Raw genomic sequence first — 72089 nt, forward strand, 5'->3', positions numbered from 1 at the left:
TTTCATCCCAGCAACGAGACTCTCCATGCTTCTTTAGCTGTCACCAACTCCCCCAATCTCTTCATCCCCTCTGGCCCTCGGAAATAGGGTGATACCAGGAGTTCAATGTGGAACAAAAGAGATTTTGATTTTCTTAAAATGGGTCATATTTTAACATACTCATATGTTTTAGGTTTCAGATGTAAAAATAGATTGTGCAGGAGAGAATGGTATAAATTCAGCCCTTACACAGAGAAGAGATGATAGTGTCCAGTGTAGAAGAGGAGGGACTGGAATAGATCCTGGAGAATTCATTCATTGCGTCGGAGACAATACGACAGAGTATGTGGGATCAGATGCAGGTTCGAAGATGTGGAAGACATTATTTTCTGATTGTATATATTCTCTATGAAATAAAAAATAATTTCATTAATTACAAAGAAGTTCCTTACAGAGAGTAAAGGCTTGAGGACAGAAGAAAAGTATAAAACAGTTTTCTAGGAGAGTGAAAATCTGAACGGCTTAAGGAAATACTGTGGAACTGCTGGGTGGCCTCCTGGGCGCCCTTGGCATTAGTGACCAGGACCTGAGAGTGAGAGCAGTCTGATTGATTATGTCTTTTATGGATGACTTCAATCACTTGGGGGCTGGAAAATAAGTGGATGAAGAGTTGGTTAGAACCAAGATCGGGGATTTTCCAGACATGGTCAGTGGAGAAAGAGGAATATGAGAGTTGAGAGTGAATACAGGGTGTGATTATGGTAGTGGAACTGGGGTTTAATCTGGGAAAGAAAGCACAGTAACAACGTGGTGGAAGAAAGTGCCAAAAAGCTGAACTGAAAAGCTGCGAGGTGCCGGGTGGAGGAAGGGGATGCTTGAAATGTGGATAATGGAGAGTAGACAGTGAGTCGTCTTGCCAAGATCTCAGATACAACCGGGGGAGTTAGTGACGGGGGTTAAGTGAAGGAGAAGTCACTGTAGGAGAGGAGTTCAATGAATCGGGAGGCCAACACAGTGGAAAGATAATCTATCTGGATATTACAAGTATCCATATTGATGAAAGAAGTTTTTGGAGAAACAATAGGGGCCAGGGGAAGGCACAGTGATCAATGTGCTATATAATCTTCAAAGATTGAGGGGATCAATTTTGGTGGATGCCTGTAGAATAGAATGCATTTTAGGGAGAAATGAAGAGCACTGATCTATATGCAACCCTTGAAAGAATGGCATGGAAAGATATATCCCCAGGGGCAGGCATGTTTTGGGACTGTTCACAAAAGGGAATTTTTCAGTTGACTGACTGTATGGTCCAGAGAGCACAGTGACTCAGTTTGGGGTTTGGAAAGAAATGTGAGATGGGGTCACTTCAGGGACTTAGTAAGCCATGTGGGCAGGACAGTTTGGTGATGACAGAGAACCTGGGGGCGAAGGGCCTGTATTTTCTGCGTCACTGATATAAATGGACAGAGGGCTTGATGAGATTATTTCTGATGGTCTGTGAGGCAGGTTTGGACACTGATACTCCATCTCTCAGGGAAGGGCAGAGGGCTGCCAGGGCACATGCAGTTTTGTTTTCATCCCATGGCTGCTTCTGCAAAGGCAATTTTAAGAACACAAAAGGGGTCAAAACATACAGAACTCTGTGAGCGCTCCATTACCTTTGATGTTATTGAGGCTGAAAATTTTTATTTTAAGAAAGGAAATGAAGTCATGAGAAAAACAATTATGTACATCATTCTAAACATCAATAAAAAGATGCTTGGTGGAATGGAAGTGGTTGAAACCTTAGCCAGTGTGCTCAAGCCATATTTGAGGTTAAAATAGCAAAGAAAATGAAATATCAGGCTTAATCATTATGGATCAGGCTTTAGAAAATAGAACTAAAAATGCTCAGTGGTCTTACAAATCAATAGAAATAATGATAACACTCAAATGTAAGTAAAAATAATAAATAATGGTCAGAAACCAGGAAAGTCAATTAAAAAACAAACAAGCATAGAGGAAAATAATCAACATGTTACTCAAAAAATGCATAGTAAGATGAGATAACATGCTTCATTTAACATATTGCAAACTTGCAATTAAATTATATATAATAAATACATAGCTATTAATATATAAGTATATTAATATGTTTTTGTGTATATATTCATCCAAGTGTTTGATAGCAGGGAGAAAAAATGAAACCTCTCGTGTTTCTGAGGAGAGTGGCGAGATAATTTGTAAAATATTCTCGGCAGACAATCTGATTTTATATACTAGGAGTACTTAAAATGTTCATATACTTTGACTCCTTAATTCCACTTTTGGAACAGATCCTAAGGAAACCATCAGAATTATTCTCAAAGATTTATTTATGTTCACACTAACTGCAATATCATAAAATGAAACATTGTAAGTGCCCTAGATATCCAAACAGAGGATGGAGAGTGCTGAAGTCACTAAACCTCAAAGTCTATTAAAAGATATTGGACAGCTCTGATAGTATTTTAAATTAATTTTATTATGTAATATCTGATGCACATAAAAGAATATTTGTCACATGCATGTGCACTTTGATGCCTAATTAAAAAAAACATGCACAAACCACCCAGCAACTTAAGCACTAAAACATTCTCAAATAGCACTGAAGGTACTTACAGGACTCTTGCCTCTCCCATCAGTACATAGAAAATTATCCCTAATCTCTTGATTATGTGTCCGGTGTTACTAAAGCATATACAGAGAATGAATAGTATAAATGAATATACCTGAGTGACCAGCATCCAGATCACCCAAATGGACCATAAGAAGAATCAAAGAAGCCCTCCTGTGTTCTCTTCCTGTGCTTCCCCACAAAGGATAATTGTTATCCTGCCTTTTGATACCATAATTAGTTATGCCTGATTTTAAACATTATATAAATGAATTTTATAGTATGCATTTTTGTGTATCTGGATTCTTGCTAAGCATTATATGTGTAGATATCGTAGTTCCAGAGTGGCGGAGTGAAGTATTCTAAAGTTTTATGTTCTTGCTCATATAAGAGCAAGAACACTGGCAAAAATGCCAAACCATCCTGGAAATTAAAGACTAGCAACAATTTGAGGAATGTCTTTACTCAAGATAAACAGTGGAATTCTGGTTAAGAACAGAAGGTCTTGTGGCTTTTTAACTTGATCTAATAACATTCTTTTCTCCCCAGCTCCATAGTAGCCTTAAAAGCTACCTACAGTAGCTGTGAAAACCAACGGGAGGAGAAGAATAAGCTTAGACCACCTCATGAGCCCCATACCCACAGATTTGCCACTGTTTGACCTTCTGTAAAAGCTCCATTCTCTGATTATGTCTTTCTTCATATGACTTGACCTGGAGCTGTCTCTATGTGGGCTACCTACAGGGCATTTTACAAAAAAAAAAAAAAAAATCCATAGCAAATGTTTAATATTGATGCTGTTTGAGGTGGTGCTACTTGTTAGGACTAGGAAGAAGTTGACAAAAAACCTTAAAAGGAAAGAAACTGGGGAATAAGATACCCTTAAAAGTCTTTGAGAAGCTCTAATGTATACCTGGAAATCTGGAAGCCACATACATACACAGAGCTGAGAGCATGTGCAAGGCTGTGCGCATGCCCAGGACAGACCTGAGAAGCTCTCACCTCTGGCTGACCTTCACGCTCTGTAGACACAGGAAGTAAAAGCTAGAGAAGAGTTACCAACTGCCTACTAGAGCGCTGAAAAGAAGTCCCAACTTATAAAAAACATGTAACAAACAAGTTCAGCAAGGGTGCAGGACACAAAATCAATATACAGATACCAAGTATATTTCTATACCCTGACAATGAGCAATGTGCAAATGAAATTGGGAAAACAACTATGTTTAAAGAGCATCAAAAAATAAAATACTTAATGAGCAAATTTAATGTAAGACATGCACTGACAGTAACCAAACATCATTGAAAGAAATTATGAAGATCTGCACAAACAGTAAAACATTGCATACTCATGGATCTAAAGAATTAAAACTATTCACATGAAAATACTCCCCAAACTGATCTATGGGTTAATGCAATCCATCATCAAAGGCATCACCCATTGAGAGAAAAAGTAGTAATGCTTCTAATCCTCACAATGCCAGAGCTCTTAGAATCGTTGTATGTAAACAATATGAATCTTCTTGCTTCTGCAGGTCCCTAATACCATTTATTTAATGCTGGTTGCGTCATCATCCATGATACTGCATATTCCATTGTGTAGCCCATGAACATTGGTTCCTAATGACTCAAAAGTTGTTACCATGCTTCATTGATGATAACCACAAAGGCAAATACTACAGAGTACAAAGGAAACTATAAACAATGACTAATTTTTTGGTCATGTTCACTTTATGATTTGAAACAGGAAACAACACAGCTCCAACTACATTTTCTCTTGAATGTTTTGGGGTGTAAACACTACATTCCCTGGATGTGATCTCATTCAGTGTTGTCCATACCCCTGCCTTCCACACATTGCCATCACTGGAGAAGAGAGGCAAGGATCCAGTGTTCAGGGCAAGAAGAATGGTTCAGTTCATGCAAGGGAAATCCATCCCTCATCCAGTATGGCTTAACCTTGACTCAGGAGGGCACAACCTCACCACATTGACAGGAGACCAGAGGACGTTAACTAGAAGGTCCCTTTGGCATTGTGGATAAAGGTCTCATTGCCTTCAGAGGAATTTGGTGCAGACTGAGGGACTGCTTGGAACATGATGCAGAACCTGTAAAGAGACTAGGTGACCATCCTGGGTACTGATGGTGGGGATCCCAGGAGGCATAGGCTGCTACTATCTCTGCTGCCCCTGGGTGCTATGGACCCGAGGCACTACCATGGTTCAACATAGAGGGGTGAGGATTCACGCAGGGAACTACCCATTTGACACATTCCCAAGGGCCAGCAGTGGAGCACTGATAGCACAGAGCTCTGACTGTTCTGTCTCATTCTGGTGTCTCAATCTCAGTGGAGCAGCTAGTCAACTCCACAGTCTGGGTAGAAGGTCAAAGAATACCCTGAAGCAGAGAAGCAGGGACTGTGGCCCACGTAGCTCCTGGCATTGTCTCAGGGCACCCCACCTGAAAAGCACTACTAGCCATGGCAGGTCTTAGCTACTGGACTTAAGAAGCCTGAAGTTGATGCTTCCAGTGATGAGACCTACCTGGCACCAGGTCTAGGCTCTTGGTGCACTGCCCAGAGAACACTGCAGCCGCGGCTAGTTCCAGAAAGAGGAGGCACATGGAAATGACTTGGAACATTTTCTGGAAGGCTTTCTAAAATGGGATAGCTGAAGCATGGGGGCAGAGAGCAGAAGCTCTTCTAGTGCAGGTCTAAGAATGATATCGGCAGAGTTTGCGATAAGCTTACCAAAATCCATTTCCTTTTCTTCTAGGCAGACAGTAAGATCATGTTCTCCTGGTTTCTTTGAAGGTTAGATATTACCATGTGAGTTCTAGCCAGTGAAATTTGGACATAAGGGATGTATGCTACTTCCCAATGTAACCCATAAAAACTTCCTATATGACATTTTGCTCTTTTACCCTTTGCTTTATTGGACATATGTCAATATTCAGGATGAGCTTGGGACCTATGTACCAAAGATGACCTTGCTTGTCTTGGATGACTGAATCATTTAGTGAAGCAGAATTCTTCCACTCCCACCACAGTCTGAATTTTGAGGAAGAAATGCACTTCTACTGTGGTAGACAACTGAGATGCCAGAGTCTAGTTATAGTTGCTAAATTAATATGGTAATATTTTTAAATGACATATTTATGTCAGAATTGTTAAAGTTATTATAAAAATCAGGCATGTGAAATAATTTTAAAGGAGCATCGTTGCCCCTAAAGGTCAAAATAAGATTACTGAGCATTTTGCACTAAAATTAGCTGTAGATAAAGATACTAACTTCACATATAGAAATACTATGGATATAGTTTATTTAGTTTTAGCAAGGCTATTGACCATATCTCTCATGTGTCCCTTTTAAGCTGTACACTTATTAATAAAAGGGTGATGTGTGAGGAGCTATATCAAGATGGAGGGACATTTCTAGTCAACTTCACACAGCTCTGTCATTGTCTGATTCTTTAATTTTAGTAGCAGCTTGGATAAAGGCAGATGAGAATTGCTCATCTAATTTGCAGGTGATGAAAAGCAGGAAGAGATAATATGATATGTCAGAATCAAGATTCAAAATGATAGACTGAAAAGATGGACTGAACTAAAGAAAATGAAATTTAGCAAAAGTAAATGTAAGGTATAGAATCTGGGTTTAATGTAAATTCAAAATGATAGATTTGGCTTATTTTAAAGGGCAAAATTGAGGACATTTCTGAAAGAAGTGTGGTTCAAGATCCACAGCTTGCCAGACATACCACTAAAATGATACTTTAGTTATTCCTAAAAATGTTGTTCCTAAAAAAGTTGTTCCTCAGGTAAAGAATAGGAGTACAAATAGATCTGGAACCCTTAATACAGTGATTCTCAGTAGAGGTGTTTTGGAAATTTGTGGGTATATTTTTTTGTTGCCCCAGTGCTGTCAGTATGAGGGGCATTACTAGCCAGCAATGCTAGACATTTCACAATGCACAGGCCAGGTTAAAACTTCAAAAAATCGTGCTCCATCATTTACAACCTTCAAATGTCCTGCAGGATATTATTATAGGTAAATTGTTTACAAATATTTAAACTTAAAACCTAATTTCATGTAACATAAAATCTTAAAAAGTATTTTTGCAAGGTATTTATTTTTCAGGAATATAGCTACTACGTGTAAAAGGAAAAATTGCACTTTGCTTTTGGTTCAGAACTTTGCCAGGAGCTATTTACAATTTCAGAAAATTACCTTACTGGCAGCCATACTATTTACTCCTGTATCAGCTGGCATTTGAGGTGGGTGCCTTAGTGGAGTTTTTATGCATAGGTGCAATTTTCTCTTTGTCTTTGTTATGTCTGCCACTGGAGTATTGTGCAAGCATTTGTAAACTGAAGTAACATTTTATTACATGTTACTTTTAAAAAATGTCTCATTTATATTATACTTAGGATATTATATGGATGTGTTTTTGCTGCCTTTGAAATTCTTCATTTCATTAAGGTTTTTACAAAATACAAGCCTCAAACAAAATTGTTTGCATCCACCACAAAATAGAATCAAATGAATGGTTAGCACACACACGTAATTTTTTTCATTCAAAAAAAATATAAATAACAACAATGTTCAAGGTTTCATGGTTTTCTTCTGAGTGTGTTTCTTTTTAAGGCTTTACTTTGCAGACCCTTTATTAATGAACACTTACCTGTCATCAGGATACCCTGCCCACAAGTAAGGAAGGCCACTGTGGACACATTGCTGAGGGGGTAAACCCACTGATCTACATTGCCTCAGTCTGTTAAAAAAAACTAAACACTCAATCACATACTGTCCAATCAGTTCTCAGTTTCATTACTTTTCTTTCTACTACACAGCAGTAATAAAAAGGGGTAAGTTCCCAGCAGCATGTAAGCTCTCCAGAAGATCAATCATGACTGGTAAGAAGGAAAAAAATGGCTTTTTTTGGTCTAGATGGAGTTGCTTCCTTCTATCCAGAAAAATCCCAATAACCCATATAGTTTACATGTTGTTGTATACTGAAGCACTCTTCAGATTTAATAATATTGAGAGGAAAGGTGGTCAATCTTTTGGTTGGGTTAAAGTGGAGAAGCTATTGTTGGGAAAACACTACTGAAGGTGCTTCCCCCACAGGAGCCACTCCACCCACCAGATGTGGGGGCAGAGCCAGGGCCCTGCCTTGGGAATTAAACCCATGGGAAGATCCCAGCAGGCACCCAAGTTTCCCTGGCCCAGTCTGATCCTGTCATCCAGCTTTTGCTGCTCAACCAGGAGTGTTGACGTCATTTTCACAAAATGCTGGTGAATCTGAAGTTACTCTTCTGAGAGGTATTGGCTAGGATGGCCAACACCACACCTTCCCCTCGGTCCGAGTTCTCCTTGAGTTGCCCAGAATCCTTGGGCTGCCCAGACAGGACCTTTCCTCTCATTGAGAAAGCTCCTTTCTTCATGACTGGCATCTTCACCAACTCAGCTGAGGCCACTCTCAACGTGAGCCAGGAGCCTAGAGTGTGAGGGCAGCAGGTTTTCCCCCTCGTCCAAGTCCCCAGTGAACGTCTTGTACTTGTCAAAGTCACTGGGCTTGCAGAGCACTGCATCTCTTCTCCCTGGGGGGTGCCTGAAGTTGATGTCCCTCAGCAGACTCCCCTAGCTTCCTGGGGAGCAGGGAGGGGGGGTCTCAAGCTTGTGGGTGCGGCTTCCAATGAGCTCTGCCTTCTTTTCCTTGACTTCTGCCTGTTCCTCTTCCTCAGTCACTTCTTCTAGCATATCTTTGATTTTGTTCAGAAGTTCAGCCTTGGGAGTAGACAGACTGTACAAGGCATGCCCACCGCTTCCTTGCTTTCACATCCTGGGCAGTTGACAGTTCTCTGCATGGCCTCCTCTTTATGCTATTTTCCTTCCGCAAGTTAACATCTGGGGAAAACAGACCTTCCTTCAAGCCCACAGCTGCTTTCATTCTGCAGTCTGGATCCAAAATGCCTGCCTGATGTGTCTGGGTTGGGTAATTGTTTCGGCCGGAGCTTCTGTTCCCAAGGCCCCTGCAGCCTCCTGAGGACCACGCCCCTGAGTCCCACTGACTAGGTCGGAGGAGGCTTTTGGGTGTGGATGGGAAGTGGCTGCCTGCCTGGGCTTGGCTCCTTGCCAAGGGACCGCAAGTTGGGGCAAGCAGAGCACCTGGGGTGGAGGGCAGGTTGGTGTCATTGGCCTCTGAACCCTTGATTGACATTTGGGATCTGGAAGCCAGTATCTGATTTCCAGCAATAGGGGCCACATCAGGCGTGGGCCTTACCCTGGGTAATTTGCTGGAGCTGGTGTAGGGCTCCTTTCACTCCTCGCGGCCCAGCTGCACCTCATACGCAGCCTGGTGAGGAGCTACAGGAAGACTGCCCAGGCTTGCGGGTCTTGCCCTGAACGGCTGGACCAGGCGCCCTGCGGGAACCTTCAGCTCCCTCACAGGCCGAGTGTGCAGCCGGCCTTGCGGGTGCGCTGGGAGAGGCGGCGGCGCGGGCCACCCTGCCGTGGGCGACGTGCAGCCCCTTTCCTCTGCAGCCCAGGGCGCCTCCAGGCCTCCCCCGAGACCCCCACCTCGTCCTTCCCGTCGGGCCGAGTAGGCGCGCTCTTCGCTCGCGGGTTGGGCGGCGGGGAGGCCGCAGCCAGGCGTCTCCGAGCCGCCCTCCCAGCTCGAAAGGCGGCGGCCCCCGGACGCGACGCCGCGGGCCCTGGACGCTGGGAGGACGCCTTGCTGAAGAGCTGACGGTGCCCCCGAGCGGAGCGGGCGAGAGTCCCGCCTGGGCCACCGCCTCAGAGTGGGGGCCACGGCGGAGGTGGGCATCCCGCCGAGCTGCTGTCCACGTGGTGCCAGGAAGCCTCTTCCATTCATGCTCTCTGCCCGAGAACTGCCGCACACCTAGGAAGGGGTTCCATAGGAATTCGGAAAGTGGATGCTGGCTTTTGTCGCCTCGAAGTCTTTCCCAAACGTACTGAAGCTGGGCCCGCCCTGTCGGGCCGTAATTGCAGCGGTAACTGGAGCTGCGCGCGCTCGGAATCCCTCGCGCCTTTGCCCTCCCTGCTGGATCTTGGGGACCTTTCCCAGCACCGAGTAGTGGGGCTTCCTGTGCTGAAAGCCCGGAGGTGACCCAGCGCCACGGAGCTGAGTCCCCTCGGCCCCAGCCTGGATGATGCCGGTGGGGTGGAGAGAAGGGCTCTTCCGACCTTGGGTCTGAACTGTAATGGGGACAAGGCACCTGTGCTCCCCTTGGGCCTGCATAAGAAACCAGCTTGTCCAGGTGGCTCCTGTGATCAGAAGCAGCTTTCTTTCCAGAGACCTCTGCCTTGGTGTTGACTGCACTGGTAAGCCATCCCTCTGGGTAGCCCTTCTGGGCTCCCCCTCTTAGCTCCAGGCTGCTTTGCTTCACACTCTCAGGTATGTTCCGGAGCCTGGGCAAGGCTAACTTGGTCCTGCCAGAACTGCTTGCCAGGCTCTGGGCTGGGCCTTCCCTCTCCAGCCTCTGCTGGAAGTTGGCACTGTGGTCTTTGTGGAAATAACCTTTCCAAGCTTTGCAGGACCTGGAAGATTTTTGTCTTCACCCACTTGCCAGGTCTGAGTCAGGGGTTTGAGGTCTTTAGGATGTGGTTTGTTACTGTGGGTAAGCTTCCTATCCTTGGGATGTGGGCTGTTGCTTGGAGAGGTGTGAGTTGTCTCTTCAGGGAGGTATCCTCCTCGTTTTCAGGTAATGAAGGGAAATGAACTTTGTAGGGGATGTATTTGGCTGAAGTTTCAGATTTTCTCTGTACTGGAGACACGGAGTGACATTGCTGGGGCTGGAAGATGGCAAACCCAGGCCTGCTAGATCTATTTGGGTTCCCATTCTCATCACGTGGCCATCTTGTCATAAGCTCTCCTTGGCCAGTGTAGGGTGGAGCGTGCCCCTATGACTCACAGAAGTCTGGGACACTTGGGCAAACCGTGGCTTCAGGTAAGGTACGAGGTGGCAGCAGAGGTTGGCCAGATGGGGCCTTCTGGTTGAAATTATGGTTGGTCTCCACTGGGGCTGATCTCTTCTCGATATGCTGCTATTTCTCTATGAAGGGAGATTAAAGGGAGCCTGAGGCTGGCAGAACTTTTTCTGATCAAGGCTAGACAGAGAGTTGGGCTGCTGTCAGTGCTGAAAGGCTGCATATCTGCCACTCTGAGCTGGTGGCAGGGCAGCGCCACTTCAGGAGGCAGTCTCCAAGGAATTGGGGCCCTGCTGGCACCAGGATGGGGGTGGCACTCCCTTGCCTCAAGGAACATTGTATCCTTTATCATAACACTGACCATCTGCTGATGCTCAGGCCTCCCTCCCATGGAGAAGCAGGGCAGAAGAGTTCACCTCATGCTCTGCTGAGACTCCCCTCCCAGGATCGATCATTTGCTGTGTCTTGACACAGCAAATGTCCCCTTGCCTCATCCCTTCTAAGAGGCCACCTCCAGCAGAAGTGGTGTCCACGGAGCCTGGGTGCTCCTGCCCAGAGATGCCAGGGGATCTCGGGAACCTGCGAGGATGCTAGAACCAGTGGAGAAGTTGTAGTAAGCTGAGTCGCTCTTATTCTAAAGGCGGTCGATGCTGCTAGAATGGTGGCTTTGGGGCCCAGGTTTGCCAGTTGTGCCTGTAGACTTGTTTCGCATCATGTTCACATTAGGTTGTTTCTCCCACATTTCGTTGAATGCCAAGACAGTGGTTGGCCTGCAGGTTCTCTGAGCCTGTGCTTCATCTGAAGTTTAACGCCTCCTGAACATCTCCTTTCCTTGGCTGGGGTCGGAGGGGAGGTGCTCTGGGCTGAATGAGTCAGAATTGCCCGTATGTGCCAGGTCCAGGATGTCCAAGCATATCATCACCGCTGGCAGGGCCATGCTACCCGTGGGCTGCGTGTGGCTTCAGGCCAATGCCAAGTTCAAATCCTGCCGCTGTTCCAAGGAGGTGGACCAGGGCATCACTGGCGGGGTGCAGTCTTGCTCAACAATGGGCCGCTTGGCTATGGCAGGGCCAGGCGTGTGGCTTGAGGCTGAATTTTTTTTTAATTAATATTTTGAAATTATTTTTGTGGGTAGATTATGTTAATGTTTCCCAAGGGTAGTAAAGAGCATTACAAAATATTTATTATAGAAAGAGGTATTGAATCACATGTGTTGAAAACCACTGCTTAAAAGTCTGCACTTCACCCATAAAAATATTTAGTGTCCTCCAGAATTTAGAGTTATAGTGAGCCTGGTGATTTGTGTATGATAATAAGAAATCCACTTCAGGAAAATGTCAGATATCTGAGAATGAAGAGAATGTGAGAGGACCTTTATTGAATATGTATTATGCACCAAGTATTACACTTATTTACTGTCCCTAATTTATATCATTTTTTAAATGTTCACAGTAAACTCTTTTTTTTTTTTTTGTAGATAATTATTTTTCATTGAAGGGTAGTTGACACACAGTATTACATTACATTAGTTTCAGGTGTGCAACATAGTGATTCAACATTTATATACATGACAATTCTAGGTACCAGCTATCACCATACCAAGCTGTTACAATATCTTGACTATATTCATTACATACTGGTTACTTATTATTTTACCATTGGAAGTGTGTACTTTTTTTGTTTGTTTGTTTGTTTGTGAGGGCATCTCTCATATTTATTGATCAAATGGTTGTTAACAACAATAAAATTCTGTATAGGGAAGTCAATGCTCAATGCACAATCTTTAATCCACACCAAGCCTAATTTTCGTCAGTCTCTAATCTTCTGAGGCATAACAAACAAGTTCTTACATAGAGAACAAATTCTTACATAGTGAATAAGTTCTTACATGGTAAACAGTACAAGGGCAGCCATCACAGAAACCTTCGGTTTTGCTCATGCATTATGAACTACAAACAGTCAGTTCAAATATGAATACTCATTTGATTTTTATACTTGATTTATATGTGGATACCACATTTCTCTCTTTATTATTATTATTTTTAATAAAATGCTGAAGTGGTAGGTAGATACAAGATAAGGGTAGAAAACATAGTTTAGTGTTGTAAGAGAGCAAATGTAGATGATCAGGTGTGTGCCTGTAGACTATGTGTTAATCCAAGCTACACGAGGGCAATAAACATCCATATATGCAGAAGATTTCTCTCAGAAAATGAGGGGGGAGGTTCTAAGCCTCACCTCTGCTGCTCCCCATTTTCTCACCAGATGGCCCCCTGTGACTGTGCCTGTCTTAGGTTGTTCCTCCCTTGAGGAATCTTACCCGTCTCTGGCTAACCAGTCATCTTCCGGGGCCATACAGGGAAATGTAAAGTTGGTAAGTGAGAGAGAAGCCTTATTGTTTGAAATGGTTACCTTTTTATTTCTTTGCATATTTATGCCCTGTAGCTTCTATGCCCAGCATTTGTCTTGAGGTATCTTTACCACTTGGAAGAATTATGATACTCGGTAAATTTGATATGAGGCACGAATTCTATTTAAGGGTTGTAATTAGGAAGGAAGAAGAAAAGCTATAGAAGTAGCAGGCGGCAGAAAACATGGGAAGATTGATTATCTCTTTGACATATCTTCTTGTATAGTAACTTCAGCATGTATAGGTTTTAAGCTACTAATTAAATTGTGCACACACATTAACATAATAGGAGTATAGTTACATAACCAAAGCATAACTGTAATTACCAGCCATCTCCAGTGAAACCAAGAAAACCAGTTAGGCACCTTAGGCATTTGTGAAAACTTATCTATGATATGGTGGATATTGTCCAACTGAACTTGAACAGTCTGAGAGAAATCAGACAAATTAAAACAACCCATTCCTGGGGAATGTTCACATCCCTTATATTCTTTTAACAGTAAATTGTCTGTAGTTGTAAGATTTTGGAGCGCTACAGTTTGCACTTCTCCTAATTCTTGATTGAGTTCCAACAGTATAGATCCAGTCAAATTTGTTGTTTTACTTTATGCACAGGCCAGCTTAGATATCTCCTTCCTCATTCCCATGGCAAGTCCAGGAACTGGTGGGATGAGTGCATCTACAGCTGTGGCAGTGCATGGATCTTTGTTGGGGTTTTTTGATGATCATCTTCTGGCATGAGTCTTCCAGAGAGTGCTGATGTTGGAAGTTCTTTTTCATATTGTATCTTAGTTCATTTTCGGGGTAGCCCAATTAGGCTTTGATCCTCTGTATAAACACAAACAGACCCTTTGCCTACACTTCTATATGCCCTTTATACCCTTGTGTAGAACTCATTGGAGGTTACCACACAGGAACTGCCTTTTTTTTTTTTTTTGGTATCACTAATCTACACTTACATGATGAATATTATGTTTACTAGGCTCTCCCCTATACCAGGTCCCCCCTATAAACCCCTTTATAGTCACTGTCCATCAGCATAGCAAAATGTTGTAGAATCACTACTTGCCTTCTCTGTGTTGTACAGCCCTCCCTTTTCTCCTACCCCCCGATGCATGCTAATCTTAATACCCCCTTACCTCTCCCCCCGCTTATCCCTCCCTACCCACCCATCCTCCCCAGTCCCTTTCCCTTTGGTACCTGTTAGTCCATTCTTGAGTTCTGTGATTCTGGTGCTGTTTTGTTCCTTCAGTTTTTCCTTTGTTCTTATATTCCACAGATAAGTGAAATCATTTGGTATTTCTCTTTCTCCGCTTGGCTTGTTTCACTGAGCATAATACCCTCCAGCTCCATCCATGTTGCTGCAAATGGTTGGATTTGCCCTTTTCTTATGGCTGAGTAGTATTCCATTGTGTATATGTACCACCTCTTCTTTATCCATTCATCTATTGATGGACATTTAGGTTGCCTCTAATTCTTGGCTATTGTAAATAGTGCTGCAATAAACATAGGGGTGCACTGATCTTTCTCATACTTGATTGCTGCATTCTTAGGGTAAATTCCTAGGAGTGCAATTCCTGGGTCAAATGGTAGGTCTGTTTTGAGCATTTTGATGTACCTCCATACTGCTTTCCACAATGGTTGAACTAATTTACATTCCCACCAGCAGTGTAGGAGGGTTCCCCTTTCTAAACAGCCTCACCAACATTTGTTGTTGTTTGTCTTTTGGATGGCAGCCATCCTTACTGGTGTGAGGTGATACCTCTTTGTTTTAATTTGCATTTCTCTGATAATTAGCGATGTGGAGCTTTTTTCATGTGTCTGTTGGCCATCCGTATTTCTTTTTTGGAGAACTGTCTGTTCAGTTCCTCTGCCCATTTTTTAATTGGGTTATTTGTTTTTTGTTTGTTGAGGCGTGTGAGCTCTTTATATATGCTGGATGTCAAGCCTTTATCCGATGTGTCCTTTTCAAATATATTCTCCCATACTGTAGGGATCCTTTTTGTTCTATTGATGGTGTCTTTTGCTGTACAGAAGCTTTTCAGCTTAATATAGTCCCACTTATTCATTTCTGCTGTTGTTTTCCTTGCCTGGGGAGATATGTTCAAGAAGAGGTCACTCAAGTTTATGTCTAAGAGGTTTTTGCCTATGTTTTCTTCCAAGAGTTTAATGGTTTCACGACTTACATTCAGGTCTTTGATCCATTTCGAGTTTACTTATGTATATGGGGTTAGACAATGGTCCAGTTTCATTCTCCTACATGTAGCTGTCCAGTTTTGCCAGCTCCACCTGTTGAAGAGACTGTCCTTTCGCCATTGTATGTCCATGGCTCCTTTATCAAATATTAATTGACCATATATGTCTGGGTTAATGTCTGGATTCTCTAGTGTGTTCCATTGGTCTGTGGCTCTGTTCTTGTGCCAGTACCAAATTGTCTTGATTACTATGGCTTTATAGTAGAACTTGAAGTTGGGGAGTGAGATCCCCCTACTTTATTCTTCTTTCTCAGGATTGTTTTGGCTATTCGGGGTCTTTCGTGATTCCATATGAATTTTTGAATTATTTGTTCCAGTTCCTTGAAGAATGTTGCTGGTAGTTTCATAGGGATTGCATCAAATCTGTATATTGCTTTGGGCAGAATGGCCATTTTGATGATATTAATTCTTCCTAGCCACGAGCATGGGATGAGTTTCCATCTGTTAGTGTCACCTTTAATTTCTCTTAAGAGTGACTTGTAGTTTTCAGAGTATAAGTCTTTCACTTCTTTGGTTGGGTTTATTCCTAGGTATTTTTTTTTTTTTGATGCCAGTGTGAATGGAGTTGTTTTCCTGATTTCTCTTTCTGTTGGTTCATTGTTAGTGTATTGGAAAGCCACAGATTTCTGTGTGTTGATTTTATATCCTGCAACTTTGCTGTTTTCCGATATCAGTTCTAGGAGTTTTGGGGTGGAGTCTTTAGGGTTTTTTATGTACAGTATCATGTCATCTGCAAATAGTGACAGTTTAACTTCTTCTTTACCAATCTGGATTCCTTGTATTTCTTTGTTTTGTCTGATTGCCGTGGCTAGGACCTCCAGTACTATGTTAAATAACAGTGGAGAGAGTGGGCATTCCTGTCTAGTTCCCGATCTCAGAGGAAATGCTTTCAGCTTCTCGCTGTTCAATATAATGTTGGCTGTGGGTTTATCATAGATGGCCTTTATTATGTTGAGGTACTTGCCCTCTATTCCCATTTTGCTGAGAGTTTTTATCATGAATGGATGTTGAACTTTGTCAAATGCTTTTTCAGCATCTATGGAGATGATCATGTGGTTTTTGTCGTTCTTTTTGTTGATGTGGTGGATGATTTTTGATGGACTTTCGAATGTTGTACCATCCTTGCATCCCTGGGATGAATCCCACTTGGTCATGGTGTACGATCCTTTTGATATATTTTTGTATTCGGTTTGCTAATATTTTGTTGAGTATTTTTGCATCTACATTCATCAGGGATATTGGTCTGTAGTTTTCTTTTTTGGTGGGGTCTTTGCCTGGTTTTGGTATTAGGGTGATGTTAGCTTCATAGAATGAGTTTGGGAGTATCCCCTCCTCCTCTATTTTTTGGAAAACTTTAAGGAGAATGGGTATTATGTCTTCCCCGTATGTCTGATAAAATTCCGAGGTAAATCCGTCCGGCTCGGGGGTTTTGTTCTTTGGTAGTTTTTTGATTACCTCTTCAATTTTGTTGCTGGTAATTGGTCTGTTTAGATTTTCTGTTTCTTTCTGGGTCAATCTTGGAAGGTTGTATTTTTCTAGGAAGTTGTCCATTTCTCCTAGGTTTCCCAGCTTGTTAGCATATAGGTTTTCATAGTATTCTCTAATAATTCTTTGTATTTATGTGGGGTCCGTCGTGATTTTTCCTTTCTCGTTTCTGATACTGTTGATTTGTGTTGACTCTCTTTTCTTCTTAATAAGTCTGGCTAGAGGCTTATCTATTTTGTTTATTTTCTCAAAGAACCAGCTCTTGGTTTCATTGATTTTTGCTATTGTTTTATTCTTCTCAATTTTATTTAGTTCTTCTCTGATCTTTATTGTGTCCCTTCTTCTGCTGACCTTAGGCCTCATTTGTTGTTCTTTTTCCAATTTCGATAATTGTGACATTAGACCATTCATTTGGGATTGTTCTTCCTTTTTTAAATATGCTTGGATTGCTATATACTTTCCTCTTAAGACTGCTTTTGCTGTGTCCCACAGAAGTTGGGGCTTAGTGTTGTTGTTGTCATTTGTTTCCATATATTGCTGGATCTCCATTTTGATTTGCTCATTGATCCATTGATTATTTAGGAGTGTGTTGTTAAGCCTCCATGTGTTTGTGAGCCTCTTTGCTTTCTTTGTACAGTTTATTTCTAGTTTTATGCCTTTGTGGTCTGAAAACTTGGTTGTTAGGATTTCAATCTTTTGGAATTTTCTGAGGCTCTTTTTGTGGCCTAGTATGTGGTCTATTCTGGAGAATGTTCCATGTGCACTTGAGAAGAATGTGTATCCGGTTGCTTTTGGATGTAGAGTTCTGTAGATGTCTATTAAGTCCATCTGCTCTACTGTGTTGTTCAGTGCTTCCGTGTCCTTACTTATTTTCTGCCCAGTGGATCTATCCTTTGTGGTGAGTGGTGTGTTGAAGTCTCCTAGAATGAATGCATTGCAGTCTATTTCCCCCTTTAGTTCTGTTAGTATTTGTTTCACATATGCTGGTTCTCCTGTGTTGGGTGCATATATATTTAGAATGGTTATATCCTATTGTTGGACTGAGCCCTTTATCATTATGTAGTGTCCTTCTTTATCTCTTGTTACTTTCTTTGTTTTGAAGTCTATTTTGTCTGATATTAGTACTGCAACCCCTGCTTTCTTCTCGCTGTTGTTTGCTTGAAATATGTTTTTCCATTCATTGACTTTTAGTCTGTACATGTCTTTGGGTTTGAGGTGAGTTTCTTGTAAGCAGCATATGGATGGGTCTTGCTTTTTAATCCATTCTGTTACTCTGTGTCTTTTGATTGGTGCATTCAGCCCATTAACATTTAGGGTGACTATTGACAGATATGTACTTATTGCCATTGCAGGCTTTAAATTCGTGGTTACCAAAGGTTCAAGGTTAGCCTCTTTAGTATCTTACTGCCTAACTTAGCTCGCTTATTGAGCTGTTATATACACTGTCTGGAGATTCTTTTCTTCTCTCCCTTCTTATTCCTCCTCCTCGATTCTTCTTATGTTGGGTGTTTTGTGCTGTGCTCTTTCTAGGAGTGCTCCCATCTAGAGCTGTCCCTGTAAGATGTCCTGTAGAGGTGGTTTGTGGGAAGCAAATTCCCTCAGCTTTTGTTTGTCTGGGAATTGTTTAATCCCACCATCATATTTGAATGATAGTCGTGCTGGATACAGTATCCTTGGTTCAAGGCCCTTCTGTTTTATTGTATTAAATATATCATGTCATTCTCTTCTGGCCTGTATGGTTTCTGTCGAGAAGTCTGTTGTTAGCCTAATGGGTTTTCCTTTATAGGTGACCTTTTTCTCTCTAGCTGCCTTTAAAACTCTTTCCTTGTCCTTGATCTTTGCCATTTTAATTATTATGTGTCTTGGTGTTGTCCTCCTTGGATCCTTTCTGTTGGGGGGTTCTGTGTATTTCCATGGTCTGTTCGATTATTTCCTCCCCCAGTTTGGGGAAGTTTTCAGCAATTATTTCTTCCAAGATACTTTCCATCTCTTTTCCTCTCTTCTTCTTCTGGAACCCCTATAATACAGATATTGTTCCTTTTGGATTGGTCACACAGTTCTCTTAATATTGTTTCATTCCTGGAGATCCTTTTGTGTCTCTCTATGTCAGCTTCTATGCATTCCTGTTCTCTGGTTTCAATTCCATCAATGGCCTCTTGCATCCTATCCATTCTGCTTATAAACCCTTCCAGAGTTTGTTTCATTTCTGTGATCTCCTTTCTGGCATCTGTGATCTCCCTCCAGTCTTCATCCCATTTCTCTTGTGTATTTCTCTGCATCTCTGTCAGCATGTTTATGATTCTTATTTTGAATTCTTTTTCAGGAAGACTGGTTAGGTCTGTCTCCTTCTCTGGTGTTGTCTCTGTGATCTTTGTCTGCTTGTAGCTTTGCCTTTTCATGGTGATAGGAATAGTCTGCAGAACTGGGACGAGTGACGGCTGGAAGGACTTCCTTTCTTGTTGGTTTGTGGCCCTCCTCTCCTGGGAGAACAGCGACCTCTAGTGGCTTGTGCTAGGCAGCTGCACTCAGGCAGGGTTTCTGCTTCCTGCCCGGCTGCTATGGAGTTAATCTCCGCTGTTGCTGTGGGCGTGGCCTGGCTCGGGCAGCTGCTCCAAAATGGTGGAGTCGCGTTGGAGCAGGAGCTGCTGGGAGGCTATTTATCTCCGTAAGGGGCCTCCCTGCTCCCTGCAGCCCAGGGGTTAGGGTGCCCAGAGATCCCCAGATTCCCTACCTCTGGATTAAGTGTCCCGCCCTGCCCCTTTAAGACTTCCAAAAAGCGCTTGCCAAAACAATACAGCAAAAAAAAAAAAAAGAAAAAAATAGTGGTCGCTCGCTTTTCTTATGTCCTCTGGCGCCCGGCCTCCGGTGCTCGCTCACTGTTCTTGCTGCCCTGTTTTCCTAGTGTCCAGGGCCCTGCACTCTGGCCCGGATGGCTGGGGCTGGGTGTTCGGCAGTCCTGTGCTCCGTCTCCCTCCCGCTCTGCCTATTCTTCTCCCGCCGGGAGTTGGGGGGATGGGCACTCGGCTTCCACCGGGCCGGAGCTTGTATCTTACCCCCTTCGTGAGGCGCTGGGTTCTCGCAGGTGTGGATGTGGTCTGGATACTGTCCTGTGTCCTCTGGTCTTTATTCTAGGAAGGGTTTTCTTTGTTATATTTTCATAGATATATGTGGTTTTGGGAGGAGATTTCCGCTGCTCTACTCACGCCACCATCTTCCGCCCATCTGCACAGTAAACTCTTTAGGCAGATACTATTTCCCCATTTAAAACTGGGGAAAGTCAGCACATTTAAGTAACTTGTCCTAAAGTAAAAGCTATTGTGTTGTGAATACAGGATTCAGACTCAGCTCTCTTTGGCTTCAAAGCCTAAGCCCTTAACCACTCAGCAAGAGAAGATTCACAGGAGGGTAATAGATGTCCCCAGTTACAGAAAGGGCCATGTTCAAAAGGAGGAAGTTTCGCCTGGGCCATTCCAGAGGCTATGAAGTTCAAAACAGTGAAGTTAGCTACAGGTAGATTTAGCTCAGTTTAAAGAACTTTATCACAATTGGTCATCCCCCAAAGAATAGTCTATCCAGGAGGTACTGACCAGAAAGGTCAACAGGTCCAGTAGTGATTATCTTGTGTCAGAATTATTGAAGAATTTTCTGTATTTTGGTAAGATATTTAATCCAGATGTTAGCTCATTTTTAACTCTTAAGATTCAAATGACTCTTCTGAATTAGTCAGCTCCACCTTCCACCTGAAAGTCCCTTGTACAGCACTCTAACATATGAGTGTAGAGCTGCTAGGAGCCTACTTTGCCTATATATTCTTGTCTATAATTAATTCATAAAACTTCCCAGTATTTCATTTATCCTAGAATACCACCTTCAATTACATTTGGAGCAAGGTGGTGGGGAAACAAGTTTTGCCGTAGAGTTCATGCTGTCATAAGACAGCACAAATGATCAGAAGAATTTTTCTTACATTGACCCTTTATTTTAGCTGTTGAATGTTGAAGTGTTTGAAAGTGGTGGTTATGTTTTCAGCCAGTCTTTGATAATAAGCCTTTGCTCATTTGACCTGGCTCCCTATTTGTTGGCCAATTCTCTCTGAAAGATATTTCAGTGTTTAAAAAATTCCTTTTATGGCATGGACACCAGAAAAAAACCCCACAGTTGTATATGCCATCTTCATACAAAGTTCAAGGAGCTTATTAGCTCTGGTTACTATCTTGGCCTCTTTTTTAGGAAATCTAGTGGACTTTAAAGGGGTTAAAACTGTGAAGCAGAAAAAAAATCAATTATACCATATCAAGTATACACTGCATACTGACTGGCATAATTATGTCTTCTGATGATCACTCTCTTGATGGATTATTATCCAGTACAGATGCAAAAGTCTTGGGCATATAGAGATGTTTTTTTCCCAAGTGGATGAGAAAGCGAATTTAGAAGTTTAGAGTGTCCAAGTCCGGGAGGGTCTCCTGGAGTTGTGCCTGGTAGCTACAGTGGTAAAAGTAAATAAAAGAAAGACATTTTTGACAAAAGATTCAGTGGTGGATTGTCACTGAGTTGCCTGAGTGCTTGTCTGCAGATTTGGTCTCAGTGTTCTCAGACTTTATGTTTCACTGCCTTGAACCTTGCTGACATTTGCTTATTTTACGAAGCTTCTTGTCTGCTTCTACTTAATAAAGGGAAAAGGAACATAAACTTCCTTTGAGTTAAACATAGAGATAAGCCATATAAGGGACATTTGTGGGAGGTTAAGTAGTACAGAGCACTCATTTGGAAAAAGAATGTTCTAATTGTAGGGCAAATATTTAGGTTAAAAGTCACCAGTGCCTTGAGCTCCTAACTTATTACTTCCACTTTACAAATCAGTGGAACATGTCGTAGTGTTCAGGGATATTGGCTGTTCTCTGACAGCAATAAGAAGTAATTATGTTTATAAAACTGCAACGTTTTTTTAGAATTTAAAAGAATTATTTCAATACAAATATATTATAGTCTTAGAAGAGCAGATAATTTTAGAGCCTGTGTAAACCTATTATCTTTCATCATATTCTTATCATTCAATGGCCAGAATCCAATGGTTTGCCTAGGCTACACACCTCTTTAGGTCAATACAGGTATCTCTTGACAACCTGCCTGATGCTCTTTCTACGATTCCATATAATTATGAGATGTTGGAGCATAGGATTCACATATGTAAGTCTTCCTCTGTTAAGTGCCTTAAACTTGGGAAGACTATGTTATGTATGTGCTGAGTTGAATGGGTACCATACGTTTTCCTCTGATCTGAACTTATGTTCCCAATGGACCTCCCTTAAAATTGGTTTGTTCTTTGTCTTTTTATTCCCATGAATAAAGTTACTTCTGTTTTTACAGAAACCTGTTAAAATGCCAAATGAGAGAAAAATGAGGGCCTCAGAGGGATTCTTCTTATTGTTATCATAATGTGGATTTATTAGTAATTTAGCTAATTGAACACAGTAAATGATGCAAGATATTTAAGCCTCGTTGGGGGGTGACGGGTATTATTTTTGACAGGCTGATGAGGTCAAGGTGCAGACAGTGCACAAAATGAGACAACTTGTGAATTACAATAGACCACAGAAAATCAGGTATTGAATCATGCTAGGTGTATATGTGTGACCTGAAGGGGATCCGAGGCTCTGAACAGTACAAAAAAATTAGTGTCCCAAAAGCTTCCCTAGGGAACTAAGTTGTGGGTTTGAAGCCTTGAAATGAGAAGACAGCTGACTTAAGCAATGAAAAATTTACTTAATCTGCAGTGTTGCTCAGAGAAGACCTTGGATTTTCAAAGCCAAATCTATCAAACAAAGAAACCAACATAAAACAGGTAAATAGCACAGATCCACTTTGCTTACATCTATAAATATAAGGGCCAACTATCTGAGCCTTAACCTCCAGCCTATTTGCACATGATGTCATTATGCAGACGTAGCTTGGCATGAAGACATAATTAGTATTCAGTCTGACAGAAAATCATTTCATTTAATTCTGCTGGCTGAGATCCAACCAGCAGTATATATATGACAGCATACGAAACAAGCACTTTGGGTAAAAGCAGGCTTGGCATTAGTGGCTGAAGAGTGACCTGGAATGGGAGCAGGGACACAGCAAGGTTGGAAGGAGCAAAGGAACAGAGGGAGTTGGCACAGTTCAGAAACCCACTGAGTTTGTGTTTTAGATGCAAAGAACGAAGTTTATTTAATAAAGATTCTTATGTCCTGTTAGTCACACTGTCTGACAAATTTATGAACATAGTCATGATTAACTTTTAACCTGAAAAAATTACAGAAATCCTCCCAGGAATTTACCTGTAATGAGAATCTGATCCCACATATTAAGTGTCTTTTGCAATCTGAACTGAAAACTGCATGCTGTTTCTTTTCTTTTTTTTTTTTTTCTGGATAATTATTTTTTATTGAAGGGTAGTTGACACACAGTATTACATTAGTTTCAGGTGTACAACACAGTGATTCAACATTTATATACATGATAATTCTAGGTACCAGCTATCACCATACCAAGTTGTTACAATATTTTGACTATATTCCTTATGCTATACATTACATCCCGGTTACTTATTTATTTTACAATTGGAAGTGCGTATATATATACATATATATATATATATATATATATATATTTTGTGAGGGCATCTCTCATATTTATTGATCAAATGGTTGTTGACAACAATAAAATTCTGTATAGGGGGGTCAATGCTCAATGCACAATCATTAATCCACCCCAAGCCTAATTTTCGTCAGTCTCCAATCTTCTGAAGCATAACGAACAAGTTCTTACATGGAGGACAAATTCTTACATAGTGAATAAGTTACATGGTGAACGTTACAAGGGCAGTCATCACAGAAGCTTTCGGTTTTGCTCATGCATTATGAACTATAAACAGTTCAAATATGAATATTCATTTGATTTTTATACTTGATTTATATGTGGATACCACATTTCTCTCTTTATTATTATTATTTTTAATAAAATGCTGAAGTGGTAGGTAGATACGAGATAAAGGTAGAAAACATAGTTTAGTGTTGTAAGAGAGCAAATGTAGATGATCAGGTGTGTGCCTGTAGACTATGTGTTAATCCAAGCTAGACAAGGGCAATAAAACATCCACGTATGCAGAAGATTTCTCTCAGAACAGGTGGGGTGAGGTTCTAAGCCTCACCTCTGTTGATCCCCATTTTCTCACCTGATGGCCCCCCTGCGACTGTGCCTGTCTTAGGTTGTTCCTCCCTTGAGGAATCTTACCCGTCTCTGGCTAACCAGTCATCTTCCGGGGCCATACAGGGAAATGTTAAGTTGGTAAATGAGAGAGAAGCCTTATTGTTTGAAAAGGTTAGCTTTTTACTTCTTTGCATATTTATGCCCTGTGGCTTCTATGCCCAGCATTTGTCTTGAGGTGTCTTTACCACTTGGAAGAATTATGATACTCGGTAAATTCGATATGTGGCACGAATTCTATTTAAGGGTTGTAATTAGGTAGGAAGAAGAAAAGCTATAGAAGTAGCAGGCGGAAGAAAACCTGGGAAGATTGATTATTTCTTTGACATATCTTCTTGTATAGTAACTTCAGCATGTATAGGTTTTAAACTACTAATTAAATTGTGCACAAACATTAACATAATAGGAGTACAGTTATGTAACCAAAGCATACCTGTAATTACCAGTCATCTCCAGTGAAACCAAGAAAACCAGTTAGGCACCTTAGGCATTTGTGAAAACTTATCTATGATATGGTGGATATTGTCCAACTGAACTTGAACAGTCTGAGAGAAATCAGACAAATTAAAACAACCCATTCCTGGGGACTGTTCACATCCCATATGTTCTTTTAACAGTAAATAGTCTGTGGTTGTAAGATTTTGGAGTGCTACAATTTGCACTTCTCCTGATTCTTGGTTGAGTTCCAACAGTATAGATTCATCAAATTTGTTGTTTTACTGTATGCGCAGGTCAGCTTAGATATCTCCTTCCTCATTCCCATGGCAAGTCCAGGAACTGGTGGGATGAGTGCATCTACAGCTGTAGCAGTGCGTGGATCTTTGTTGGGGTTTTTTTTGATGATCATCTTCTGGCATGAGTCTTCCCAAGAGTGGTGATGTTGGAAGTTCTTTTTCATATCGTATCTTAGTTCATTTTCGGGGTAGCCAAATTAGGCTTTGATCCTCTGTATAAACAGAAACAGACCCTTTGCCTACACTTTTATATGCCCTTTATATCATTGTGTAGAACTCATTGGAGGTCACCACACAGGAACTGCTTTTTTTTTTTTATCATTAATCTACACTTACATGATGAATACTTTGTTTACTAGGCTCTCCCCTATACCAGGTCCCCCCTATATACCCCTTTACAGTCACTGTCCATCAGCGTATGCATGCTGTTTCTTTAACATGCTAATTCTCTGTGATCCTGAGTGTTTGATTGATCTGGGAACCTGTGAAAAGTCATTAATTGACACAGAGATTGCAGTTAAACAATGATGACATTTAATGCTCCAGATTCTTTGTCTACTCTTCACTTTCCTGTCCTGTATACTGGGAGCATGACCCCTACGGACTCTGTAGGCACTGTTCCTTGTGCTCTGACTTCTGGTTGGATGTCAATGGGAGCACCAAGAGAGCTGGAGATTGGGAGGAAGTTCCTGTGGGTTCCCGGGAATGAACCTGGTCTTTCTCTCAGGTGATGCACTCCACAGAGGACTCAATCTGTGTTCGGTTATTACTCCTGCTCCTTGTCTTCTTCAAGCCAAAGTGTGGCGCTCTGATCTCAGTAACCCTGGAGTACTGCAGTGCTGCTTTTTCCCCCCATAAACCTTGCCCATATCTTTGAAAATATTAATTTAAGAATATTAAACTCATCTCAAATTGTTTAATTTCAGTGTGTCATCTGTTTTCTGATGACTATTATTGCTGGTGTCAGTTTCTGACATTACTGGACAAAAGAATCATCCAGAGGAAAAAAAAAGAGATGTAACCAGAGAAAGCAAGGAGACTTTTGTTTCACAGAAATGGAAAGTAAAAGTAGTAGAATTAATTGTGAGATTTTAAATGGAAAGGAATTACGAAATGTCTGAAATCAGTTGATAATTTGTTGTCCTGAAATTTGTAGTGAGGGATGTTTCTATAAGTTAATCATCCGGAGAGTATGTTCTTTGATGATTGGTTCAGAAGTGAGAACAAAATGAGGCCTATTTACACTTTTTTATTTATAATTATGCAGTTGATGGTCATGAGTGAAAATAACAGTTTTTACTTGGTCAATGTGAGAATCCAGCTTTCTGCAATTAAGCTTACTCACATCCTTTTCAAGCGCCATATCCCAGCATTATCAGCCATGCCAGCCCCTAGATGCAAGGCGGCTGGTGATGGGCATCCCATCTTTAAATGGGAGTCGCATCCTGGCTCACTGTTCTGATCTTTTACCTACTCTTACATTAATATAACTTTATTTCCTTGTTTATAAGTCTGAATCTTTAACTCAGAATATACAGTGTCTTATCTTTTTTCCTTCTTTAATTAGTTCTTTCATTCTCTGTCTTTCTCTCTTCTATAAATATTTTTGAAATGAAGCAAAAGGGAAGAAGTGAACAGGGAAGAGCAGAGAGATGTGAACAGAAGAAAAGCAGCTGCTCAAAGACATAATAAAACACTCTCTCTTGCCGATCCCTGCTGAGAATGCCTGCCTTTTACAGGATTCAGCTTAGATAAATAGTAGAATGAGCCTCATGGTGAAAACAAACACAACCAAAATGTATTGCAAATCCAGATAAAATTTTGGAATTTTTACTCATTAACCTTAGCCACAACACTGCAGAGGATATGCATACTTATATGACCCAAACCTAGCAGAGTTCACAATGTATTATTTCTGTGGTTCCACAAGTATTTTTTGAGCTCCTACTATGTGTAAGGCACTGTCGTGTTTACTGGGTACATGGCTGTGATTAAATTGAACCTAAATCCCTGTAGTCCTGGATGGTACATGCTAGTTGGGGGTAGACAGTCAATAAAGCATGAGTTAAACATACAGTATACTAAACAGGGATTGTTGGAGGAGGTCATAGAGAGGATGTGATCACTGGCTGACCCCTAAGCTGGATCCCAGCATTTGGAGGCTCCTCACCTCTCCCCTACCCTTGGAGTATATGTTCCACTTACTACTTGTACAGGGGAGCCATTTTCAAGGATGTAGCCTTGAAAGAGCAATGTATTCTTGAGCCCATGTATACTGAATATGTGATGGAACCTCATTAAGGACTCTTTATAAACCTTTAAGAGTCTGGCTGGAGGGTGTGGAGAACTCCTTGTCTTGTGGCCACCCCAAAAACCAGCCTTGTATGTAAGTTCTCTTTCTTATCACACCTGCCATCTACAAGTTCGGGGTGGTCTGCCTCTTTCTCTCCTCCATGTATGGGGGACGTTTGCGAACCAGCAAGGATAAGTGTTCTGGAGAAAATGAAGCAGGGAAAGAATGTAGGAAGTGCCAGGGAGGAGAAGCATTGCAGTTTCAAGGGACAGTAAACAAAGGTCTCATTGAGAAGGTGGCATTTGAACAAAGACCAGAAGTAGGTGGAGATACCCATCCATACATGGTTATTAGGGAAGGCAGAGCATTGGGAAGTAGCAAAACCCTGGGGACAGAAGCATGTTTGGTGTATTGGGGGAAAAAAGCAGGAATATTAATATGGTTAATGTAGAGGAGGCCAGAGAGTTGGAGGGGCAGCCTGTGAGGGTCAGGGACTGGCCAACAAAGAACCAGAGAGTAAACGTTTTAGGCTCTGCAGGATGCATAAGGTCTCCGTCACATGTTTATTCCCTCTTTCTGTTCCTTCTCCTCCTCCTCCTCCTTCTCCTTCTTCTTCTCCTTCTTCTTCTTCTTCTCCTCCTTTTCTTTCTTCTTCTTCTTCTCTTGCTTAGGCTTCCCCCTTAAAAACATAAAAATGATTCTTGGCTTGTGAGTTTTAGTCTCCTGTCTGGATGTGTCCTTCAGGCAGTAGTTTGATAACCCTGGGGATAGGTTACTTTTTGGGGTGAAATCAGTGATGTTTTACAAGGTCAGTTTCACTGCTCTCTGAGAACAGATGGTAGAGGACTAAGGCAGAGGCAGGGAGAGAGTCGGCAGGCTGGCCAGTCACCCAGCCACAGAGGATGACGGCGGCATGGGCCCGGGTGGTGCTGGGATGTGGGCATATAGTCCAGATAGCTTCTGAAAGAGCTGAAGACAGGATATAGTGATGGATTCAATGTGGGTTGGAAGGTATGCAGAGAAGTCATGGAAGGCAAAAACTTTATTTTGTTTTTTTCCTGAGCAGTTAAAAGAGGTAGTTACTGTTCACAGAAGTGGGGCATCATGATGGTGAGTCAAGTGGGAAAAGGACTGAAAAGTGACCATTGAATTTAGCAAGAAGAGATCATTGCTGACTTTGAAAGTTGTAGTGGACAAAACTCTTGATTTAAGCAGGCTTTGGGGATACAAGGAAGGTAAGGAACTGGAGACAGTAAATAAAGTCAACTCTTGATGCATTTCTTTTAAAAGTATCATAGGAACAGGATGGTAAAGGAAAGTGGATTTGGGGTTGAGAAAGAGGGTTTTTTAAGTTATTTTTTAAAGTAGATATTATGGTAGGTTTGTGTGCTTCCTGAAGTATTGTCCTAAGAGAAAGAAAAGTTGGTAATGCATGAGGAAAAGAGAATTGCTGGAATGTCTTTGAGTGGTGACAGAAGGTGGATCTAATGAGCGGGTGGACTGGGAGGCCTTATTTAGGGTGCAGACACTTCAGCCATCATAACAGGGAGGAAAGCAATGGACAGATCTTGGTGGGTGAAGAGATGTGCTGTGGGAAATTAGGGAAACTTCCTTGATTTCTCTGTCTTCTTGATGAAAGGGAAGTGAGGTCTTCAGTGAGCGTAAGTATTAGGGAGGAGTGGTTAGGAGTTTTAGAAGAGGATAACTTATGAAATATTTGTCTGTGAGAAAATGTGTAAGGGGTTGTGGTGAAGCATCCATGCGAGAACAGTGGCTGTCAATTGAATGTGAGACTAGCCAGCATGCTGTATTTTCTCCAGCCACATTTCACCCGCAGAATAGCAAAAGGACTGGATTTAACTGAGTAAGTTGAGGTCAAAGAAGGACAAATGACCTGAGGTGAATGCAAAGGGTAGTTATGCTTGAACCATAATATTTAGTATTTACAGAGGGAAGTAAAAGATGGAAGGAAATGTAGGGCAGTGACAGGGAGGCAAGATCAACAGGATGTAGGTACTGATGGGATCGAAGGATTGTATAAGTGGTAGCAATGCATAGAAAGCGCTCGGGAGGTGGAGACACTTAAAAATGAGATTTGAGGGGCGTGAAGTTTTTGGTAATGACAAAGTCTGGGACATGACTATGAAGGTATGGCTGTGGTAGGGTGGGGAGCAAATTCATTTTAGAGGATTAAAAACTGAGAATCTGAGTTTTGGAATAATCATCTACTTGAAAATTTAAGCCACTAAAAATTATCCCCCATACAGTTGACACAGAAGTTGACAGTCAGCTGAAGGCTAAAATCTTCAAGGAATAAGCGTGAGTGACACTTTGGCGATGGTAAATGGCTGTAACAAGGAAAGTTGGTGGCAGTATAGTTTAATTACAGGAGATTCAAAGTTTTTTGTTTTTTTGTTTTTAGGGAAGAAAGAAAGAGGATGTTCTAGAAGCAGCAAGAAGTACACAGTCCCAGTGATAGGCAGGGAGTGAAAGACAAAACAGACAGTAATTGGTAGGGCTGTCAGGAAAGTCAGTTTTCAGTAGAGAAGGGAGTTGTAAGAGAAATATAGAGAAAACATGAGGAATATGGGGAGTTTTGTTGATGGCTGACTGAATTTCAGAGGAAAGAGTTGGTAGGTTTTGGGAGTTGGGCAGAAATAAGAGATGAGGCGGAAAGAGTTTCTGGAGAATAAAGGGTAACATGGGAGTTATATGGTGACTGAAGAAAATGGGTATAAGAAGCACAAAGATTTCGGGGGTGTCAGGCTGAAGGCAGTCGCTAGGTTCCTGGGAAGGGAGGGCTGGGCATCTTGTCAGGAACCTGCAGAGTTGGGGGCCCCATTTTGCTCCTGCCAGAGGGGTAGGGGGGATGGGGAAGGAGGGGGAGTGTGGGGGGGTATATTAAATGACAACCTAATGAGTAAAAATGGTCATGGTGCTGTAATAAAAACAGTTCATCACCACCTCACCTCTAACCTTGAGATACCAAATCCTGATTCTGTGCCAGATATTGTCATTGGAACTGACACAGACTTTATATTGTTAACTTCTCACAAAAGCCCTAGGAAGTAGAGAGTGTGAAATCCATTTTAAAGTTTTCAAATAAGACAACTGAGACCCAAAAAGATGAAGTAAATAACCTGTCTGAGATCTTGTGGTAAGTGGTAAAGTGGAATCTAAACCTGAGCCAAGTAGCTTCCAAACCACTCTTTGTCCAGTAATCTCAACTGCTTCTCCATTACTGCACCCAGCCACTGTCTGTCTGTCATGATCTCACTTGAATTTTTCTCTTCTGTGACACCAGACAGAGTTCTGTACATGGGAGAAATATAAGCTTTTCTATTGATGGTTTTCTGAGATGATGTTGTTCAGAGAAAACTAAATATTAATTGAAAACCTATCTGTTTTATTAGTGATGTCAAACACAAGGATTTCCCTTTGGCTTGGTACATTCTGACAAAAAAAAAGTTGCAATTGTAGACTAATTGTTTTTTGCCAATAACCCAAACAAATAGAGATTGCTATCATGTTTGGTTAAAATAGAATGAAGGCACCCTGCTTTTATTTATATGCCCTGCCCAGTATAGCCTTCACTGAAATGCCCTCTTCAGTGATTTACTATTGGATGTATTCTGGTGATTAAAGCTGGGCTAATTTAGTATGTTAGTTTGAATTTGATTTTCCAAGGAACTGGTACTCTAGATAGTACAGTGTCTGACACCATATAAAGGCATGTCTCACCACAGCTTAATAAATAACAAACCTCTACTGTCTTGAACAAGAGTATTTGCTTTAGAAACTGGCTTTATCATTTCCTTCTTTTCGTGCTTGGAATGGCAGAGTATCTGCTCAAACCAAGGTGCAAAAGGCCCTTCTTTTAGTGCATGAAAAGATTCATAAGTTTTACACAGCATTTCAAAACCTTCTGTATTCTTTTTGGATAGAGTTCTTTGTTTATCTAGGATTCTCCTTGCTGGTCTCTCCATAATCTTGCCTCTGTCATTTGCAGTAATTCTTCCCCCTTAAGCATCTTATATAAATTAAATCAATTTTAAAATTACAAAAGAAAAACATGTCTTGTATAGATTATCTTTTCTACTCATCTTACTCAGAAATCTACTTGATGGAAACAGCATTCTGAAACTAGCAAAATCATCTGCGTCTATCCAAACACGGCACTGATCAAAAGCAAAACATTCAAATGGCACTCTTTTGAAGGATGAATAGCCATCTTCTTTAAGACTGTAGCACTGTCTTTGTGGGTGTGATACTGTGACTTATAAAAAGTATATATTTACCTTCGACCCCTTTCCAGGCATAGTGCTCCCAAAACCCCTGGAATGTCCTGTGATAAGATCAATAAAGAAGTCTTTCATCATGTTAATGAGTGACTTTTGGGAACCCTGAGGTAACCTAAGCATGGGTTAGAACCTTCAGCCCCACCCCCAACCTCCACTCCTGGGGAGAGCAGAGGTGCTGGAGCAATTGCCAAGAGTCAGGGACGTGATCAGTCATACCTTTGTAATAAAGCCTCCATACACATCCAAAAGGAGAGGGCTTGGAGAGCTTCCGGGTTGGTGAGCACATGGAAGTGCTAGGAGAGCACCCACCTGGCTAGGACAGGGAAGCCTGTGCCCTTTCCCCGTGCTCTGCCCTATGCATCTCTTCTATCTGGCTGCTCCTGAGTTATATCCTTTTGCGGGAAGCAGGGATCCGGTAAGTAAACTGTTTCTCTATGAGGTCTGTGAGCTGCTCTAGCAAATGAATCAAACCCAAGGTGGTGATCCTGGGAACCTCCAATCTGTAGGTGGTAGGTCAGAAGCGCTGGTGACTGCAGCAGGTGGGGGGGGCAGTCTGCAGGATTAAACCTTTAACCTGTGGAACCCAAAGCCATCTCTAGGTGAATAATGTCAGAATTGCTAATTGTTGCTGTAGAACTCTTCCCTCCACCCCCCAATTTTGAAATTGGTAACCAGAACATAGAAAGAAGGGGTTTTCATTTTATTGAATCTAATCATGGGAAATGATGTTCAGGGCTTCATATTAGAGAACATTTGCTATTCTATGGAGTAACAGAGAATTTAAGACATAAAAATAGGGTCCTGGTGGAAATTATGAGGAATGCTGATAATAAAAAATTTGGCAGTTTAGATGATCAGCAATAATGAAATTTCCAGGACAGAACTGGAGTGCCAAGTCTAGTAATTACTTCTGAACATTAGATGCATACTCACAATTACATACTTTGGCCCCTTATTTCTTTCCAGAGAGATGGGAAGCATCTTTAAATCAGAGAATACATCTTATTTTTCTTTATGTACCTTACCAAGTCTTCCAACTGTTCCTTTAATTATTTGTGCATTTATTCATATATTTATTCTATCAACTGTAGTTGTGTAGCCACTGTATATGTGTATCAGGCTCTGTGCTTGGTCTAGAAGTTGAAAGAGGAATAATTCATGGACCCTATTTGCCTTTTCTCCTTCATTTGCTCACTCACGGATGTAACAAATATGTAAGTTCACTGTCAGGCATTGCTTTAGGCATTTAGAATATATCAGTGAATAAAACAGAAATCCCCGCCCCTGTGAAGCTTGTATTCTAGAAGAAGGAGGCAGAGCATACATAACACAATAAAAACTACATCAGAAGGTCATAAGTTTTATGGGGAAAATGAGTAGCTGCATGTAGAGAGGCTCAAGAGGACCAGTTCTGGGCAGGGGCTGCAGGCTTCCGTTTGAAGAATGGTGGTTACTTAGTTAGGCTCCAATGGAGAAGGTGACGCTGTTGCCAGACAGCTGCATCTGGGGAGGTCTCTCCCTGCGCACTAGGTGAAGCATGAGGAGAAACCTCAACCTGGATGGGGGAGGGTTCTTGACTCTGGGTGAGAAAGAATTCTCGAGCAGGTCAGATGAGTGTAGGTAAGGAAGGAATTCATTAAAGCAAAGCAGCAGGGATGGCAGCTGCCATGCAGGCAGTAAAAAACAGGAACGTGCAGAGGGAAAGAGGGAAAGTTATCGACCTAGGGCAGATTCCCTTGCTAACTCCTGAAACCAGGGTCACCCGGCTTCCTGTGTCTGCTTGGCTCTGCACGGCATGGGGACTAGTCCCGACCACTCCAGGATTTGGGGGAGCCATGGAGCACAGGATGGAGTGAGATTATGTTCTGAGAACTTCCCAAAGAAAGGAGATTTTCAGGCAGGCTACTGAGAGCGGATCACACAGCGGCAGTTTTGTCTAGGTCACCCAGGTGATGGGAACCTGCAGGTCCAAATCTGAGCTCTTAGCAGCCCCTTCCTACTTTGTAGGAGTAAAGCAGAGCCAGAGTGAAGACTTGGAAATAAAACGAAATAGCAAAGAGACAAACCAATAATTTGAGCAGTGAGAAAGCTTTATTTGAAATATGCACTTAAATAAAGGAAAGTGTGGGCATCTTCAAAGAGGGGAGGCGTGCTGAAAGTTTGGGGATTCTGTCTTTTAAGGCTTTCAAGAATGGGGCAAAGGGCAGATGGGGGGTTGTTGGGCATGGGCTTGATTTGTGGTCTCAAGGTGCTTATCTCTGGTGAGACACCATGCCTCCTTTCCTCTGTTATCAGTCCTTCAGCTAATTCTGCTAAATAAACCCAACACAAGGGATTTATTGATCCTGTTCTTCTCCAAGATAGAGGTTACCCTCAACTAGTGGGGACATCAGTTAAGAACTGCCTGCCCTGCCTTAAGGTAGGCTGTTGGGTTATTGTCTGATTAACAGAGAATATATTAGGAATCTTACTTCTCAACTCTTTGCTTTTTAAAATGGAATCTTAGCCTTAAGATTGGTCCCTCCTGCTCTTACTATACTGCTTATATTTCAGCATTTTTCATCATAGGCAGGAAAAGTTAATCACGATTTGTTCTATGTTTCTGCCCCACCTCAACACTTGAGCACAGACTTGATGTAGGTGAAGGGGTTACCCGTGTGGCTCTCTAGGGAAGAATATTTTAGTAAGAGAAATAGTCAATACAAAAGCCCCGAGATGTTATGATCAAGAAATATAAAGAAGCCAAAGGTGGTGGCAGGTGGGATGTGGTAGCAGTTGAGGTTAAAGAAGGTTTAGGGAACCTGATCATGTAGTTCTTTACAGGGTGAGGCCGTTTCTCCATGTACATTGGGAAAACCCTGTGACAGACTGTTGAGCCCAGTAATTTCAGCTGACTTACATTTTAAAGGATCACTCTGGCTGCTGTGTTGAGAATGGACAACTGGGAGTTGTGCTAAGACAAGGGGTGACCAGTTGGAAAGTCATTACAGAAATCCAGGCTTGGACTGTGAAAGTAGAGAAGAGGCAGTGGGAAATGGCCAGAAAGTAAGGGAAGATAATAATGCAGATGGCAGAGGTGAAAAGGCAGGAAAGAGCAGGAAAACAGGCAGAGAACTAGTGAGAAAGGAGGGTAGAGAAGGAGATGGCAGAAAATTATGCAGGACTTATGTACTAAGTAAAAACTCTTAAGCTTTATCATGAATGTTGGGATAGCCTCTGGAGGGTATTAAGCAGAGTTGTGACATAATTGTTTAATAAAAAGGATGATTTTGGAAACACTGTGTAAGAAGATATATTGAAGGGATACTGTTATGGGTTCATTTAATGGTCTAGGTAAGATAGAATGAATACATGAATTAGGGCTGTGACTGAGGGTACATAGGTGAGGTTGGAGGTGGGATCTATACACATGACTGGGTATTAGGTGTGAGGAAATCGCCCCAGAGCCGGCATCTGACAGAGGAAACAGAGATGTAGACAGGTTTGGAGAGGAAGATGCTGGGGTCAGTTTGAACAAAGTGAGATTGGAATATATAAGTTGACATGATTAGTAGGGTTGACTTTATGAACCTAAGCTCTGGAAGAAGGTCTGGCTGGGATTTAGCTTGGAGAAGCATAAACGTATAGCTGATAGCTGAAGCCACATATTGGGATAATTTCACCTAAAAAGAAAAAAAAGTTGCTAAGAACAGAGATGAGTGAAATACGAACATTTAGAGGCAAGGAGAATTAGAGGTGTCCATAAATAAAATACAGAGTGGGAAGAGAGGAAGGAGCTTCAGGAGACAGGAGTGTCATGAAAGAAGAGAATTTTAACAAAGGGATGGTGTCCAGTAGTGCCTAATGCACCAGATCCTTAGCAGATGAGGTAAAACGTATTCCACTGGGTTGGCATTATGAATGTCCATTAGTGACACCCCCAAAAATGTTGCTGTGGTTCATGATTCTAGGAGACAATGTAGAAGCTTCTAAACAAAAGGTATGAAAGGCACTAATACTGAGAAAAGCTGAAAATAGACTCATAACTCATTTACAATATCAGTGTAAAAGAATGACTAGATTTAAGATCACTTTAAATCTTGTCAATTGGTGGTAGATATAGCATATTTATAGTGGGAACTTTGGTGTAGAAATAGATCCCCTTAATTGCTAACCATGGCTACCTATTTGCAAATAATGCCACTGGAAATGAAGAGTAGGGTGAATAAAGGTGAATGGTTCAGAGCGACACATTTTCCTCTTAGACGACTTACTCAAAAATAGAATTCCCTGCTGATAGCTGGGTCAGAAAGGCCACATCATGTATGATGTTCAAGAAATATTTTGTTGCTGTGAGTCTGCTAATGACTTCCTCCAACTAATGTGCTTGTTTTCCTACCTTTCAGTTTAAACTTCAGATCTGTCTTTTAAAAGTTATTATGATTTTTTCTGAAAGTATGAATAATTCTAATAATAGATCCATGGAATATGGAAAAAGTATCCCAACTGCTTGCCCAGCGAGAGGATTGGTCCAAGTTAACATTCTACATGACAAAAAGATAACGAATGCCCTGTACTACAAAGTAGTAGAGCTTAAATTTGACCTAATTTTGAAAAGTGTGTGTGAGGGATGGCTTTGTGATGGATCTCAGAAATACCAAGTATCCATAAATAGACATGACTAAGGGTAGATTTTAGTAAGTATATCATCTAAGTGATCCCTGTCCACAAATACCTGGAAGCGATGAAAACAAACATCTACCATAAACACTGATTTTGAAAAATGTTTAAAGCTCAGGAAGTTCTTGGTATAATGTGCAAAGCTGCCACGTTAGACGAACAGTTACCCTCCATCTCAGTTATTTCGCTGTGTATACACTCTCAGGCAAACATGTACTCTTCTTGACTGTGAAGATGAAGAACATAGGTCACTCATTAAGATCTGTTTTCTCTCAGTATTATGAGCACCTTCACGTACTTTTTAGTTCAAGTCTAGAGCGCATCTTGTGCTTGAACTGTAGTCACCAGCAGCCTCCTGTAATCTACCTCTGGTGCCCTCCTCCCCGGCTTTTCAGGGTCGACCTTGATATTGAGATTGTGAGTATTTATGCATTAAGCCAAAGGCCACATGTCCAATTCCTGTCTTCTTATCATTACCATCCTGGAGACACTGACATTGGCCCTGACATCGAGGACAAGCTTAGATTCTTGAGGTCCAACAGTACCAAGTCTAGGGCCAGGGAAGAGCAAGTCTTACACTCAGGGTAAATGGATCCATAATTCCCTGCTCCACCTGTCTTCCCAATATTTCCTGATTCCTACAGCCTCTTTCTCCATTCATTTAATGTGCACGATGCTTCATTTATTCATCCAAAAAGTTTTAAATGCCAGTTTCATACCCAGGTCTAAAACTATATTGGTGAGCAAGATGCCCATAACTTTAAAGAGCGTTCAGCATAGTGAGAAGACCAGACCATGAATCCTTCCCTGCACGGAGGGAGCTTGTGGGCACAGGTGTGCTGTACTGTGTGCTCTGAGCCCTGTAGTGTGAGCAGAGGGAAAATAAGTGGGGAGCCGCGTGCTACAGGCCGAGAGCTGGCTGTCCTACACTACTTTTGTGTTTGCCTGAGAGATTGAGTTCCTGCCACATCTGCTCTATGGTCTGGAAAACTTTCTATTTCAATCCTTTTATTTATTTTTTTCAGATGGGGTTGTTCCTAAGTTCTGGGATTCTAAATATGTTTAAATTTTAGTCCAACATTTTAGAGTTTTAACTGTTTGACCTATTTTCAAACCACCCCCAATGATGGCCTTTCAAACAAAGGGGAGTCTGGTTTTAAGGGCCCTTCTTAACTGCTATACCCAACAAGAAGCTTTTCTGTTGTCCACATTAATTCTTCCCCTTAGAAACTCACATAACACTTTGTCCCCCTTTTATAACAAATTTTCTTATTCTAAATTGCATAGTAGTTGTTTGTGTGCTATTCTCGATTTGATGATTTTGAGTGTGTAACATAATGCTTTTCTGTAATATTAAACAAAAGTCTAATGAATGGAACAGCCCTCTGAAGCTATTTTTCTCTGCTCTTCCACACCACAGATACTTTACTTCTGGAAAAAAGGCTAAAATTATCCCAGTCTCCAGGACTGCTCTTTGTGAACCATGTGACCAAGTTCTCCCTACAGTCAACACGTTGTCAGGTGTCAAGCTGGGACTCATTCTCAAGTTTAGTTTGCTAGGAATGTAGGATTTGGGATTTGATCTCCCAATTCCTACAGGGCAAAAGGAATGGAATAATGAAAGAGAACTAAGAAAATCAGAGAACCACACACATAGCAGAGCTAGGGGAGTGTCTTCCTGGGATGCCTGGAGGGTTAGTCTACTGTAACATCAGCCTAGTTCATTCACAGGACGAAGTGGGGCTGAAGGATTAGGCCTTTCCTAGGCATCTGGGGTAGTGCCTCACACGTGGTGCTGACGGGCGATGGTTGAAGCTCTCGCTCCTTCTTTATAATATCCATTAACATGTTTCCTCCCTACCTCCATACTTCTTACAAAGGGACAACTGAACATTCTTATGTTATGTGCTATGCAAAGTGAAAGACAAGTTCTCCGGCAGAAGCTTCTCTCTGTCTCAATAAGATTCCTTATCCTAAAATACCACCCCATATAGAAACACTGACTCCATCACTGGCCTCAGAAATTCAGCTAGGAAGCTGTGAATGCATTTGTTACTGTTGCCTCTGGCCTGAGTCTGGACATTGATAGAGCCTCCAGAGCAATGTGTTCTAGGAGTCAACCCTATATTAGGTCCATACTTACTAAACACTTAGATTCATCTTTATCTTAAGAGGGTAACCTCAGACAAATCACTTAGTCTCTGGGTACTACAAAGTACATCCTTTGTAGGGTTATTGTGATAACTAGAACATGCATGGAGAGTGCTTAGCACAGCAGCCAGCACATGCTAAATACTGAATGAAGGTGGGCTCTGACCACCATGACCATGATGATGCCTGGATCTTGTTATTCTTAGCCTGATATTATCAACCACCTCCCTTTACACTAAATCTGTTGCCTGCCCCTCTCAACAGTATATTGAAATAGGTGCCCAAACTAAGATATGCCTATCTTATGCCCAGGGAGTGCCAGGGAATTTTTGAGCTAAACAAAGGTAAGTTACATGTTCTATAAGGAACCTGAGATGAACCTCTAAAGCCATTCAAGTTGGACCATTAAGTCTGCAGGAAAGAAGGGGAACATTACCATGCTCCAGCTAGTCGTGAAGAAAATGGAAAATTAATTCTGTTTGAGTAATATATACATATCCCACCTGCTTTTCTGAGGTCTTCTAGAATTTACCTATTACGTTTGTAGGCTTGAAATCCAGAATGGTGTTTATGATATAAAATTATTCTCTTATCAGCTAAAGGTTTTGATATCAACTTCATAAAGCAAGGACACATCGCTCTGTTTATGTTAGCTCTTAGAAAGTGATTAAATCTGTGATGGAAGTGGTGAAAGATGAAGGCTGAGGGGGTGACGTTACATTTCAACAAGCTTTTAGACATCTTTGGAACCTGAAGCTGTATAAATAGAATCTACCAAAAATGGAAAAGTTGTGGCTACTTTTGATGGGTATTCCGGCAGTGATATATTATGTTCTTTTGCATTTTTGTTTATTCAGTATGACGCAGGATATAAAAAGGTGCATTTGATTAAGCACTTTAATATCTCACATTTATGTAATACCTTTCACCCCAAAGGGCTTAATAAACTGTGTTTATATACAGCTTTATAAATCTTATACAGAATTGGCCTTTTCTCCACCAGGAATGGTAGAAAGCCATCTGCAGTAGGCATTTGCGCCACTGAAGGTGGTGAGGAATTCAAGCTAAGCTCCCCAAGGTGGATTTGGCTAGTACAGACATGTGCTAAAATCCTAACTATTGAGCAAATCCTGGCTTGTCTTATGAGTTAGGAGGAAGAAGTCCACTGAGAACATTAATTAATGTACTGTTTAATTAGTCTACTACTTAGACACTTGATGTTGAGTCCCCTTGTTTTTGCTAGGGTGTGAGGAGAGTTTTATGAAGTTTTGGCATTTTCAGTCTAAAACCATGACTTAATTTCCATCAGTTTAATTAAAAAGTAACAGTAAAAACTTCAATTATGTATTTAAACTTTTCAAAGACATTTTGTTCAGGAACCATTTTTCCTATGAATAGAATAGAGAATAATGTTGTGTATATATATCTTTGAATTATTATTAAAAAATACGTAATACTACTATATATTTGCATCATCCATACTGAAGATGACTTTAAATGGTACCGTTTTGATTCTAGCCACTAGTGTTAAGTAAAATGGAAACTATTATTGGATGTCACATAGGGGTCATATTATAAGAGTCATGGTCTTGCAATAGTTTCAGGTGACAGCTAAAAAACAACCAAAATACAGGTGATTAGATTAAAAAAATGAAAGTAAAATTCTAATTTATAGACAATAAATTCATTATTATGTTCCTGAGAATTTAGGTAGCATTCAGTCTTTTTTTTATTTATTTTTATTTTTTTAGCATTCAGTCTTTAATATTCACTGTGAAGTCTCTGTCTCTCTGTCTCTTTCACATGCACACACACTCCTAATGGATGGAATCCTAAATCAGGTTCAGGAGACCTCTAGGTGAATCTTGATTTTTGTCACTGATTAATTTGCTGTTCAATCTATGGCTAACCTCACTTTCTTAGTTTATATTACTTTCTATGGGACACAGTAGTAGAGATAGCCCATGTATTATGATAATGGTTTCTTAAATGTATGACTCTTCTGAGAAATTTGCATTACTCTTCAAAAATCTCACAAATCAAGTTAAAAATCACCAAATTCTTCTAGGTCCTACAAACGCTTTGATAGTGTAAACTTAGAACTTTATTAATGTTTATAGGTTGCATTGTTATCCCTTACTGCTTGAAATCAGCCATGAAAGGATTTATGAGGTTTTAAAGGATGCCTGTTTTCCAACTGAAAACTTTAAAATTCTGCTTTATTTGGTACATATCCATAATACATTCAGTTCAATTGAAGAAGACACCAAATTCACTATATTATTTTATGAGTATCATAAAAAGCTTTATGAACATCTATACTTTGGAAAGACAAGAGTAAGACCCACCTTGAAAGACATCTAGGTTGTAGCTATACTCTCTCTTACTCAATGCCTCAAGCTTTTCTGTATTCAAATTAATGTAAATAATTCTGGGTTCTATTTGGCATACACCATGTTTGTTTAATTTGTAATAATGCCTTTTTCCCACCATTTCTATTATTTTGTTTTTCAGTAACTAGCAACTGACTAAGTTCTGAAAGTTTGTATTTTAAATCAAGGGAATAGAGGAGTATATTTATAAAGAAGTAAAGAAGCTCCAAAGTATCTTAGTCTGGAGGAAAAGTCCTGTGTGCTGTTTGATTATATTGTGACAGGTATAATTTCAGATGACATGTATATTTATCTTGCTCCTGAAGGTACAAAAATATCATGCCTTGTTCACACTGCTTAAAAATAATCAACTCTACTTTCTTTGTAGCCTATTATATTTCCCAGAAAATAGCTTGTGTAAGGAACTCCCTCACATTAAGTTACTATTTGTTAGGAAATAGATTATGCCTGTGCAGTTGGAAACACTTGATCCTGTGGGCTGGATTTCATGGGAAAACAAAAAGAAAATGCATTTTGACAAAGATGACTAGGCTAATACAATTTCTCATTCAACTGTCTGCGTGCTGGTTTTTACTGGATGCCATGGATTGTAAACAGTTGGGTTGCAAGAAATGAAGACATTTTATTCTAATATCCATCTTGCTGGGAATGTCTATGCTTATGAAAATAGAGTTCAAATAGTTTGTTTAATTAAACACTTTGTTAAGCCTCTTTTTAGAGAGTCCTATATTGCATATTATGTAGAAAACAAAGGTAGAAAACAGAGACCCTGCTTCTACTGTCTTATCTAACTTATATTATTCTCTGTTGTAGTAAACCCAGCTGGTTTATGTAAACTCATTACTTTTTCCCCAGAAATCAGGAACTGTCATGATCATATGTATATTTCTCCTCACCCAAAATACCATGCCTTGTTTTCAGTAGGTGTAACAAATGTCTGAACGTACAACACTTAGAAGATTGATAGAACTAAAGAATGTATTTGCCCTTGATTTTTAGATTTATAAAAAGGAAAACATTGATATGGCATCTTATCTTTCAAACTAATAGATCTGTATAATGGTTTCCCAACATCTACATAGCAAGTCTTTTCTATGACTGGCATACAAGACCTTTCATAATTTGCCACTGCCTGGATTTTCAACCCTATGACTGCCTCCTACATGCACCAAAGTTTAACATGTTCAGTTGTGCTTGGAGGATCATACATCTTAATTTGCCCAAAATGGACATGGTTTATACCTATTGTCTTGGCATGATTATTAATAACTCTGCTTTTCATTTTTTAAGTGTATTGGTTTCAGTCAAGTGTTGGTCACCTTAATTTATATACTTATTTAAGGGTCTGTGGTGTTTCATCCTTCTGCATATTTTGAATTTTTAGAGCTTCTGTCTGTCCATGTATAACAGATATTTGGGTACATGTTAAACCCTTACATCTCCTCACACGTACCCTGGAATTTGAATAGACCCAATGTCATGGAGCTTCAAGTTTCTCATGAACTCTGTCAAAAGAACAATCATGGAGCCCTGGTTGGTTTAGATAGTCCTGTGAGTAATTCTGTTTATTCCATTGAGGCAGTTTCAACACTGCCTTTCTTGGAATAATGCCAGGAACACCTTGGATGTGAGTTGTTAATTTAGGATTACAGTGTCCCCTTCAGAGGCTGTCCTACCAGGGTCCAGAAACATACAGAATCCTGATTATTTTTTCAAAGTACACCCTATATGATGTATATTCAGTAGTCCAGGAATTCCTTTATTTATCATACTAGTGTTTCCAGAGTAATTCTGTCTCTTCTGAGGGAACTAAGAATTTCAAACCAGAAAGAGCTGAGGAACCACAGAGTATACATTTGGAGAATTAGTAACTTTGATAAGACTTATTCTAGTTTCTGTTCACTTCCTTAGACAAAGTGCTGACATCTAAGAGGAACAAATCCAGAACATTCAACTGGTCGAGTTACTTTGATTTGTATGAATGTGGATGTGCACAGATTTACTGAATTGATCTCCATGACAGTATTTCCATCCAAGGTTTTCTATTACTTGTCTCTTACCTTCTGCCTTTGGTTTTCAGCTTTCCAGTTGGATAGTAAACGTTTATTTTCTCCTTTGACTCCGGACATGCGACTTTTGCCACAGTTAATATAAGACATTGGCATCCTAAAACAGCAATGCTGCTCTGAAAGCCTGTAGTTCAAACAACAGTTCCGGTTCTTCTTTTTCACTGCTTCTATTTTTAGTCATGAGAGTATAGGAGGAGGGCAAAGTTCACAGTTCCTAAGGTGCTGGGAAATTAATTTATTCTGCCTCTGTCTGTAGAACTAAGAGAGTTGAAGAGACCTTGAATGGTTTCATAGGAGCTGAGTGCACCAGTGGCTACTAGAGGTGTCTGCTTTGTGTCTCATAAAAGGAATGGGGAAAAAGACTGTGGAAAATATTGATGGGATAAATTGGCTTTGGTATAAAGTGAGAGTGAGCTGCAATGCATAAGATCACTTAGGAAAAATCATTAGGACTGTTCTTATAAATTGTGACCCAAGGCAGATGTGGACATGTGTGTGTGTGTGTCATCAAAGACTGCTCCCTGAAAAGCATTTCTCAGAACGTTTTCCAGGCTCGAGAAGAATAACTAAATCTTCAAAGTAGATAAGGTGTGGAAAGTAATAATAGTAATAAAGCCTAATCTTTTCTTCTTTAAACCAATGGTGTTTCTGTACATAAAGGGCTATGTGCAGTTCTGTTTACTGTTTCTCGATGGAAAACAAACAAAAATAGAAAATATTCAAAAAGAGGGAATATAAATAATCTGAGTGACAGAAGACTCCTGGATGAAAATTAAATGTCAAATAGATAAATGAAGGTTGAGGGGAAACGTACTTGTTTTTCACAAAATTATGAAGTTCATATCCATCAAAACCCCAAAGAACAGGTCTTGCTTTTACAAGTGCCATTTTGGGAATGAAAAGATTATGTTCAAAGGAGTGGGCAGAGTTAGGGAACAAATGCATAGTGTTGAGGTACCTAGAGTCCAGCAATAGTAGGGCCATTATGACCCCTGAACCTCAAGGGACAAGGAAGGAAATGATGCTCCTACAATCCAACATCTGGGACTTCCAAGGTAGCTGGAGAAGTAGTGGGTTACAATCCTGTGGAGCCACAGTGTGGAACCAGGGCTGGAGAGAGTACTTTGGTCAGTTTGGGCTGCTATCATAGAATATCATAGAGTAGGTGGCTTATAAATGCCAGAAATTTATTTATCATGGTTCTGGAAGCCAGAAAATCTAAGATCAAGGCTTTAGCTGATTAGTCTCTGATGAGGACAGGTTTCCTGGTTATAGATGGCTGTCTTCTTGCTGTGTCCTCACATGGCAGAAGAGATGAGGGAGCTCTCTGGGGTCTCTTTATAAGGGCACTAATCCCATTCATGAGGGCTCCACCCTCATGAACTAGTCACTTCCTCAAAAGCCCCACCTCCAAATGCCATCACATTGGGGATTAGAATTTCAGCATGTGAATTGGAGGCAGGTGGAACATAAACATTCAGCCTATAGCAGAAGGGAAGTGCCCTGATCTCTATCTTTCCAATCTTACATATCCTGCTGTGTCTTCTACTTGACTGAATCCAATTAAGAGACACAGCAAGGAATTGCATGTTATTGAGGGGCTCAATCCTCCTGGTGTGCAAAGCAGAACCAAGCAGACTGAAAAATTTTTCTATAGATGAAGGAAGGAAAACTAAGGTGGAGAATTCTTAGCATAAATTTATACAATGTTATGACATAGGTATTTTTATAGTTCCCATTCTACAGATGCAGAACCTGAGTCTAGGACTGTTTAAATAATTTGCCCAAGGTCACACAGCTGGCAGAAGTCAGATACTGCCTTGAATTTGTATCTTACTCAGTAGCCAATGCTAATTACTGTATTGTCACTCGAATAAATATATTTCTTTAGTTGATTGCCATTGTCAAAATGTTTAACTAGAAGTTATATATATAGATCAAACATTAAGGATGGATAAACTACACTTAAAGCAAAATATAAAACTGTAAGTAGCTGTTGTGTAGAGTGGCAGTGTAGGGAAAGTCAGTAAATACTGCTTTAATCTTTTCCATTGTTTGCTTCCATTGCATGTTTTATTTCTTACATTCCCAGCAGCAAAAGCTTAGAATTCCTGTCACATCAGTCCCAAATTAGCTTTTGCAGACTAAGGGCCTTAGGCATGAATGTTGCTGCAAATTGGATTGAAAGAGTATAGCAGTGGTCCGAAGGCTCCCAAACCAGCTTAAATTTACAGCATAGCTTGGGCCATAGCCTAGACTGACAGTCTAGGATGTGTGAGTGTCAGAGACAGAAGTTGAAACTACCTCCTATTTCATATTTTCCACATGAAACAGAAACTAAGAGGGAAATGGTTCCAATATCTTAATCACATATATTACTTATCCATTCTAAGATGACACTGTCATGGAAATGGACTGTAGCAAATGAAAGTTTCTCAAGTTGATGTGAGAAACAAACTTGCATGATCTTGATTATAAAATATAAACTATTATGTGTATTTTTTCTGTGAATAAATATTTTTCCATGTAATATAGAAGTAGCCAATTCCACCACCATGTAAAATTGAAAATTTGAATTAATTTAACTCTTAGTACAATGTGACATCATGACTAACTGTAATCCAGGGTTGAGTTAATTTTGTTCAGATTTTCTCTTTAATATTCAATGTCAAATAGGGGGGGCCTAAAAGAATGACAGAGCTAATGCCCACCATTAAGCAATGAACAAGAAGTTCATTAGCACCTAGAAATGAAACGGATAAAAGATGGGCCGTCCAAAGGGAAGATTTTCAATATTGTGTTATTTAGTATAAGTGCTGGTAAAAGAAAGGAAGCAGGAAATATATTATCAGACAAAGGGGAGCAAAGTTGAGGGTATAAGCACATCACTAATGTTTTATAGAAAAGAAATATGATTACTGGGGAAAAAAGATAACTTATTATACAAGATCAAGTATAAGAAATGTAACACTGAAGGATGGGGAAGAAATCAGTTGTTGGTAAGGAAGGAATGTGTTCTGACCAGAATGACTACGATAAACAAAGACAGAGGTTTGGGGTGGCAGGTAATATAGGTTATTTGTGAGGATCCTGTTAGGATATTAGTAAAAAATAAGAATCATTGGTTTTTGGTTAAGGGCAGACAGAGAATGGTGGGAGAACACGGAGGATTTTAACCCAAATCAAGAAAATGCAGAAGGAAAATATGTGAACCCTCTCAGCTCTAGGGATGTGACAGGAGAGGAGCAAGTCAATGTCATCTCCTCCTTGGTATTTCATGTCCTGGAAATTTATTCACCCTTGAAAGAACCATGAAATACACAAATTAATTTTATAAAATTTATGAATAAGTTGCATGTAACCTTAAGATTTTTACTTCTATATGATACCGACCTCAAAAACCATAGATATCTAATATTGCCTTGCATGTGCATTTGTTTTAATGCATATTGCAAATGTTTTCTTAGTACCTTTCTTTATCATTATTCTTACATGTAAAAATATACTTCTGAGACCTTTGAATTTTATAATCACATAAACATATTTTGCTTATTTCATGGCTGGTGTAGTTGTGGCTTCTTTGGCTTCATTACAGTTTATCTGTAGATATTTGGGTTTTTTTTTCAATATTACCCAATTAAAAACAATGCTTCAGGCCCCTACTTTCCATAATGTGCTCAGTGCCTCTGTTATTGTCTGTCTGTCATGGGAGACACCATGAAGTGATGCTTGGAATCCTGCAGATGATTTTTTTTTCACCCAGAGAAGAAGAGATCTTTAAGTTGCTTCCCTTACAAGAAAAAAAGCAAGACAAATTGCAATTCAAGACTATTCTTGACCCATCAGTGAATTTAAGTCATAGCGTGAAAAGCCTAACAAAATCTGGAGAGACACAGGAACCTGCCTGGAGAAACAGAACCTCAGCATCTGCTTATATGGGGCAAATGCTGCCTCAGTTACTTAGGTCTGAAAAATGATCCAGCTAGAAACTTTTGAGGACTTGCTGAAAGCCAGAGTGAAAGTGTGAAAGCCCCAGGAGGCACAGACAGATGGGGCTTCACACTCCTGTTCAGGTATCATCTCCAGGAACCACGTCAGGAGCTCACAGGAAAGACCAGGAGGAGTATGGAGAAAGCAGACCCATGGTGCTGGCTGGAGGAGCACATCAGCAGTCACCACCGAAATCCATCCAGACGCATCTCTGTCTCCCTCAAGAGTGAAAGCCTTCATGTGCGGGAGAAGAATAACAAAAACCATCACCAGAGAGAGCTGGGGGAAACCAGCTCCAGCTTTGGGAAAGGAATAGGAAAAAAGGAAAAAAAGAGAAAGTTCTTCTCCACCTGGGAGAAAGCCAGAAATACATGGTGAAAGGAAGAAGACTGAAAAAGCTAGATAGTTGCAAATAGGCACCATCTATTATGAAAAGTTAGAATGGCTCAGAGGCCAGAATCTAAATTGTTTGTGCAATTAAGATTTCTTTTGTGTGAATAGATATATTCAAATATATTTGAATATATTTTTATTTATGTAAAGTAATATATTGATATAAATATATTTATTTATTTATTTTATATAAAAATATATATTTAAATATAAAAAGATTTTAATACTTTTTGAATACCAGCAAAGTATTAGAGTTCAGTTTATTCAAAACTTGCATTTTCTCCAGCACTTGGTACTGTTGATCCTATGAATGTAAACTAGTCTATTAGATGCATAATGGTATCTTGTTATAGTTTAGATTTGCATTTCCCTAATGAGTAATGATGTTGAATATCTTCTCATGAATTTACCTGTTATCATTATATCTTTTTTGGGGGAAAGTTTCTGTCCAGATGTTTTGCTTTTTTATTATTGGCTTGTTTTTCTTCTTATTTTTGAGTGGTAGGAAACTGGTACCTAAATGTCAAAAACAATGTTTACAAAAAATACTTTGGATTTAAATTTCTTTAATTGGAATGTAGTTTACATTCTTCATTTCACATGAACTTTCTGCTGTATAAATGGTATTCTTACAGTACTAACTTGGTCTGTAAAGGCAAATTAATCTTTACATCCTAGTTAATAAAGATATATGTGTTAAACAATACTTTAAAGAGAATAAATAATATATTTAAATATATATTTATTATATTAAATAAATATATACTATATACTTTCACTTTGCACTGTCAACATATGAATTTCTGTTACCATGGTTGTAACTAATAAAATATTAAAATAAAATAATAAAAAAGTAAAATATTAAAAATAAAATAAAAATATTAGTCCCCCAACAACATGGTTAAAATTTCAGTTACTACAGTATATTAACTGAGTAATTGGATGAAATATAAACTTTACTGTTAGTTTTTCAATCCACAAATCAACAAATCACTGCATAAATGATCAGTGACCAATCACATCACTTCTTTTGGGGTCTGTAGGTAATTGGTCTCCATACATCTGTTCACACACAGGAAAGTTTTTAATTGCATTTACTTTTTGTTACCCACTGATAAACCCATGTGACATTTTACAAAAATGAATAATCAAAAGGAAATTGGTCAAAAAGATGAAAGTATATCCTAGAAATAAAAAGTGATAATGGTGGAAGAAAAATTGGAAAGTGGTGGTAATGAGAAAGGACGTTGATGTCCCATGGCAAGTGACATTGGTAAAACTTCCACATTAAAGGGACTTTTGGAGATATTTCATGACATCGAAATTGCAAAGGATAAAATATTCGAAGCTAATCTAAAGTTAGAAAGGAGAACTCTGAGTCATATGTTATACAAGAAGGAAAACGCTGTTCAAATTATTTTTGATATGTTTGTTTTTAATAAAGTAATCAAACATTTAAATTCTCCATACTTCCAGTATTTTAAATTGCATTGTTCTTCACAAATGTTACATTACTATTTTTTCATTTTTCTATCTATTTATAACCAAGAATAAAGAAGCTTTTAATATTTTGACAAATTTCAAAGATAACTATTGTGATTGTCCCCATATATTATTATTTTTCCAGTTTCAGCTTGCAGAGTAATTTTTTTTACCCTGCAAGGCCAGGACTGACTATATATATTATGATGTATATTATATATTACACATACATATTAATGTGATCTCATGGTTTGGAAGTTTTCTGTTAACAATTACAAAAAGTATTGATTACCAAATATTTATAAATATTATTTCAAAAATCTCCCCCATAATACATTAGAAGACAAGCAAAAAATTAGAAAAAAAATTCCAGATAATGTTATGGATTAATATTGTTAGTATAAAATGAACAGTTAGAAATCAGTGGAGTACATGGAGTAGCTGAGTAGAGAAATGAACAAAGTACATAATGAAGTAATTCATAAAAAATGAAAAATTAATGGTCAATAAGCTCACAGACATGTGTTCAGTTATCAAAGTTCACATTAAAACAGTGATAAAATAGTGCTATGTGGCATTATTATATCAGAATCACCTATGGAAATCAACATATATATATAGATATATAGATATTCAAGCTATCAATATTCAAGTACCCTCACAGATATTGATTAGAATATTAATACCCTGCCTGAAAAGCAAGAATTTTTCATATTTTACTGTTGAAGAAACAGTCTTAGAGTAAGAGACATGCCAAAATTAGGTGGCTGGTAGAGTGATGTATCTGAAATTTAAGCCTGGGCTCTTTGGCTAAAAAGCTGTACTATTTTTTTTACCATATTGAGTAGTCTTTATATCTTTTGAATGGAGAATACCATGTCCTGGAATACTGTACTTTTTATAATGGTTCTATTCCATCAAAACTGTAGACAGCTCTGAGTCTGAGACCCTCTTCTTCTTCTTATGTACTAGAATAAAGAGTTGAGTATGAACTTTACTTTGGCACATATAAGTATGGGGAGAGGAAATCCCGGGGCAAAATACCTCTAAAAACTGAAATCAGTCAAAGGAAGAAATAAAGTTTAAAACCCGTTCATTGCTTATGAGCTGCTGTCCAGGGCTGTCTCTCTCTGCTCTGGAAGAAGTCAGCAAGCCAGCAAGCCAGCCAGCCCCTCCCCTTAACCTCTCAGGTTCAGACACGCCTCGGTTGCCCAGGTAATTACCCATGGACAAGGAGATGAGCTTCTCTCCACCCCTGAGGATATGCAAAAGGCACTAAAGCCAGGCGAGATATTCTGGAAATGTTACAGTTTTACCCACAGCACAACTGACCAGATTCAAATACCAGAGAGCTTCCATGCCATTAAAAAATAGAAATAATTCCCAAAGAGCATAGAAAAGCAGAATTAAGATTGAGAGTCATTTTACAACATAAGGAATACAAGTGAAAGAATGTGACGATTAAAAGGAAGAGTTTGATGGACAGATGATTTCCATACAAACCTGCATAGAAATCTGTATCTTACCAATACACTTATCTGTATCTTGTCACATTGATAGAGCTCCATATGAAATTTGGATAAGAAGAGGAAAAGAACCCCATGAAATGCAAAGCAATATGTAGTACAAGGGTATTATTTCCCTGTGTCATGTTTTATTCCCAGCTCCCTGATCTCTTGCCATTTCATTCAAAGCCAATAATTTTAGACTTAACAAAATGCAAGTTGGCCAAAAATAAGAGCTGCATATCTCTAGGCATGAAGATGGGAAATTACAGTATTTATGACTAATGGTTTTCTCTTTTGCAATCCATTCTCCACAACTGGACTTAGAATAAGTGGCAATACATTTGTTCTGTAGTTTTACAGAATTAAAAAAAAAAATCTCATTTTGTGATACTGTCAACAAATTTACTTTCCATAATCTCTCCTCTCCTCAGAAAAGCTTGGGATTGTTCCTAGTCCCAATACTCTTCACTACATTCCGAAGTTGATTTCATGATCTCTTTTATAGAAATTAAACAGTGTCACTGAGAAATGTATAACAAATGATCCTGGACATAACTCGAGGAGTGAATGTTAAGACACAAACCATGAAAGAACAAAGAACAAAGCCTACCTATTTGTAACTTGTGAGTCAGTTTGAAAGATTTAAATTAAGGCTTGTAAAGTACTTCATCCATGTTTATTGGTCCAATAAACTGTGATCAAGCTTCCGGGAAATACTTTTATTTGTTTTCAGTCTGTTCCTCCATATTTTAGAGTCTGTCTTGGGTATTAAATTTCAGGCAAAATTTTCTTCTCTGTTCATTCTTATGTTTAATCTTAGTTGATATGGATACTAGATTTTTCTTTGCATTCTCAATTCTCTAGAAAGACAGACATTTTCCTGTTTTAAAAATCCACACTACCAAGAACAAAGAAAAAACTGAAGTAACAAAACAGCAGCAGAATCACAGAACCCAAGAATGGACTGACAGTTACCAAAGGGAAAGAGACTGGGGAGGATGGGTGGGAAGGGAGGGAGAAGGTGGGGGAAGAAGAAAGGGGGCATTACGATTATCATGTATAATTGGGGGGCACGGGGAGGGCTGTGCAACACAGAGAAGACAAGTAGTGATTTTACAGCATCTCACTATGCTGATGGACAGTGACTAATGGGGTATGTAGGGGAGAGTTGGTGAAGGGGGGAGTCTAGTAAACATAATGTTCCTCATGTAATTGTAGATAAATGATACCAATAAAAAAAACAAAACTTAAAAAAAAAAATCCACACTACCTAAAAAATATTCTTCCTGAAGCTTAAAACCCCAAAGTGATCACAGAAAGTACAGAAAGTGCAGAGAGATCTGTTGAAATACACCAATGTGATATAATTTGCAAATACAGATGGGAAGAGATGCTACACCTCCATATGGAGTGGTTTCTTGAACAAATAAATTGAAAAAAAAACAATGGAAGGGAAATTTATAGATTGAGTCATATTACCCATTGCAACGTATGGATTGCATTTGGATTGAAATTCAAGCAACCTGTCAAAAAAAGTTGCTGTCAGAGAATTGTGGACACTTATTGTACATTTTATGTAATGAAGGAGTATTGTTTGTGTTAGGTATTATAAGAGTATTGTGATTATGTTAAGGGGGCCTCTATTATTGAGAGATACATTATAAATGTTTACAGAAAAATATAGGATATCAATGAGTTCTGAGATTTGCATCAAAATATTCGAGAAGGTGTGAGTAAAAGTACAAATGAAGCAACATAGGTAGTGAGTTGGTGGTTACTGTGGCTGAATTATGGGTAAGTCGGGATTCAGTGGACGGTTCTCACTATATTTGTGTGTATTTGAAGGTTTTCTTGAGTCTTTCTCTGTGCCTCAGTTTCCTCAAAACTTTAGTAAGTTGTAAAATGGAGATAACATAGGTCTTCCTTAAAGTATTGCTGTGATTATTAAATGACAGAGAACGCATACATTTCTTAGAACAATAACTACAAGCTATTATTCTAAATATGTTACTGCATTAAATGGTTACCTATTTAATCCTACACATCTAAGTGCAGATTTTTACCAGGTTTTGCTTGTTTGTTCTATTTTGTCTTTTTGACTGACAAATAAAATGAAGTTGGGGTGATTTATTAGAGGAGTAGTCAAATGTCTGAAAGGTGACATTAAAAACATTCACATACAAGGAAGAATATTAAAAGGAATGAGATAGCTGGTCTCCCCTGCTCTTGGAAATGGAATGATGATTTGAACCAGGATGTCCCAGGTGTACAATTGTTAGCCATCAGAGCAAATTACAGAAATAACACATACTTTTTTTCTCTGAAAATTAGACAGGAGGTAAAAACCTAGATAAAAATAAGTGGTCAAGATAATTTCTCCCGTGACTTTCAAGTGACTTCTAAAGAAAATTAGAGGCTGATTTAATAGCAAGGGATTTTGCTTGCAGGATATTACTATTGTTATTACTGATGTGACTATAAATAAGCAAATATATTCAAATCTGGCAAAAGGAACATGAATAAAAAAATGCCATGATAAATGCAGAAGCATTCAGTTTGAGGAAAATACCTAGTAGTTCAGAAAGAAAGAATATCTTCTGTGTTTACTGATAACTTAAAAGTATAAGAACTAGGATTGCAAAATAATTGAAGTAATCTATTGCTTACTATAGTAAATTAGTGTTTCAGCATTTTTCTATCCATTTTGAAGCCATTTCCCTCCAAATTTCTGTACTTACCTAGGAAAAATATTGTGTTCTTTTCAGAGAAACTTTTGAAGGCTTTTGACTTTATATCAAATTATTTCTCTGCTGTCAGAAGCAATCAGTAGTTTCCCCCACACTGACCAGCTCACTCTGCCTTTCCTTTTCCCTTCCATTTTCTCTTTTTCCTCCAAAAATAATTGTTCGAGAACTTGCATCAATTTCTTTCCAACTCTTTTAAAATGCTTTTAATGTGATATAATTCAAATGTCACACAATGCACCAACATAGCGTACAATTCAGCGATTTCTAGTATATTTAGTTATATAATCATCCCTGCAATCTAATTTTAGTACATTTTCTATCAGTATGAAAAGAAACCCTGTAGGCCTGATAAGTTACTCCCTGTTGCTCTCCATCCACCAGCCCTTAGCAAACACTAATCTACTTTCTGTGTCTCTAGTTTAGTCTACTTTGGACATTTCCTATAAATGGGGAAAAAAACGTAATATGTGATCTTTTGTTGCTGGCTTATTTCATTTAGCTGTATGTTTTCAAAGTTCATCCATGTTGTAGTATGCATCACTATTTCATTGTTTTTATTGTTTAATACTTCACTATGTGGAATATGGCATATTTTGTTTATCCAATTACCAGGAGATGGCCACTTAAGTTGTTATGACTCTTGTGATTATGGAAAATGCTATTACAAACATTCTTGTACAAGCTTTTGTGTGGCTGAAACTTTTTATTTCTCATACATATATACCTAGAGATGGAATTGCTGGGTCATATGGCAACTTTATCTTTAACCTAGTAAAGAACTGTCAGAAAATAAGTTACTGCACCATTTTACATTCCTACCACCAAAGTATGAGGATTCTCATTTCTCCGCAACCTTGTCAACATTTGGCATCATCTTACATTTTGGTTAAAGTCTACTTAGTTGGCATGAAGTGGTATCTCATTGTAATGTTAATTTGCATTTCCCTGGAGGCTAATGATGTTAATCTTTTCATGTATTCATTGATTGTACTAATATCTTCTTTGAAAAAAATATTCAAATCCCTTGCCTATTTATTAAAAATTGGGTTAGTTCTTTTCTTACTGAGTGATGACCTCTTATGTATTTTGGATACAAATCCCTTATCAGACATACGATTTGCAAATATTTTCTCCTAGTCTTTGGTATGTTTTCAATTTCTTAATGGTGTTCTTTGTAACACTTTGAAAATAATTCTTAAATTCAATAAATCTGTTCTAACCACTTCTGCTTTTGATATCATATCCAAGAAGGCTTTGTCTAACTCAAGTTCATAAAGATTTATTCCTATACTACCTTTTAATAAGTTTATAGGTTTTAACTCTTACATTTAATCCTATGATCCATTTTGAGTTTAGTTTTGTGGATGGAGTGAGAAAAGACTTTAACCTCATTCCTTTTCATACAGGTATTCAGTGTCCTAACACCATTGGTTGATGTCTTGCCAGTGGGTTTCAGCCCTGGCAAGTTCGCTATGGATTCAACGTGACCAAAGAAAATGACAGCAAAGCGTTCTCAGAGCGAGTCCATATGCAGCAAGCCAGTCTCTGCCTCTGCGCCCCTCTGTCTGCACAGCTGTCCTCTGGGCCTCTCTGCCTGCACAGCCATCCCACACCACCGTCCTCTTTCTGCACAGCCATCCTGCACAGTTGTCCTCTAGGCCTCTGTCCTCGGTGCTGCCACCAGTCCAGCCTCTGCTCTGCTCTCCTGCAGCCTTGCAGCTGTGTCACCGTGTTGTGCCCAGAACACTGGGCAGAGCTCTTTATATCAAGTCAAATTGCCTACAGGTGTACAGTGAGCTAGTCAACCAGGGCCAGTGAGAATCCTGGCCACAGGAACTCTCATTTTATCCACACTCCACCCCTCCAGGATTCTCTCCTCTCAATCTATGTGCCCTCAGTCCTCTGCAGTGGTCCCTGTGTAAGGAAGCTCGAACATTGTTCTCCAGCCTCTCTAGCAAAAAGTCTTACAGACACACAGGCAGGACTCGTGGCTCTGTCTCTGACCTCTGCCTCTTTGGTCTTAATGGCTGGAACTGATGCTCTGGTTTCAGCTGTTGCCATAGCTCCAGTAAGATCCTATTTGACTTCCCATCTAATTTCCTTCCATCTACTCTTGCCAGTATCAGATCAACCCACATCTGGGTCCTTGTAACCCTCATGGGGTCCCTCAAATTTCTCCAGTGAGTAATAGGTCTTATTTCTTTCCGGGTTCTTGTTGCTTCAGCTACTGCATGTGTCTCCTTGCATTTTGTATCGCTGCCTCAAGGCGGGCTGCACTGTCAGGGAAGACAGCTTCCCCATCTCTGATCCCGACAGAACAATTCCATCCACCCCTAAGTCCCACAGCCACCAGCTCAGCCTGAGTATAGGGGCGGAGCATAGAGTGCTCCACGACCTGGGGAGGGGCTGCTCCTCTCCTTGGGGAACTTGCAGCTGCTGGGTCTATTTTCTTTATAACCACTGGGCGTGCTTTCAATACAGAAGGGGCCAGTGCCTCCAGCACCACCCCTTCATTCTTCCCCAGCCCCTCCATTTTTGGGGCTGATGGCAACTTTCTCTCCACTCCCCCAAGTGCCGCCTCTGCCACAGTGCCTCACAACAATGCCAGCTCAGTCTTCAGAAGCTCTCTTATCTTCACCTCAATGCTGTGCAGCTGATGTTCTCGTGCCACCTCCACCTGTGCTTCCCTCAGGAGTTTGTCTTTTTCCTTGATGGCCTCTTCCTCCTTTAGAGCACCTGGCAGAGCTGCCATCTTGTTCTGTAAGGAATTGTTTATCTCTCCAATGGCACCTTGCCACCAGTGTTCTCGTGCTGCCTCCTCTCGCATCTAGGCCATCTCCTTCCTCAGGGAATCCACAGAAGTTTGCAGCTCATGTTCTTGTGCCACCATTTCTTGGGTCTCCTCTGTAGACCTTTTTAATACTGTGAGAAGCAGCCAACCCACAGTCCCCGCTGCCTCACGGGCACTCTGCTTCTCAACGGATCTGCTTACTATGCCAAGGGGCCACTCCTACTGCTTCAGGTGTCACCTCCATGTGCCTCCAGTCCTGGGGTGGGGCCCGGTCCTCTAGGAGGCAAGCCACCTCAGACCATATACCCATTGGAAGACAATTCACTGTTTCCCCATTCACAGAGGCAGCCCGCTGAAGCACCCCTCCCTTAAGAGCAGCCTTTTTCCTTGGTCAACAATGAACCCTGCCGACTTTCACCAATTGCCTTACCAATGGGTTTCAGCCCCTGGCAAGTTCACTATGGATTCAATGTGACCAAAGAAAATGACAGCAAAATGTTCTCAGGGTGAAAGGGTTATAACCAACTTTATTTCCAGGTGACAGGTCAGTAACTAAAATCCTGTTCACTCAGAGCAAGTCTGTATGCAGCAAGCCGGTCTCTGCCTCTGGGCCCCTCTGTCCTGCACAACCATCCTCTGGGCCTCTGTTTTTGGTGCTGCCACCACTCCAGCCTCTGCTCTGCTCTCTTGAAGCCTTGCAGCTGTGCCACCGTGCTGTGCCCAGAACACTGGGTGGAGCTCTTTATATTGAGTCAAATTGCCCACAGGTGTGCAGTGAGCTAGTCAACCAGGGCCAGGTGGGAATCCTGGCCACAGGAACTCTCATTTTATCCACAGTTGAACAGACTATTTTTTCTCCCTTTATCTTACTTGGTAACCTTATTGAAAATCCATTGACCATAAATGTAATGACTTATTTCTGAACTCTAAATTCTGCTTCATTGATGTATATGTCCGTCCTTATGCAAAAACTATACTATCTTGTGTTCTTCTAGAAATTTCTCCATTCCTTCTAAGTTTTCTAATTTGTTGACATACCACTGTTCCTAGTATTCTCTTCTAATTCTTTTTATTTATGAAGGTCAGTAGTGATGTCCTTATTTCATTCTAAATTTTAGTAACTTGAGTCTTAGTTTTTTTCTTGGTTAAGGTCATAGTTCCTCAATTTTAACTTTTTTCAAAGAATCAGCTTCTGGTTTCATTGATTTTTCTGTTTTTTAAATTCTTGATTTCATGTGTTTCCACTCTAATACTTCCTTTATTGTGCTTGCTTTAAGTTTAGTTTGCTCTTCAGTTTCTTACAGTGGAGGGTTATGTTATTGACTTGAGATTTCTTCTTCTTTTAATGTAGACATGTGCTGTTACAGATTTCCCTCTAAGTAATGCTTTAGCTGTGCCCCATGAATTTTCAGAGGGCACAGCCTTAGGTTAGGCATGAACCCAGTCACCCCAAGGTGAGAGTGGTTTTAGCCGGGCTCTCTTTGACTGTCTCACTCCCTGATATCCTTGTTATGCTGTCTACCTCTGTTGGTATCACACCCAGCTGTTAGTCTCCATTAATTACCACATGATTACTCCACTGTTTTTAATAATACTCTAAAGCTTATATTGCTCCACAGTTTTATCCGATTAAATCTATGCCCTTTTGCAGAGGAAATCTTTGAGGCCTATTTTCAGGATCTGTTTTGATCCCAATAGGGTTCTTCTTAGGTATCTCTTTCCCTACTTCTCTGTTAAACTTGCAATGAGCTTATGGTTTAGCTTATTGCTCTCATGGAGCTACCACTCTCCTCTCAGTTGCTTACCACCATTGTTTTCAAAATACACCTTGGCTTTGGACTTCTCTACATGCTGTTCCAAATAGTCATGACCCTTGAGGAGTGTTCCAGAACACTCTGTTCTTACTGTCTTCTTCTACACTTGGATTCCATCTTTGCACCAGTTTTCTAGAGCTAGAAGCAAGGACGGTGGCCCACTTCTCTCAGAGTAGCACCCCTGCTTCATGAACAGAGCACTGGGCTGGGGCAGCAGCCTCTGTTCTTCTCGGTTTGCCTCTCCTAACGTGAAACCTCTTCACTGTGAGCAGGCTTGGTAAAAGGTGCGCTGGGCCCTTTAGTCTCAGCCTTCTGCTCTCAAAGTAGAGACTTCACCTGACGAATGAGGGTGGAGTTGATGTAAGCCCCAGAACTCTCAGAAACTCTCTCCTGAAGCAGAGTTTCTGCAACACAGAGGTGAGAAAGGTGAGAAATCCTGGTGGCTTGCCCCTCCCAAGCAGATACTGTAGTCATTGTTGGAGATCTAGTGGAGGAGAAAGCCCTGTGTTCTTAGCTGCACTTGTCCAAAGTGGAACTTCCATAATGTTGAGCTGAGAGGAGGGAGAGCAGGGATGGGTCATGGCTCAAATGCCACAGACTCTTGCTTTTCCTAACAAAATTTAGTAGATTTTCTTGAATAAATGTTTCTTCATTTGTTGTGTATTCTTAGGGCAATTTCTAGACATTTTACATTGTTGATTTTTAAAAAATATTTACTAGTTATGTTGTTTCATTGTGGAGAGGGTGCACACAGTTATTCACACTGCTGTTGCAGAGGTCATCTCTCTCTGTTCTCACTCTGCCTCATTGCATATGTCTCTGTACCTATGTTGATATTCATATATCAACTATTCTAGTTTATATATTTATCCTTAGTAATGTTTTGCCTTGCTTATGCATTAATACTGGGACCAGTATAGTCATTAAGACTTACGGCCCATCGTATACAGCTGGATCCCAACTTACTATGTTTTGACTTAGTATTTTTCAACTTTACAGTGTGCAAAATGGTTCACATTCAATAGAAACTGTACTTTAAATTTTGCATTTTGATCATTTCCTGGGCTACTGATGTGTAGTACAATACTCTCTCATGATGCTGGCCAGCAGTAGCAAGCTGCAGCTTCCAGTCAGCTGTAAGATCATGAGGGTAAACCACTGATACGTTCACAACCTTTCTGCACCCATAAAACCATTCTGCTTTTCACGTTCAGTGCAGTGTTCAATAAATTTCATGAGATATTTGATACTTTATTATAAAATAAGCTTTCTGTTAGATGATTTTGCCCAGCTGTAGGCTGATGCAAGTGTGAGTGCATTTAAGGTAGACGAGGCCAAGCTGTGATGTCAGGCAGGTTAAGTATATTAAGAGCATTTTCATCTTAGGATATTTTCAACTTATGTTGGGTTTATCGGGACATAACCCCATTGTAAGTGGAGGAAGGTGTGTGTAGTCAGAAACTAATATGTAAGTAAAATACCTACCAGTGCTGGGATCCATTCTAAGCCTTTTTACTATGTTTCATTTAATCCTATAACAGATTATGAGGTAGAAATTATTATCCTAATTTATATCTCTTTTATTTTAAACAGAAAATTTAGGTGTGAGAAATTAAATATCCTCTCAGGACTTAAGTTGGAGCTGTTTCCAGAGGAGATAACTATTCTTCTCCATTGTCTGGAAAAAAACATGATCTGATTATAACCAAATACAGCGTTATCTTTAGGAAACTGTTTAGTTCAACAATTGTAAGCTAAACATAGATTTTCTCAGTCACATTGAGACACACCATAGAGGAAACTGAAAAATGGTGTTTTCTCTCTTTCCGCATGTCTTTTTCTGTCTCTATTTCCCTCCCTGCCTGTCTCTCTCTGCACCACCCTATTCCCTCTACTCTCCCTCTCCTTTGCTGACCCACCACTTTTCTTAACCTGAAACTTGAAATTTTAAATAGCTAATACATTTCAACAAATGGCTATGCAACATTAAAAAAATTATATAATTTTGGATTCTTACATAAAGCTTATTCAGTTTATTAGTGCTAATAACTTAAAGAATCTGAGTGTCCAGTTTGACGGAAATATATTCGCTGCATTTTAAGACACAAGCCCTCATTATCTATTACTTATCTAAAGGTTTAGATTGTCACAGTCATTTCCTCAGCTCACAGACTTGATGCTCATCCTTAACATCTTTTTAATATTTACACAAGACTGATAACAGATAAAAAAATACACAAAAATTGTATCAGATATCAAAGGCATCAGAAACCAAGTGTAATTTTGGCCAAAGATTTTAATGTTTACTTATTTATTTCCAAGAACACCAAATAAAGGCAATGATGTTACATGGATTTTTTCCCCCCCTTTTCTTAGAAAGTTTGCAGCAATCACTGTTCCCTAAGATGTCTCCTCAGAGCTCAGTTGATCTTTACAAAGTTCAGAAGCTAGGAGGAAAACAAAATTAGTAGCAAGAAGGGTGCATTTATAGGCTCTGTTTAAAAGGGAGTTTAACTAGCAAATATTTTGGTGGTATGGTAGTATAGAACACCAATTCTCTATTTTCCAGGTTGCCATTCTCAAAAGTCAATCCCTTTTTCTTCAACACACCCAGTGTTTGCTTATAACAGTCACAGTCAGCATGGAATAACTGTAAAAGATGTTGTATAAAGGTACTGAAAATGTTTGGAGAAATATTACTGCTTCCTTTAGAACAGTTTGAGCTGAGTGTTAAATAGTAGGCCCTGGTGAAGAAGTGATAAAACGTGACTTAAACATTGATGAAGAAAAGTAGAGGTAGTTCATTGAATGAATAACCAAATTGGTTGCTAAGTTAACTTTTCTCCTATTGGCAAGAAACTATCATGGAATTGAATGCAGATTTCATGTACACCCAGAAAATAAGTGGTAACATACTTTTTGTCTTAGAAACATCAGGAAATCTGGACCATAAAGAGTGAAAGGAAATATAGTATGGTGGGCTAATTAAGTGATCATGAGAACCAGTAAGAAACCCTGGCATTAATAACTTTCAATTAAGCAAGAAGCTGAAAAGTGATAGAGCATTGCAAACACAAAGTGCAAGTGACTGACTGGTCAGGCTTATGTTTTTCCAAAGCCTCTAATGAAAGAGAATCCATTTTATTAGAACCAGAAAGGAACCCAAAGTTCAGTTGAGGGAAGATTTAGTATCTAAGGTTATTAGTTGATACTTAACATTTTATGCTTCTTTCCATCTTCCTCTAAATGATGTCATTTAAATAGCATTCTAAAAGGTCATTATAAATGTCCAATAGAAATGTTTACACCACTTACTTGACAAGAAGTTATGTTTTATAGAAAAAAAGCATCGGGAATGGAATTGTTTATTGCCACACCTGCAGTGGTCCATGCCTAAGGAAGATCCCCGTGGCAGGGAGATTCAGATTCAAGTTGACATCTTGCAGAACTGTAGGCACAGTACATAGGATAAAAATGATCAGTATTTGGGAGGTTAGTTCTGCATTTCCAAACATGTTAAAGTGACAGTAAGCATCAAAACCCCCTTTCAAAATGAGAATCTTTTCTCACTATTATTTGGAAGACAAAAGATAACAAGAGCCTTTTCTTTTAAACCCGATCTCACTTCCAGAAAGGCAGCGTGTCTGAAATTACTTCTATGGCGAGTATTCAGCGCATCGGCTTCCCTAGGGTGGATTGTCAGGTTGGATTTTCAAAGAACCCAGTCAAGCTAAGATACATGTAACCCTTTTCATAACAGTTCATCTCAGTTCTCAAGCCGTTGCATGCTCCCTCTCTCCTGCTAAGCAATTAGAATGGTCCTGAGCTTTTCAAAGCAATGATACGGGGCATTTTACCTTTATGTCTTGATTGCACAAGGTTCAAAGGGAAATGCCTCTCAAGAGGTAAAAATGCAAGGATCGCCTGCAAAGTCTTCGTGCAGCCCCAAACCCAGCCTCTGACAGCGAAGACAAAGGGAAGAAAGCAGCAGGATAGACAATTTGATAAAATGGTATCGTCAATTCAACCAATATTTCTGCCTTCTCTTCTTTATTATAGCTGCGTCTATTTTCAGCATTGTTATCTGTGCTTTCCATGCATTATTGCACTGAGTCTTTATAATGAACCAGCAAGGAAGATATTTGTTGGCTTCCAAGGAAAGGCATGCAAGGCTTTTCTCTGCTCCTTTTGTAATCGTCTCTTCGATCATTCTCTTAGAAGGAGTTGGGATCCAAGGCCAAGTTACCCCACCTCAAAAGGAGATGTCCAGAATTGGACCAGTCCAATTTCAGGTTTCATATGGGACCTCGGTCCTAACAGATAAGGATCTGCCCTGACACAGAAACAGGAACAGCCAGAAATGCTCTGATTCAGGAACCAGGCCTGGGACAGGGGCCTGAGCTGGCTTCATTCCAAGTTTTGGGACCAGTGGCCTTATCTCTCTCATTCCTTTTCCCTTGTCACTAGGAGGCATATTTTTATTTTTATTTTCATTGTTTTCTATCATAGAAATGCTCAACTGAAATGAAATTTAGACTTTGGGGTAGATATAAATGGAACAGGCCTGATCTGTTTTTGTTTGAGGTCAAAAAGGCAAAAGCACACTTTTCAGCCTGAATCACCACATGTCCTGCCCCACAGTCTGGACTCACAGCCCTGGCTGGCCCTGTGCGAGCCTCAGGGACTTTGTGGGCAGAGGTAACTGCGCCAAGGGACGGTTTGGGCTTGTGGTTCTGGTTAAACACCATGATGCCATTTTAATTGCACCACAGCTCACATATCCTCATCCGTATTATTAATACAATTTTACACATGAGGAAACTCAACAGCAGGGAGTTTAAATAATTTGCTCAAGCTCACATAGTGCTCACACATGGCAGAGACAGGCTTTGAACCCAGGGTCCTCCAACTCCGAAGACTTTACTTTTTATTTTTGCTTTGATCTCATTTATTGATGTATAGTTGACATATAATACAATCCACATCTTATAGGTATTCAATACTATGAGGGTTTTTTTCTTTTTTAAATAATTATTTATTTTCCACAAGGTGAAATTCATAACATTAAGCATTTTAAAGGGAACAATTCAGTGGCATTTAGTGCATTCACTATACTGTACAACCACCACCTCTAGTTCCAAAACATTTTCAGCACCAATATTTTGGCAGACACTTAAAAAAAGTATTCTGCAATATGCCATAATGTAGAAGGACCTTAAGGACGTTATCCTAAGTGTAATAAGCCATTCACAGAAGAAAAAATACTGTGTGATTCCACTTACATGAAATATGCAAGAGAGTCGAAATCAGAGACTCAAAGCATGAGTGGTTGCCAGGAGCTATGGGAGAGGGAAAATGGGAATTACCAGTCAACAGGCATCAAATTTCAGTTAAACAAGTTCTAGGGATGAGCAAGTTCTAGGGATCGGCTGTACAACATGGCACCTATAGTCAAGAGTAATGTACTGTGCTCAAAGCCTTTTTTCTTAATAACTATCGTAAACTAAACAAATTTTTAAAAATGATAGTAATACAGACCATGTACAAATACCAAGTAAACTGGACAATGGAATCACTCAAGGAATTAAATGAAACAGCTGCTGGAGTGGATAGTGAGTCTTCATTAAGGAGCTTCTGATCTGTAATGAAGCCCAGACACCAAAAAATTGGAAAAATTAAGCAGGAAACAGAAAGAAGAGAGAACACATCCAGCCCAGTTCAACACAGCATGCTCTCAGTGGGCCTTTAGCAGCCAAAACTACGTTTTTGATGGTGCCAGGGAGGGCTGCCAGCAAAATAAAGCAACAGGGGACCGGAAGGTGGGAGTCCCACCCCACCTCTGCCGAGGGAGCCCCTTCTTTCTCTCCACCCCCTCTACTCACCCCATCCATTTCTTTTTTATTTGTGTTCTTTTTCCAACTAAAAAAATGAAAACATGACTAATAATGTTCAAATACACAGTGTAAAACTCTGAAATAGAGTATCACACTTTGGGGAATTCTGACACATTGTATTTAGAGGATCCAGTTTACTCTGTCAGCTATAAGGAATGGTCCCTCAATCAAGATTCTCTCTTCTTGGTTTGATTAACACAGCAAATGCTCTTTCTGAATATCTGATTTTTAAATTGAGAGGTTACTAGATCAAATGAAGGAAAACCTCAATGATGTGAGTTATGTAGAAGTTATAAAGCCGTATGTGAATTTGAAGATATGTAATAGGAGATAATGTACCTCTATATTTGATACAGATTTCCTGGAACTCTTTAAATAGTAATATAGAAAGGTAGACCATGATAAGACAACATCTTTGCTTTTAGGTGGACATGTAATATCTGTAATGGCCTCTGGCCAGCATTTGTTTGAAATTTATAAAGCTTTACTGTTTAACATTTTTTTTGTTATGTTTATCACACAATGTAAGTTGTCTTTGTATTCTAAGCACTAAACATCACTTAGGAAATAAGCTCAGAGACAGAGATTTTTATCTGAGAATGGGGAATCAAATACTTAAACTGTATTTTCAGAACTGGAGGTTTTTTTCCTGTAAAGAATTTACGGGGCAACTTCTCTCTTTAAAAAAAAAAAAAGTTTCTTTAAAGCCAATCTTCAGGGAATTTCGCACAGTCCTTCATGCTTACACACAGTATTTTTCTTCTTTAGGATATTTTATTGGTCTTGGTGAAGAACGTGGTGATGGTGATGTTGGTGGGGGGCGATGATAATCATGATGATAATGAAGTTATATTTTAGGAACAATTGAATGGGGTTCAGCTGTTGGTACTCCAGTGAAGTTAGGATGTTTATGTGTCTTTGCAGTGGGCAGAGTTCCGAAGTTAAAATATACCTGATGTGTGCTGTTGTGTGACTTTTTAATTTGACCAAGTATGGAATGCTCATTCTATCTCCTCTAAGGCTGTATTTGATGTGTTCATGATGGGTCCTAGGAAGAGAATATATACATTTTAAACTGGTGAATTTAAATTTCTTTTTTAGAAGAGAATATTTTTTTTAGATAAAGCCTACAAAGTATGAAATTATATATGAAGCCTATCAAAAACAATCTATTTTGAATGAAGCAGGGTGAGTCCAGATTCCCGCCCACTCAGAGTCTCCTTGGGGGATGGGAGCTCTAAAACTTGCCTGAAAACAGTTTGAAAACCCCTACTTTTGACTACATGTAAGGCATACGTGAAACTCTAGGATTTCAAAAATTCCTCTTAAAATGGAGGAAGTGGAAAGGAAAATTATTGCAGGTAGAAAATGAGCACAAAATGGTTTGTCTTTTAGAGAAACATATTTTGAATATATATTTGGAATTGACTGTATCTGATAGTTAAAATGATACATAGGTTCCTAGCCCAATGCTCCTAATACACAAATGAAATGAATGTATTAGGACCCTTAAGTCTTTCTGAGACTTTAATATTAGACTACTAATCCTTCCCTGGTTTTATGATCATTTTGGTTCATGGTGATCCTCAGATCTTCCAGTCTTTGAGTCAAGAAACCCTTTTTGACATCATCTGCTAAAAAATATGAAAAGTTAAAGTTCAACAATGATATATTCCTGACTGGGGGGGGCAGTGCTGATTTAAAATAGTTGGTGCTGTGGTCAGAGCCCTTGTCTCAATTTTTGGTTCAGAAAATATTGTATCCATAAATATGTGTAGTGACTAAGATGTGTGTGTGTGTGTGTGTTTGTGTGTGTGAGTGTGTATGTGACTGGTGGCAATCAAAGGTTGTAGGTAGGAGCTTTAATTGATCAATAATTGACAAAGTTTTGGTATGACATGAGTCTCTGTGACCAGGATTCTGTTCATAAATTTTAACAATAAGAAAAAAGTGAAATAAATGAACCAACTATATAAGAAGTTGATAGCATAAACATATTAAAGAATGATTTCAAATTATTTAAAAATGACTATTTTAACCTTATATCCCTAATAGTATGTGTCTTAAGGGGAAAAGATAACCACAAAGACATCTTTGGCTGATCTTAGTATTTTTTTTGTTAATAATAATATTGGTATTATTATTTTGAGATAGATAAACAGTTATGTCTAGGTGGCTGGTTTTTTTGTGTGTGAAAGTACAGAGATACTGATGTAAAGTCAAAGAAATTAAATAGGAACCTTGTTATCTTAAATTTGAATAGGAAATACATTTTTACTAATTTTTTCCTACGTTACCTTGTTCTATACATAAAAACTTTAGAACTAACAACAGTGTAGTAGAAATGAGCATTCCCAAGGCCTTGATTATAGCCCATAAACGTGATTACTGAAATGAATCATAACTCCTTGAAGAAAATGCTGATTCCAGTTTGGGATGATAAATATGCAAAATCAATATGGCATACTGTGTTATATCAGAAAGCAAGAAAGCTATTTTTAAAACTATCATAGTTGTCTCAAATGGACAAAAACGTCTATATGAAGTCATCAGCAGGTCAAGGTTGGGACAGTTTGATCATGACAGAGAATAATGACTGCATTAATTGAAGCAACTCCGTTATGAAACTTCATGAGTCCATGACTACAATAAAACAAAGAATCATATTTTTTATCTTTGAAGATCCTCTACTTTTTAAGTTGGTCAACAAAGGGGAAAAATAATTTACCTGCTTTTCTTAAACAGACTGTACTTCAAGATAACCAAATAATTGATGAGGAAACTTATCTGGAAAAAAAAAAGGTATTTACATAAGAATTGCAGAGCTTAAAAAGAGTATCATCTAATTTGAAATTTACCATTTTTTCCAAGCTATAATAAAATAATGGTTCTAAGCAACCATTGGTTCTGAAACCAATAGATGAAATACTGATGACAAATTTGTAGTGAATGGATTAGACTGACAACACTCAAACACATCAGTTTCAATATTAGTAAAAGTGGGATGATCAGACATTTCGTGTTTCCTGATGTGATACCGTTATGACACAATTTGTTTTCCTGGGTCCTTGTCCCCACCAAAACAAAGACTTGAAAGACAGAGACATAATAGCAAACCAGAGTGAAAGTTTTATTTGAATACACCCCAAGAGAGGAGTGGGCCAGCATCAAGTTAAACAAAGGCCCCTGACTTTTAGGGGAGGGTCTATTCATCTTGTCCTAGCTGGTAGGTGCTTCTTTAATGGACAGGGTGAGGTCATTTGACTGGAAGTTCTAGTAATACACCCATTCCTCTTGGTGCACGTGTCTTTTCCTGAAATGCACACAGAAAAGCCCCTGGGTGGGGAGCAGCAAAACTGCCATTTTATTTTAATGAGATTATGATGAGGTGTGGTTGGGCAGTTCTTAGTTTTGTTGCATTGCTCCTGCCTTGGGACCTGGTTGGGACCAGTTTGGCCCGGTCCCAATAGAGAAGAAAGTTACCTCCTTGCAAAGCCTTTTTTATCTTCAAACGGGACCCCCTAACAGAGCGGTTTTTTCTTGAACCTTATCTTCCCCTCCCCAGCTGCTCATGTCTATCTTTCTACCTAACAATACCATAAGAAATACACAAAACCATCTATGGAGTATTCTTGCCACTGCATCTGAATTTACTCAATCCTCTAATTTTAAAAACAAATGGCAGATAGTAGAACATGTTAAAAATACTGCATGAGTGCAATTTTCCAAATTCATAAATCCATCTGCAAGATGAATTATTTGGTTTATTTGACAAATAGATTGCATAACATATGGGAATATGTATTTTAAAAATTACTTAAGGGACATATAATTCTAGTACAGTGAAGGATACTGTGTTTTTCCAACTTTATAAATACTGATTATAAAATAATATTTTTGAGATAAATGGGAAATTTGATCATGGACTAGCAAATGAAATAATTTTGGACAACCTGAAACTGAGAGTTTGGTATTCTCAAACTTTTGCAAAAGGCATGTTACTAAATGGTATACTTAAACAAGAATTGAACTCAAAAGAAAGAAAAGAGTTCAAGAAAAAAAGAAGGGAGTTCAAGAAGCAAAGTTCAGGAAAGAAAATAGATATTTTTCATTCCTTGATACTATGTACAAGATATTCATAAAATAATGTTTGTTTTTTGGTTTTTTAAATTTATATAATGTCATATAGTGGCTTAGCATGAAATAATCTTTATTCAACACTAGTTTTTAATCAGTTTATCTCTATAAAGCAAGAAAAGAAATTGTGTAATAACATATAAGGAATATCAATGTAATGGGTACTTTTTTTTCTAATTAAAAATACCTGGAGCAAAAATGACTAAATTTTAAAACTTTTAAAAATCTGAGAATAGATACATGTTTTGTTTTCTGTTATTTATTCATTGAAAATAAAAACATAAATGAGCTAACATTCAAAGAATACAGTAGGGACAGGGAAAAATGATAACTCTACATTGAAGAAACCGAACACATACTGTATTGTCAAAATGATGAAGGTTAACATCCTCAGTGATGCCTTGTGGATATCATGCGCTCCTTGATTGGATGTGACAAGATCACAGGTATCACAGTCTTCCCAAAAACCTATAACCTCAATCTAATCATGAGAAAAACATTAGATAAACCCAGATTAGGGACATTCTATGGGGTGCCTGGACAGTACTCCTCAAGACTGCAAAGATCATTAGAAACTAGTGAAGATTGAGAAACAGTCATAGAACAGAGATTAGGGAGGTAAGACAACTAAAAACAATGGCTGCTTGGATTCAGTCTTGGAACAGAAAGAGGGCATTCATAGAAAAATTGGTGAAATTCAATAATCTGGAGTTTACTTAAGAGCAATATGCCAATGTCAGTTTTTTAGTTTTGGCAAATGTAATAAAATAATTTAAAATGTTAACAGGGAATGGGGTGAGGAATAAACAAGAACTCTCCATACTAGGTTTGCAACTATTCTATAAATCTGGAAGTATTGTAAAAAATAGTGTGTTCAAAAAAATGAAAGAATTTTTAAAATAAATAATTTTAAACTTAGGTAAACAACATCCCATTACTATAAATTGAAGGGACAATATCTTATATCTGAAGCAAACATGATACCATTGAAAAAAAAAAGGACCAAGCTGTCTCCTATTTTGCCTGATAATATGTTAGGTAGTTCAAATGAAATATTTAAATAATGAATCCTCAGAAAACTGCAGTCACTTGGATGTTTAGTAGACTAACACTGAGATCCCATGATTGTGCTCCATGTGAAATAACTCTTCAGCTTGGATTCAGTTAGGAAATTACTTTTTCTTCCAACAAGTTAGAGACTATTAAACTATTCCCATTGACACAGTGTTGGGCAAATCCCAGAGAATATTCAGACAAGCAAAAGGCCCGTGAACGCTAATCGTAGAGCAGAACACCACCGCATGACATTAACAGATGCCTTTTCCAGATAGAGCAGGCAGCTGCATTTCACAGAGCATGTTGGGGAGGAGCAATCTTCACAGTATTGTGGAAAACTGTATTTAAAATCTAAACTGCAAATAACTGTTGATACTAAGACTAAGAATTTTGATAAAGGGAGATGCTAACTCAGCACAAAATTGCCAGGTTTGTAACAGCATGTGCATAAAGAAGAAAATTTGCAAAGCCTGGGTAACAAAGCAGAAGAGAACAGTGATAATTATATTAGTAATTCTAGTCTAAGCTTTCACCAGTTTTCTATGGGAAAAGTAGATTCAGAATGAGGGGGCCTGAACTTTAACAGGTGTGTATTTGTGTTTAAAGTAACCTAATCATGTCCCAAAGGTCCTACTTCCATGATAGGCTTTATATCTTCCTCATTCTGTGGTCTTCTTAAAATTATTAATTTAATAATATATTCAGGTATAACTATTGATAGGTATTTTGTTCTTGTTTTTCCCATTGACATGTCCCAGCACCCAGAAAAGTGCATGATACAAAATAGCTGCTAAGTAAATATTTGTTGAATGACTAATAGAATGACACCCACTTATGTCTCTTGGTGGTGGTAGGGAATCTCGGGGTCAGCAGAAAAGGAAAGTCCCCTGGTCAATTATTGTTAGTTGGGAGCTCCTGATCAATCCCCTCTGGTGCCACTCTTCCCTCCTGGTGTTGACAGCAGACTCAGGTTCTATCTGGGGAAGAATACCTACTGGATCACTGTTCTGGTCAGCTCAGGCTCTATAGCAAAATACCATTGACTGGGAGGCTTTAACAATGGTTGTTTATTTTCTCACAGTTCTGGAACCTGGAAGTCCAAGATCAGGATGCCAGAATAGGTGGGTTCAGAGGAACAACCTCTTGCTGGCTTACAGATGGCTGTCTTCTCTCTGTGTCCTTATGTGGCTTTTCCTCCCTGCATGCCTCCCTACTCTTCTTCCTCTTAGAAGGGTACTAATCCCATCATGAGGGGTCTACCCTCATGATCTCATCTAAACCTAATTACCTCCCAAAGGTCCCACTTCCAAATATCATCACATTGGGGGTTGGCCTTTAATATAATGAATTTGGGGGGCACAACACTGTTACCTTCTATTGCCAGCTTAGGGTTGTAGAGTTGGAAGACCAAGGAGATGCTCCTTCTTTTGTTGGGTGGGAGGCCCTAAAATGCTCTTGATACTATGTTGTTCCTGTAGTCTTGGGGGTCCTCAATCAGCTTGCCTTCCTCTTTCCATTTTTCAGTGTTCTCCTTTGATTGCCTCTTGCATTATTTTTCCAGGCTTTTTTATTATACTTAGCGAGAAGTCACATGGAGAAATGAGTCTATGCTATCTCGTTCCCACCAGAAGCTGTATTTAATTTTTGAGGTCCACAGAAAGTTCAGCTAAATCCCACATCCTCTTATTGTCATGTGCTTCCCACAAATATATAAGAACTTAAAGTCCAGTAATTTTCCTGCTATGATCCAAATAGTGCCAAAACCAACTACCCTCATCTGGACAGTCCCTGAGCTGAATATTATCTGATTATAAAGCCTACTTACAGGCTTTGCTTTTAAGCTATTTGATTACTATGAGAGTGGTCTCACTATATCAGAGAACAAAAAGTGGAAAATTGCTTTTAAAGGTCAATTTTGGTCATTTCCCTCTCATCCATAGGCATAGAAATTGAGTTGCCTTATTATGGAATTTTCCCCTTCTTGTTGGCATGACTGTCTCTTAATTTTGATCTCTCTTAATTTTATTCAGCAAATTAAGTCATCATTTGTGTATGTATGAAAATGTTTTAACTGAGCTTATTATGCTTGAAGAGGAGCGATGATAACTATTTTGACTTATTACTTTCTGTCTGGTTGGGATAATCAAACATGCAGCAGGAAAGAATAAAAGCACTGTAGGTGGTATAAATGAACATGAAAAAGAGCTTCCAAAAATCTCTTCCAAATAGAGAACACTTCCCGCCCGCTCCCGTCCCCTCTTCCCACTCCTCCTACATCATTTCCCTACTTTTAGACTGTTCCTAAACGAGGAAGTAAAAGTTGTGAGTGGGAAGGGGTGGGGAGTGTGTGTGTGTAACCAACAGGGGGATTTTTTTCTCTTGATGAGTCATAATGATTGTACTATCATCACACATTCCCACATACAGTTCTGGGTTCCTGTGCCAGCATTCAGCTCTCTGTGCAGCTGGGCAAGCTGGCTTCTTCTGTTTCCTTCTCCAGCTTTTCAAGCAAAATGGTATAATCAAAAAAATGGTGATAGGAGGAGTCTTGAACCATCAAATTCCAGCCTCTCACTTACAGGAGAAAACTTGAGGGCATAGAACATGATGACAATCGTTCAAGTTCACGTACTTGTTAGAGACGAGCTAGGGTTAGAACCTGTGGCTTTCAGACCAGTAGTCTTTGTACCACGTCAGGTTGTCTCATTTCAGTCGTAGCCACTATGAGCTGTCGTGCTGTAGTACATCAACTTCGGTAAGGTGCGGAGTAGGTGAGAGGTATCTCACTGCTGCTTAGCACTATAAAAACATCTGAAAAACAAATGTTTGTAGGTTCTACTGGAATAGGACAGCCTGTCTCACAGATGAAGCCCAGGTACTTAAAGGGAGAGAAGTGTCAAACAGCCAGAGCAAAAGAGCAGGTTCTCAATCCCCTTTGTGTGCCCAGCTCGAACAGAGGTGCTAGCATGTAGGAGATGCTCAATAAATATTTTTAACTGAGCATGTCCTACAATCAAGACATGTCTTATTCTTTACATAATAGAACAAAACAATTGATGCAGATATTATTAGAGGGATTAGCGAAAAATTGGGAAGTGGTTCCAAAGTCTGTGAGAAGAATTTCTTAATAGAGTAGATATCTGACAAAATGGAAATCCCACCTCCTCAACCCTGATTGGTACCTGAGAGAGGCACAATATTGTTAATGGATCAATTATTTGGGGCAGATAGTATCCCCTATAAAGCTAATAAGATGCATAAAACCAACACTTCTCCCCCATTTCTATATGGACCTGGATATAATCCTGTCTGGATAAATAAAGAATGATCATAGTCAAGCGTAGATAAATTCATGGCCAATTAGGCAAGATTTGATTTCTAGCCATCTGTTTGTCTGCAGACTGATGGCTCTAATATGTGAGGAGAATGAGGAGCTTGTGCAGGAACACAGGAAGCTTTTGGAAAAAGCCTGAGGGGGGGGGGGCTTGAGAGGTCTGGACAAACTGGTCGCAAATGAGCACGTGCTGATAAAGGGAATTTTCTCAGGGAGACAGACAAGAGCTGGGGAAATAGAAAAATAATTCATTTTAATTACTGTCTGACCATGATACTGAGGAGTGGTTTGGCAAGCTGTTAAAAAAGTTGAGAAGAATAAATTCAATAAGATCATAATAACTGCATTCAGATATTTGAAAACTGTCATGTGGCAA

The 72089-nt window shown here is 39.5% G+C and overlaps 1 pseudogene; it reads right to left on the reverse strand.

The window, feature by feature from the left end:
- Positions 1-7685: 7685 nt before the first annotated feature.
- Positions 7686-42627, reverse strand: LOC118922614 (protein Shroom3-like; annotated as a pseudogene).
- Positions 42628-72089: the final 29462 nt, after the last annotated feature.

The sequence above is a fragment of the Manis pentadactyla genome, chromosome 7, assembly GCF_030020395.1.
Source record: "Manis pentadactyla isolate mManPen7 chromosome 7, mManPen7.hap1, whole genome shotgun sequence".
Taxonomy (NCBI): domain Eukaryota; kingdom Metazoa; phylum Chordata; class Mammalia; order Pholidota; family Manidae; genus Manis; species Manis pentadactyla.